Source organism: Nuphar pumila, chromosome 6, assembly GCF_984573655.1.
Source record: "Nuphar pumila chromosome 6, dmNupPumi1.hap1.1, whole genome shotgun sequence".
NCBI classification, from domain to species: domain Eukaryota; kingdom Viridiplantae; phylum Streptophyta; class Magnoliopsida; order Nymphaeales; family Nymphaeaceae; genus Nuphar; species Nuphar pumila.
The window spans coordinates 118,855,694-118,926,944 of NC_143254.1; the positions used below are offsets into that span (position 1 = coordinate 118,855,694).

At 39.2% G+C, this 71,251-nt stretch overlaps 4 protein-coding genes across 4 annotated transcripts; 3 read left to right on the forward strand and 1 right to left on the reverse strand.

Annotated features, from left to right (window-relative positions):
- Positions 1-963: 963 nt before the first annotated feature.
- Positions 964-10,603, forward strand: LOC149835902 (protein IQ-DOMAIN 32-like). The gene is made up of 6 exons (XM_090008839.1): positions 964-1,155; positions 7,097-7,429; positions 7,523-7,750; positions 8,132-8,212; positions 8,307-9,999; positions 10,194-10,603. The coding sequence occupies exons 1-6, from the start codon at positions 1,066-1,068 to the stop codon at positions 10,211-10,213; spliced, it is 2,445 nt and encodes an 814-aa protein (XP_089864965.1). The 5' UTR covers positions 964-1,065; the 3' UTR covers positions 10,214-10,603.
- Positions 10,604-23,603: 13,000 nt separating this feature from the next.
- LOC149835903 (Tetratricopeptide repeat (TPR)-like superfamily protein) lies at positions 23,604-26,104 on the reverse strand. The gene has a single exon (XM_090008840.1). The coding sequence runs from the start codon at positions 25,925-25,927 to the stop codon at positions 24,089-24,091; it is 1,839 nt and encodes a 612-aa protein (XP_089864966.1). The 5' UTR covers positions 25,928-26,104; the 3' UTR covers positions 23,604-24,088.
- A 14,672-nt stretch (positions 26,105-40,776) lies between these two features.
- On the forward strand, positions 40,777-52,483 carry LOC149835904 (uncharacterized). The gene is made up of 6 exons (XM_090010705.1): positions 40,777-40,953; positions 41,046-41,126; positions 41,249-41,330; positions 41,823-41,911; positions 51,814-51,925; positions 52,181-52,483. The coding sequence occupies exons 1-6, from the start codon at positions 40,918-40,920 to the stop codon at positions 52,372-52,374; spliced, it is 594 nt and encodes a 197-aa protein (XP_089866831.1). The 5' UTR covers positions 40,777-40,917; the 3' UTR covers positions 52,375-52,483.
- Positions 52,484-56,350: 3,867 nt separating this feature from the next.
- Positions 56,351-65,895, forward strand: LOC149835905 (uncharacterized). The gene is made up of 5 exons (XM_090009669.1): positions 56,351-56,753; positions 63,175-63,468; positions 63,542-63,714; positions 63,810-63,909; positions 64,322-65,895. The coding sequence occupies exons 1-5, from the start codon at positions 56,351-56,353 to the stop codon at positions 65,689-65,691; spliced, it is 2,340 nt and encodes a 779-aa protein (XP_089865795.1). The 3' UTR covers positions 65,692-65,895.
- The last annotated feature ends 5,356 nt before the right edge of the window (positions 65,896-71,251 follow it).

A 71,251-nucleotide genomic window follows, 5' to 3' on the forward strand; every position in this document is an offset into this window, starting at 1 on the left:
TGGCGGCTTGACGGATCGGGTTGGCAGGTAGGCAGGTTGGCGGGTCGGGCAGCCGGGTTGGCGGGTTGGCATACCCCCAACCCGAACCCGACCTGTTTAATATACGGGTTACACGGGTCGACCCGTTTATTAAAAGGGTTGGCTTAAGCCCAACCCGAACCCGCCTAAGAGGCGGGTTGGCGGGTCGGGTCAGAAATTGCCACCCTTATCATTGACTTAGTTAAAAAAAAAAATTGAAAAAATGCAATATCTTTAATATTACTTAAACCACTTTTATTTTCTGGTATTTTATAGTTTCTATAATTTACATTTATTTTTTATATTTTCTTATATTTTCCCAAGAATGTACCCCCAATAAAAACCTATCAAACCTAGCCGAGGACAAAAAAATTGAGAAGGGCAAAGATGGGGCGGATTCTAGATCCGACCCGTCTTGTCACTCCGGTCGGAGCAGATTATGGTTCAATGGCTTACGGATCAACGGGTCAGATGTAATCCGATATCCTCCCCAATCTAAATCAGATTAGCCTGAGTAGCCAAATCGGGATAGATTAAAAATCGAATTCAGATTCAGTATTAGTTTTGCATTGAAATGCAAATTCAAATCTGATTAAAAGACGAATCCGATTAAGTGTAAATATTAGGTTTTAGACTAGTCCAATCCGAATTCAGTTTTATCTTTTTCCAACCGATTATGAATCCGATTAGGTCAGATCCGATTAAGTCGGATTCGGTAATGCGTAGATCCGACCCAGCTTACCTCAACGTCGCGGCATGGCAATATTCTCTCCCAAGAGAAGGGCCTTTTCGTAAATCATATCCGAAACGGGGGTGTTTTTGGTATTTCTGATGGTAAGAGGCTGATAAAAATCAATGGCACGGAGCCGATTGACGACGGACGCCAAAATCAGATTCCGTTCGAGTTAAATGGAAGCTAAAGTTCCGAACTCCATTTCTCATTCCGGGAGAGAGAGAGGAAGAAGAAGAATAAGAGAGAGAGAGGAAGAAGAAGAAGAAGAATAAGGAGAGAGAGAGAGAGAGGAAGAAGAAGAAGGAGAGAGGGAGATGGGGAGGCCGAGTAGCTCGTCATGCTTGAGTATTGTCGCTTGCGGGAAGAAATCTCGAGAAGACGATGAGATGGAAGGCGTTGAGGAGGTGCATTTCGTCCCCCCCACCACCATCTTCTACTTAGTATCGATATCCAGAATTTCATCCATTGTTATTTCTCTTGTTTATTTCTTTCCGGTTTTTGTTCCGGTGGGATGTTCTTTTTTGAGCTGGTTTTGATGCTATACTATTGCTTTGATTTGGATGAATCGGTGGTTCTGCGTTGATTGAAGGTGTGTTTGGTCGCGGCCGTTTATCCAGATAACAAGGATAAGTTGGAATATTGCAGTATAGAGCACAATACATTGTCCCAACTTATCTTCATTTTGTGGATAAGTGGTTGCACCACCATACAGCCCTTTAGCGTTTTTCCTTTTTCTTTTTTCACTTATCCAGATAACAAGGATAAGTTGGGATGTTACAATGTAGAGCTTAATACTGCATCCCAACTTATCTCCGTTTTGTGGATAAGTTGGTGCACCACCAAACGGCCCTTTAGTGTTTTCCTTTGCTTTTTCCCTTCTTCTTATGTAGGGCACGTTTGGAAGCAAGGAAAATGTTAGAAAAATGAAGGGAAGAATAAGAAGAAGAAGAGGAATTGGTGGTGGTACTGGTAGTGGTTCTTCTTCGTCGTCTTCTCTCTTCTGGGCGTCAACGGCCCCATCCACGGCTCCCTCCTCTTCTTCCAGTCCGTTCGCGACTCCCCCGCCTAACTCAGCCTCCCACACTTCCTCTTTGGTGAGTCCATGGGCTCCGCCGTCACCATGCCCATGTACTGCAGGACCCCGACGGCTGGTCCGGCCTCAGCTTCTTCACCCCTCTCTTCATCATGCCCGAAGACATGAAGCCCTCCAAGCTCCACCTCTTTCTCTTTGCCTCCAATCCCCGGCGGTGGTGATGGTGGGTGGTGGTGAGATGGATGGTGGTCGGTGGTAGTGGTGAGATGGATGGTGGTGGGTGGTAGTGGTGGTGGTGGGTTGTGAAGATGGTGAGATGGAGGGAGATCCCACAAAATTTTCCTGGAAACATTCCTCCACCCCTGGAGGAATGTTTTCTATCAAAAAGTGTACTTTTTAGAAAATCCCTCAATTAGATTTCGGATTTCCCACTTTGTATCACTTTTCTTACATCTTTCCCACTTCCAAACGTGCCCGTAGTGTTTGGACTTGGGATGAACCCACTTATTTGGTAAGGTGGGATAAGTTGAGATATTATATTATGAAGCGCATGCAATATCATGACATTCCAATTTTTGGTAAAAGTGCATCCAAACATCACTCATTAGGATTGAATCCGCATCCATCTAACCGTATATTTTTTGAGTTTCAAAAATTTTTATATGTAGTTTCGTGGCATAAAATTTATTTCCATTGTTTTTATAAATAACAGAGTTGTCTGTGAGCAGAAAAGGGAAGATCATTAAGAAAATGTAAAAGATTTTGGTAATTTTGTTAGAAGATAAGGAAATTTACAGTCGCTTTTTGCTTTCTGTGTTTCCATGCTGCATACCAGGGAAAAAAAAAGAAGGGATCAGGTCAGAGAGTGTTCTGGATGCCGTTGATCTCAAGAGCGGCATCATTGCCCATCATTTGGATGGGCCCCACTCTTTTTCCGATGTTGTTCGTATTTTGGATGGACAGCATCGGAATGGTTTAAAATGAATGTCTCACAATGAGCTTATTCACTGTTTCAATGGGTGTCGTTCATTTTTAAGATGAACAACATCCAAGGTGCCTGAGGTGCCTCTGATGTGATCCTCTCTAAAATAAGGGATTTTGATGGTTAAAGGAGCACCTTGGCTCTGATTATATAATATGTTGTGTGTTTGTATATGGGTCTATAGATAGATATTCTCTGGTAGAACCTTTGCACTAGTAGTTGGGATGGATTGTGTCTCAATTAGGATTAGGCAAGGCCTTCGGATTGTTGTTTCTGGTTTTCATTTCGTCCATTTTGATACCAATCATTCATCTGGATGGACGATGGTTTGATCCATTGGTTCATGGTTACTGTTGCATTGGGGGGTGCTTGGTTGCACCCACTTGTCCAGAAAAGTGGGATAAGTTAGGAACTGCATTATGGAGCAGTGAAGGAGTCTCCCAAGTTATACCATATTTCTGGATAAATGGGTGTCTTCTAGACTCTCTCTTAAGGTCGTGGTGATTGATCAATGGTGAGAGATATGCACATCCTCCCAAAGAACTTTAACTCAGTATTTTGTGTATGTGGGTGTGTTTCTATGTTCAGGACAGGGCTGATTAAGCATTTCTTTATCCCTTCACAGTTCCCCAATTGTTTTGGGATGAAGGCGTAGTTGTTGTTGTTGTTGTTGTTACCCCTTCACAGTTGTATCTCAGTGTGATAAATACAAATAAAGGAGTTACGCATTTCACTTATGAAATATTATCCAATCCAGCTATTGGGTGGTTACAAGTAGTGGTAGGGTCTAATTATGGTGCAGGGCATCCTCTTTCTGTTTGTTACAACTAGCATTCTGCAAATATGTTTCCTTCATTTATTTTCTCTATTAGAATGAGAAAAGGACAGTTGCTGTATCAGTCTGTTGGCTGCCAGTCTTAGTTTGATTCCTAGGTGAACATTTCACCAACAGGCTTGATAATCACAAATTCTTCAAATTCCTATGGAAAACCATAACAATGCAATAAATCAGCATTTTGAATACAAATAAAACTTAGTCTCTTTTATCAAGAAATGGAAAACCATTAAGCAAAGACCAAGTAATTATAAGTTTATAACTGCAGAGTAGGTAATGACAAAAATAAAAAGTAAATTGCAGAGGAGAAGCATTGCCTGTGCTCCAGCGAAGGCTTGTTCACATTCAACATATTTAACATTCACTCTATGTCTATGTCACATAGACATGGCAAAAGGCCCCATGTACCCATGTCGACACGGCCCGACATGGGTGCTGGTACTGGGCATGGCACGGGTACGTGCTGGGCCTGGGTCGGGTCAAGTCCAACTAAGACCCAACCCGAACCCCAACTCTCTCTCTCTCTCTCTCTCCTTTTTTTTCTATTTTTTCCCTTCTCCACACTAACCAGTGGGAGAAGAAGAAAGAGGGGAGTAGAAAGACTCCACCTTAACCCGGGAGAAGAAGAAGAACGAGGGGAGGAGAAAGAGGAAGAAAAAGAGGAGCAGAAGCGGGAGAAGGGAAACAAAGAAAAGAGAGAGAGATACCTACCTCCTCGTTGCTTCTTCGTCTTCTTCTCTTGCTCATTCTCCTTCGTATACAAAGAGAGAAAGAGACAGTGGGTACGGGGTCCTCTTCCTCCTCATTCTTCTTCATCGCATATATATATATATATATATATATAGAGAGAGAGAGGAGAAGCAGCAGCGGCTTCTTGTTCTTCTTCTTCACATCGAGATCGAGTGAGTGAGTGAGAAACGGTGGCTTCTTCTTCTTTAGAGAGAGAGAGAGAGAGAAAGAGAGGGGTTACAATTAAGTACCCCCTTCCCTTAAAAATAAAAAGACAATTTCAATCACCCCCCTGTTTTTAAAAAAAATCAGTTTACCCCTTGTAAAAAAGAAAAGACGCAAACATCCCCTTTGAAACATTTTAACAAACATCCCCCACCACACACACACACACACACACACACATATATAGCCGTGTCCCCATGCCCACATTTTTCGAACTTGCGGTATCGTACCCTCCTTACCCAAATCCGTACCCATGTGACATAGCTGTATGTTTATGCTAAACCAAGGATCACTTAGTATTTTGACTTTTTCGGTTTTTCCCCATTTTTGTAGGTCTCATAGTGATAGATAGTACCAAAATTATCACTACGTGATGATATTGATATCTTAGATGTGGGTGGTCTGGGTTTTATTTGTATAATTTACTTGACAGACATGAAAAGCTGATAGCTATGTTAGCTCCAGTATCCTGTTATACCATACTTGCCTTCTGCTGGTATACTGGAAAGACCAGAGTTACCGGAAGTGCCTAGGTAAGTGGGGAAGTGCGAAACGTCGCGCTTCCGAAACGTGCGGGGATGCGCCACTTTTTAATGGGAAGTGCGCTTCCCTTCAATGGGAAACACACTTCCCATCACGCTTCCCTCATTTTTTCAAATTTTTTTGTATTTTTTATTTATTTTATTTATTTTTTCGCTTCCCCCTCGCTTCCTAGGTCGCTTCCGGTTCACTTCCGAGACGATTACCTGTTCGCTCCTAAGTGGTCCCACGCTTCCCGCTTCCTAAAATTTAGAAAGTGCCTCGCTTCTCGCTCCCGCTTCCCGTAACGCTTCCCGCTCCCGCTTCCTCAACTGGCAACCATGGGAAGGACTGATGAGCTATGATTTGGGGAATTTCTTGCTTGACTTTCCTTTTTAACCTGATTACTTGAGTGAGTCATCACCGAAGCATTTCTTTCTTGTGGTGCCATGTTACTCTAAGCATGCATATGTGCATGTTGTATGAGGATGCGGCTGTGCACATGTTTTTTCTTTTGAAGACACGTGGGTATTCCTCAAATTGCAGGCTTGCATTTTTTTCTTTGTCTGTCTATTATTAGGATTTGCATGCTTGTATTGAGAATTTCCTTTGATTGTCCCAACCCATCCATTTCTTATGGACATGATTTCTTATTGTGTGATATAGTGGTGGAATGCTCCTTTTTGCTCTCTCATTTTCCAGTTTTCCTATAAATACCTTTCTTCCTTGTTTACAGATTTGTTGATCGTCAGCCTTTACCTCTTCATGAGAAAAGAATGAATGTGCTGTAAAACTTGTTTAACTGAAAATTTGATAGGGTTTTCTAAGAGGAGGTTTGTGTGACAAGAAACTGTACTTGCTATTTGCTATTCTTAGGATGGTTACATGGAACATAAAGGTAAAACAATCATCATACACCTATGTCACATGGATGCGGGTGCGGGACACAATGCGGATACCCTCAGTACAATGCGATAATTTTCAAAAATTAGGACACGGGGATATGCCTACACACATAGATGTATGTATGTGTTGAGTGTGTGTATAAAACAACAAATTTTAAATCATTACAAATAGGAACATCTAAGTTGAAATTGAACTGTAATGTAATTGATGACAAATTTTAAAAGAAAAATAACTCAGGTGAATATGAAATAAGTAAATAAGATCATAAAAGAAAATAGTTAAATTTAATGACCCAATGTTGACTGTGTGTGAAACTGTTTGACTATGTTGATGAAGTGTCACATCGTATTCATGAAGTGTCCGAGTATCGTGTCGTGTTGGTACGGGATACACATGCCAAGTGAAGTGTCTGTGTGACAGTCATACACAGTGGATAACATCTCCATGAGTTCAATGATCTAGACATTTCTCTAACCTCCATAAGGGATTCCTCTCTAATAGAAAAAGAACAAAGAAGAAAGAGAACAAGAATAAAAAGACTTGAAGACGTGAGATGCTGAAGGGGCATGGAATCCTTCATCTCTTTGTCTTTGGGGGTGCTGTATGTCTTGCAAGAAGGATGTGCTTTGAATGTTCTAAGAAGCAACACTCTTCTGGTCAAGGATCATCTTCTACATGTGCTATCAGTTGATCTTGCTCTCTTGTATTTTGTTGAAATAGTTGAGAAAGAAATTCATTAGGACCTGATGAAAAAATGCCACAGCTGCTCTAGTGCTAAATCTTCTGAATGCAAGATGACCACTGGTGCAGGGCAATGCCCATTTTAGCTGCCACTGTTATTTTCCATTTGTTGTATAGGCTGAAATATGTAGAACCTTGAGTGAACCAAAAGGCTTCATGCATAAAGAAGCCCCTTGTCTGTCTTCTTGCATAATCTTGGTAGTCCTTGACTGAACCAAAAAGCTTCATGCATAAAGAAGCACCTTGGCAGTCTTCTTGCTCTATCTTGGTAGTCCTTGGTGGCATTTCAAAAGGCTACAACTTTAGATTTTTTAAGAGACAAATAGTTTCTTCATTTTTCTATGCTCATGTCACATGTAATTTTCTCTATTCTAGAGGAGAGCTCCTTTGGAGAAGCGTAGGTGGAGTTTCAGGAAGAGATCTGCAAGACATAGGGTGCTGAGTAACACTGTTCTCTCAGAGCTACCACGTTCTTCTAGCAGCAAGGAGAGTCCAGAATCCAATAATGATTTTGCAGAACAAACCCACCCACCTGTCTTAGAGAAACTCTCTATAGCTCAGAAGGCTGATGACATCTTCCCTTTATCACCAGTTGCTTTAAGTTCAAAAGCTGGGGACTCTAATTTTGTTGAGAATGTTAGTAATACTGAGAGCAGCCCACCAGAATCTGTGGTCGTTGTTATACAGGCAGCTGTCAGGGGATGCTTGGTATGGTCCTGTGTATCATTGTTTTTTTTGCAGTACTTATATAAATTTTTTAACATGGATTTTATTATGGAAAGCTTGCCACCACTTTTCCAGGCTCAAAGGGATCTGAACAAGCTCAAGAATGTTATCAAGCTGCAGGCTGCTGTTCGTGGGCATTTTGTCCGGAGACAAGCTGTGGGGACCCTGCGATGTGTTCAGGCCATTGTAAGAATGCAAGCTCTTGTACGTGGTCACCGAGTTCGTTTGTCTGAGGAAGGTTTAGCTATTCAGCGAAAATTAGATGAGATGCGCAAAACAGATAGCCAGAGAGCCAACAACCTGGTAATCATAACACACCTTTGAAGATATTCAAATTTGTAGTTGCAAATTAATCATCTTTAGAGTATGTGCTCCTTTGAGCATGGATGTTGTAGTATGGTCGTAGCAGTAGGTTACCATTCATGTCTATTCATGCTGCGGGATTAAGACATACACTAATATTTAACTGTATGCCAGAGGCATTTTGTCCATGCCTGTATTGATGCAAATCCATGAAAATTTGTTGTCATTGATATTCAAATTCTCCGCCTTATCAATTCCTTAGTGGATCCACACACTACCTTTATCCAATGTAGTGGATTCACACACTAATTCTCTTAGTTTATATCCTTTCAGAAGATTTTTTTTTGAATTGTGATTATATCTTATTTTACTATGTTTCAGGAGAAGCAAGAACATAGTGTAGAACAAAATAATCTATATACATCAGCTGATAAGGTGTTTGGAAGTATATTTGCACGTAAGGTAATGATACATGCACATGTACACATATTAATCTCTAATTTTTTCTTCTGTGATGGTTTGGGAAATTTGATTGGTAATTCATCTGCTTTGGAAGCTTTTGGAATCAACGGCAAGGACAAAACCGATATGCATAATCTGCGATCCTATGGAACCAAGCTCAGGCTGGAGGTGGTTGGAGAGGTGGATGTCATTATCTGCAAAGGAATATTCTCGATATTGGAACACACAACTTATGTCAGAGAATCAGGAGACAGCTGAAAAGCTTATTAATTTGGTGGATAGTGAAATAGAAGCCAGTGTCAGACCTGCAATAAGCCATGGGTTGGAATCTTTGAAGGCCAATGATGAGAAGACAGACGAAGATTCCATGACCCAGCTCGAGGGAGATGAAGATCTGATCACAATTGATGCAAATGGTTTCACCTTCCATTCTTGTCATTCCATTGAAGTCTCGGGTGAGACCACCAATACAGGGAACAATGTGGAATACCCTCAGCTTGCATCTAAAGGTTCTGATTTTACACCAAAAAACTCAGAACAGATAAGAAACACACTTCAGTCTATGGTGGACTCTCTGTCTAGTCAGTCTCAATCAGTTTCAGATCATGCAGTAACTGATTCTATTCCATTCCCATCTAAGACAGAAGTAGATACTCCTACTCATTCCTTGAATAAGACGGTCTCTGAACAACAAGAGACTGAGGGAAAGAAATCTGTGTTTGTATCTAGGAAGTCCTCTAATCCAGCATTTGCAGTTGTCCAGTCTAAATTTGAAGAACTGAGCTCAAAGCCTGCTTCAGGTAGGATGAGCACTTCAAATGATTTTGGTGTTCCAGCAGAGTCAAAATTGGGTTCAGTTTCTCTACTGAATTCAGATGTGAAGGTCATGGAGATTAGCCCAGCAGATGACATGGCATCTTGCAGTCAGAAGTTTCAGATTGGGACTTCAGAATGCGGTACTGAAATTTCTGTATCTTCAACCCTTGATTCTCCTGATAGATTTGAGCCCGAAGGGGGTGAATTGCAGTGTGATAATAGAACTTTACATAACAGAGAATCTGAAGAACATAGAACACCTGTACATGAATTAAATAACTACTGCCCAATCACAGAATCCCTCTCCACTTCTAATGCTGTACCCTCTCCGCCAGAAGAACCTGAGGATGGGGTCATGAGTTCTGCAGATTCAGCCTTCGCTCTAACACATGACTCTTCAAAACATGTGAAACCTGACTTGCAGATTGAGTTGGATACTGGGGCTGAACAGCAGACTTGTTATTCTTCGCAGGAAGGATCACCAACTAGTCGTGCTACAGTTCCAGAGTCCCATGGAACCCCATCAAGTCAGGTGTCTTCAGGGGCTCAGAAGATCAAGGCAGACAGCAACAAGTCAATCCGCAAGAGAACCTCATCCTCTTCAAGCAAGGGATCACCATCAAGTCAGAACCATAAATCATCAGAGCGAAGCAATGTGGAGCATTTGCCTAAGGACCCGAAAAGTGGAAGACGCCGAAGCTCATTTGGGTCAGCCAAGCCTGACGATGCTGACAGTGAACAGAGGAGCAACTCTCTTCCTAACTATATGCAAGCAACAGAATCTGTTAGGGCAAAAGCCCTTGCAAGCCACTCACCTAAATCTAGCCCAGATGCACGTGATCAGGATGGTTACCTTAAAAAGAGGTACTCTCTTCCAGTCAGTAATGGAAAGCAGAACTCCCCACGAATGCAGCGATCCCTGTCACAAGCGCAACCTGGTGCAAAGGGAAGCAGTGGGCCATCACCCAAAGGTATCACTGGCAACTTACTAAAACATTGTTCTTTGTATACCTATGCATCTCTCTGCTATCCTATTGTGTCATTTTTTTATCTCATTGAAAGAAATATATATTAGACTTGTTAAAAATCATTTTTATTTGCTGTTGATTGGCAATTACATTTCATCCATAAACTAATCCTTTTCTCGTATCTCTTCTTCTTCCAGAGAGAGAATGGAGAAGGTGACATTCATCACCATAAGCTTCTCAGGTTGCATCAAGTAACTGTTTCGGGTTTTGTGGTTTTAGTGAGGATAGATTTGCTCTCACTGGGTTATATCTATATGTTGTGAGAAAGGGGGTGGGGGACTCTTCTATGTACAGAATGTTGGCAGCTGCTTCTATACTTCATTTGTATTCTTTGGTTCATCTCTTGCCCTTCCTGTTGTATTTTAGTTATATCATTATGTTTTGAGTGTTTGGTTTGAAGAGGAGTTGCATTTCACGCATCCAGGATTACAATGTTGTAGCTTCCTGGGATTTTTAAGTGCTGTGTTTGTATGGAAAAAAGCTCAACTTATTTTTGTAGTTCTTTATTTCTTTCTTTGCCCTGAATATTGAAAAGTAAATCTTTTGTCAGACTTCTGACGTGTAGTCCAGTCCTTTGTCCCAGAAAAATGAGTATTTATTCTTTCATTCTTCTTCCTCTAATGGAGCAGAGAGAGGTTTCACCAAAACAGGAAGGAATTTGCCCATTACTTTGTGTTCCAGAGTTTAGGATACCCTGAGATGAATTAACATCGTGGTGTTTTCTCTTTCCGGGAAATGATGAACATCACTATAAGTTGTATGATTTTGGAATTGTTCAGTTCAGAAACATGGTATTGATAAAATAAATTGGAGAACGTTAAGGGAGGAAAAAAGGAGAAACATCATGTCTATAAAAACATATAATATAAAAGTAAAAAAAAGTTTTGTGATAGATTTGCAATATTTTCAAAACAGGCAACGTTTTGAGAATATTACAAAAGTTAAGGGTAGTATCGAGTTTTTTCAAAAATATCACAATAAAATTGCGATCTTTTTCGAATTACTGCTGAAATTTGTTAACCTAAATTTGAATGAAAATTAGGCTATGTTTGGGGGCCTTGAATGGGAGGTGGTGTTGTGGTTTCCTCATACTCTCTTGCTATTTGCAAGCAGAAACAATGCATTCTGAATGGTGTTGGCAGCCCCAACACCACATTTTAGCACCATTCAACTCCATCTCTCAGCATCACATTAACAAAACAATATTTTGGCAACTCACTAAAACCTTGTTTCCATCCCATTGCAAGGCGCCCAAATATAACCTTAATGCAGTTGAATGGAACTAGGTAGTAATTATCAAGCTATTGTTCTTCTTGGAATCTCACTTGGATTGTGATGAGACAATGCCTAACCAGATGAACCCTGAACTAGGGATGCAAACGGATCAGATCTGGAACAATTAAATACATAGGGGAGTTGGATCCGAGACAGCTAAAAATTGCGAAACCTCCATCCTTGATCTGACCCATTTTCATCCCGACCCTAAACTACCTAGGCTAGGCATAAGAGAACTTTTTTTTCCTTCTGAATTCTGATCATGGCATAAGAGAAAAATCCTTCAACGAAATAGGTTTTGAAGAGAACAGCGATCTGGACCCAACCATGAAGGGCTCGAGAGTCTCATATTCAAGGATCTGAGAATCCTAAAACCCCCAAATGCATGGTTTTTGGTCCTTTTAAGGAAAAGATTGAGGAGTGGCCGCCTTTGGGCAAGAGATCATGGGATCTGAGATTCTAAGATCTCAAGTTGGTACAATCCCGATTTTCTGAATTTTAGATCTGAGGCAATCAAATGCATCTTAAAGGATGCCTTAAAAAGAACTTTCTTCTATGTTATGTCTGTCTTCAATTGGAAGTTAAGTCTGAGCTGCAAACACAATTCTTTATATCTTTTGTTAATCAACTAGCTCATTGATTAAAGCTTGACGAGCTTTGGAGGGTAGGCCCGGTTCCATACAACATTTGATCATTCCTCATTATCCACACACTGTGCTAGTAGACTCAAACATAGAAGAATGGTTCTCCATCCAGCGCTAGCAGCATGTTTTCCTAACCAGGTGGGGAAAGCCTGTGTCCAGAAAGTGGCCTTAACACCAGTTTCAATCTTTGACATCTTCAATGCTGTTTTGCAGAAATTTCATGTGGTACCATTGTCCTATTTTTAGACTGTACTAACTTTGAACACAATAAACATAATCAACGCCATAGCACAGCCTCAATAATCAACTACATGTTTCCATGGCTCACACCAATAAATTAATTGCAGCTAAAACAATGTGATTGTATACCAATGACCAACTCACCAGGCAAGGCGCAGACCACCAACATGGTTGCCGAAATTAGTTTTGCAGCTTGAACCAGAACATCAAAAGAGAAAATAGCAAAATAAATGGTTTTTGAGTACAATGTCAAGCGAGCACATTATGTAGAAATAATATCCATAACATGGCATCTTCATGGATGATTGGTGAGAATGATGTTCGCTGTCACATGGATATAGCTGCATATACAGGGAAAGGACCATTTTTATGAAGTTTCCGGTGTAATTAATATATAAAGGGATAGAAAATGAGAGTCAAAATGGAGTATCCATGCGACATAGGTCCATACAAATACACACATGCAGAATAATTACAACCTTGTAGTATTCCAATTGTAAACACACTCCTTTTATTAAGGGAAAATGAAATACAGAAATCAGCCCACATAGGTCTCTCCCTCCATATTATATGCTCTCCATTGGTCCTAACAAAGGAAAGGAGGCAAACCAAAGAGCAGGGATTCCTGCTGATGACGAAGCGTCACAGAGTTAAGGCAGTGAGATTAGGAAAGCTGAGACATAACTGACATACTCCCTCAAGGATATACTCCGCAGTCAAGCATAACATCTACAATTGTTTGCTAAGATAGAGATTGAGAGAACACTTTGATACACATATCCAAGCATCCTATCAATCAGAGACCTTTCGGACAACATCAGAATTGGATCTAGTTACTGAATCCCAGCCACAAGCAGCTTGCCGTCGCTAGACCAAAGGGTGTAAGCCAATCATAACTGGGAGGAAAACTGTCAGCAGCAATCTGGATGTCTGCAGCCTTGATATCAGGAGGCCTAGCACTCAGAACTAATACCAAATTGTGACCAATTCTTAGATATAGCCAAGGTTGAAAGATCACCCAGCAACTTGAGGAAAATTTCTGAAGGAGCCAGATCTCGTGCTTCAGGCAGCAGGCAGAGAAGTTACAATGTTCATGGCAAATTTTGTTACAAATCATTCAGAGCCGCCACATAATTTGTAACCATGGCCAATGACATGCTCAAATGAACCATCATTTTATGTCCAACCTGAAATGAAATGGGGATCTTCGAAACACGAGCTTTGATTAACAAGAGCAAGTGTCAAGAATGACACTAAAGCATAACCCTTAAAAAGGGTATAACTGGAAACAAAATAAAAATAAAAATGTATTCTTTATTGATATGAAAAACCAATTGCTTAAGAAGCATTGGAGTGAAATACAAGAGGGGCTGCACCCCTTTATATACACAGCTGAAAGAGGACTCAATAGAGCTGTTGGGCACAGTCCAACAGCTTTATTTAGAGCTGTTGGAATGTGTCAGTCCAACAGCTCTATTGCTAGTCAAGTCTGGACAGGACTTGACTAGCAACAGTCATTCTAGTTCAAACTGAACTAGATGACATAAAGATAAAAAATAAAAATAAAGGAAAAAAAATATAGAAAAGAAAGAAATTAAAAATGTATTTATATATATATAATAATATAATATTATTATATATACATATATGTACAGTTTTACATTTTAACACTCCCCCTCAAACTTACGGTACAATGAGCGAAAGTTTGTCTAAGAGAAAGTGAAATCGGGGAGCAGCGAGAGGCTTTGTAAAGAGGTCTGCTAACTGATATTCTGAAGTGACATATGGCAGATCAATTATCCCGTGTAGATATTCCTCTCTGACGTAGTGACAATCCATTTCGATGTGTTTGGTGCGTTCGTGGAATGTTCTGTTACTGGCAATGTAGATCGTACTTTTGTTGTCACAACACATTTGTGAAGCCTTTGTTGCTTCAACTCCCATGTCAGCAAGCAGTCGTCGGAGCCAAACTACTTTCATGGTCGTGGTTGCCATGGCTCTGTATTCAGCTTCGGTGGATAAGAGAGATACCTTCTGCTGCTTTTTACACCTCCACGAGATTAATGATTCCCCTAAAAAGACACAAAAGCCAGTGGTTGAGTGTCTGTTATTGGGATCACCTCCCCAATCAGCATCAGTATATGCAATTAAATCAAGAGAAGAGGAGGAAGATAAGAAAAGTCCTCGTGAAAGAGAGGACTTGATGTATCTGATAATACGCATGACTGCTCCCATATGAACAGAAGTAGGAGCATGTTGAAATTGACTTGTTGTATGAACAACATGTGCTATATCTGGTCTGGTAATGGATAGATAGGAAAGTGCCCCGACAAGCTGTCTGTAAGGAGTAGGGTCTGCAAGAAGTTCTCCATCATCAATCTTCATTTTAACATTAACAACTTCTGGAGTGTCAACTTTCTTATCATCAGTAATACCAGACCTGAAAACAATATCAAAAGCAAATTTAGTCTGAGATAATAAATATCCTCTAGGAGAATAAGCAACTTCAATGCCTAAAAAATATCTCAACAAGCCCAAATCAGTCATTTCAAAATAAGATTTAAGAAGTGTTTTGATTGTTTCAACTCCCTGTTTATCGCTTCCGGTGATGATCATATCATCCACATAGAGAAGAAGCACAATGATCCCTGCATCAGAATTCTTAATAAACAAAGCAGTGTCAGTTAAACAGAATTGAAAACCAATATCAATCATAACAAGACTAAACCTATCATACCAAGCTTTTGGTGCTTGTTTAAGTCCATAAAGAGCTTTTTCTAAGCGAAGGACTTTACCCTTAGGAATACTTAGACCAGGAGGGGGTTCCATATATACTTCTTCAACTAGCTTTCCATTTAAAAATGCATTTTTGACATCCATTTGAAAAATAGACCATTTTTTGATAGAAGCTAAGGCAATTAAGGTTCGGACAGTAGTCATACGAGCCACCGGAGCAAAGGTTTCTTCATAATCAATCCCATATTCTTGGGCATAACCTTTGGCTACTAAACGGACTTTATATCTTTCAAGAGTACCATCACTCTTGGTTTTAATTTTATAAACCCATCGACATCCTATAGTTTTCTTCCCTGGAGGAAGATCTTGAATATTCCATGTAAAAGCCTTTTCAAGTGCATCTAATTCAACTTTCATGGCTTCTATCCATTTGATATCATTTTTTGCTTGAAAATATGTGGATGGTTCTTCATATGAGTGAATTAATGCAATAACTGCCCTATATGTGGGTGAGAAAGACTCGTATGATACAAACTTTTCTGGAGGCCTCGAGATTCGGGATGATTGTCTAGTTGGAATGTTAGAATATTTCTCAAGTGCACATGGAGTATTAGACTCTTGTCGCCTGGAATATTGAATACTAGTATCTCTATGAACTTCTTCATTTTCAACATTAAGATCAATAATTCTTGGATCATCATCAAAGTTACAATCAAGGTCATATTCATCAGATGTTGATGTTAGATCTAGCAAAAAGGAGTACTCAGTGACGTCTTTTAATTTTCTAAAATCAAAGAAGCTCTCCTTTTCAAGAAAGGAAACATTTCTAGACACATATAGTTTATTATTTTTGAAGTCAAAACATCTATAACCTTTCTGGTTTTCAGCATATCCTAAAAAGGCACAGGGAATCGCACGAGGGGAAAGTTTATCATTTTTGTCAGTAAATATGAAACATTTGCACCCAAATATTCTTAATCTAGAGTAGTCTGGAGAAATGTTCATAAGTTTTTCAATGGGAGTGATATTTTGTAACGAAGAAGATGGCATCCTATTAATGAGATAGGTGGCAGTTAAGGCAGCTTCTGCCCAAAAGTCTTTAGGGACTTGATTTGCTATTAATAAAGTTTTAGTGGTTTCTATAATATGGCGATGTTTTCGTTCTGCCAGTCCATTTTGTTGAGGTGTATAAGGACAAGATCTTTGATGTGTGATGCCATGCAATTTAAGATAATTTTGAAAATCTGTGGATAAAAACTCTCCCCCTGAATCTGTGCGAAAAATAGTAATATCATTTTGAAATTTGTTTTTAACCATATTATGAAAAGTTTGAAAGTATGAAAATACTTCAGACTTATGTTTGAGAAAGTACATCCACGTATGTCGGGAGAAATCATCGACAAAAATAACATAGTAAACAAATCCTCCTTTAGAAATTACTGGTGCAGGACCCCAAACATCCGAGTGTATTAATTCAAGTGGTCTTGAAGAGAAAAAGGTTCTGTTCTGAAATGGTAATCTTTTCATTTTGCCGAGAATACAATCTTTACAATCAAATGATTCAGAGTTACAAAATTTCCCTAGATTTGGAAAATGTTGGATTTTGGCTATATGTGGGTGACCAAGTCTCTTATGCCACAGTTCCAACTCTATTTTTTGAATATTATAACAAAAAGCTTTCTTCGGCATTTCCAAAAAATCCATGTAATAGAGTCCTCCTTCTCTATGGCCTTCCCCAATCAGCTTGCCTGACTGGCGATCCTGTACCCAACAACCATGAGAAGAAAAAGAAATATTACACCCATAATCAGAAATTTGAGATACAGATAAAAGAATTAAATTTAATTTTGGAACATGTCTAATTTCTGGAATAAAAAAATTTTTTGTTTTATAAATTTTTTCAAAATCTCCTATTCCTTCTATTTCAAGAGAAGTCCCATCAGCAGTAAAGACCTTTGACACACTTGTTTTATTTTTAACACATTTGGATAGACTTTGATTATTTGGGGTCATATGAAAAGATGCACCAGAGTCAAGAAGCCAAGAAATTTTACCTAAATCAGAAAAAGATGAGGCTGCTGCGCCGGTTGAAGCTTCAGATGATGAAGAGGCACCTTTGATGAGAGGCTGAAGGATTTCCATTAGTTGGGCCAGGGAAACTGGTGCATCCTGATCTTTAGGCTCCGATCCAGCAATTGCAGCTCTTTTTTCTCTCAACTCCTTAAGTTTGGGACATTGTGGCCTGTAGTGTCCCGGTTCATGACAGTGATGACAAATAACTTTCTTCTTATCATAGTCACCATTTTGTCGGTTAAAGTGAGGAGGCCTATATGATCGAACATGATTCCCTGGTCTAGACACGGCTAAAACGAAATCATCTTCAATTTTTAAAGAACCTTTCCGGAGACGATTTTCTTCCATTGTTAACTCTTCAATAGTTTCAACAATAGAAGGAATTTTTCCCCGGTGAAGTAGGGCCGATTTAGTGGCTTCAAATTCCGGCCTTAATCCAGTGATAAACTGGTAAAAATGTTCAACATCGAGTTGTTTCTGACGAAGCTCGATGTCTTCGGCACAATGCCACTTTGGTTCTAAAAGGGAAAGTTCTTCCCAAAGTTCGGACAACCCATTGTAATATTCACGAATAGTTTTGTCTCCTTGTGTCATCATTCGAACTTTTTCTTGGAGGTTGCACACGTGTGCAATATCTTTAAGGGAATACATATTCTTAAGGTATTCCCATGCCTTATCGGCATGATCAAATTTGGCAAGACTTGAGCATTTTTTAATGTCAACGCTATTGATAAGCCATGACATTATCTTCGCATGAGATATTCTCCATTCTTTCCATTTCTTCTCGTATGAGGCAATAGCCTTGATTTTCTCTTCTTCCGATAGAGGGACGTCTTTATCTCCCTCCTTTTTAGTAAGAGATAGCTTAGGTTCCGAATCGGAACCATCCACAATCCCCCATAAGCCTTTTCCCCATATATGGTGCTTCATGATTGAAGCCCATGTTACATAGTTCGTATCGCTTAGTTTCATAGGCATGATGGTGACTTTATCATTGTCATCCATCGATTACAAGGAGAGAAAGAATAGGGATAGAAGAGAAACAAGAAGGAAAATGAGAAAGAAAGAAAAAAAAAACAATACAACAAGATGTGAAATCTTCTCCAATGAAGTGATAAAACACTTCTCTTCAAGTGGCGAACACTTTTGCAAACGGGCACGGAAATCGAGGCAGCTTTTCCTCAAGATTTAGTACTTCCGCGGCTCTGATACCATGAAATGAAATGGGGATCTTCGAAACACGAGCTTTGATTAACAAGAGCAAGTGTCAAGAATGACACTAAAGCATAACCCTTAAAAAGGGTATAACTGGAAACAAAATAAAAATAAAAATGTATTCTTTATTGATATGAAAAACCAATTGCTTAAGAAGCATTGGAGTGAAATACAAGAGGGGCTGCACCCCTTTATATACACAGCTGAAAGAGGACTCAATAGAGCTGTTGGGCACAGTCCAACAGCTCTATTAAGAGCTGTTGGACTGTGTCAGTCCAACAGCTCTATTGCTAGTCAAGTCTGGACAGGACTTGACTAGCAACAGTCATTCTAGTTCAAACTGAACTAGATGACATAAAGACAAAAAATAAAAATAAAGGAAAAAAAATACAGAAAAGAAAGAAATTAAAAATGTATTTATATATATATATATATAATAATATAATATTATTATATATACATATATGTACAGTTTTACATTTTAACACAACCATACTGTACGATAAATTTGATGTGTTTTCCCAAATGATCTACAAATTTCAAAATCTGCCCAATGTCCAATTTCGCAGATTCCTGACTTTTTTAGAACCCTTTTACCCTTAGCACGAGCGGATCTCTCGTTTTTTTCATGTTACGTCGCAACGCTTTCCCGATCTCGCTAAATCTCACTAAAAACGAAATTCGCATGATATTTTCACAAAAATTATGAATTTTTCACAATATACGATGCAAATTGGCTATTTTACATCCCAACAAAGTAGTTTCACATAATGAGCGCACACATCTTCTCCGCCTCCCAACCCCCATCTGTAAATCCCTTTATTGCAAATTTTGTCAAGAGTTTCGCGTTGATGGTTGCAAAAGTCTACTTTCGATGCGGAATTCACAGACTTTCACATGCTATGCGAAAAAACTTTCATAGGAATTACCTCAAGGATACAGGGAAAAGAGTTAGGGTTATAGAGAGAAAAAGGTTATCGGTCTTTCTACATACAAATGAAAAAGAAAGAAAGAACATAAATGCCTATATATATAGGTAAATTTGCATGCTAAAACAGAATTTTGCATCGCTTAAAGTTAACCGAATATAAAAGTCTGTGAATTCCGCATCGAAAGTAGACTTTTCTTGAGTAGACTCTACCTTATCCTTCAAAATACAGGTTCTGGTCTCGTGGTAAGAAGGTGGTTTGAACCTTCGCCCATAATTTGCAACAACTTCTAGCATTTAACCAAAATATGAATTGTTACAATGATTAAATGATAGATAATTGATATAAAAAAACCTCACAATGGCATGGCATACATCTTTTCTCTCATTCTTTTTTAATGCACTTTGTGGTTTGTCGTGCTTCTTTGTGTACAAATTGCTTTATATGATCAATTGTGCTTGTTTTTGCCATACTACTTGATCCACTAGCATCAACATTATCAATCGTTGATTATGTTGAATCAAAATAAATACTCCTACCAATTTCTAACTTACTTTGTTCCTCTTCTTGTTTTCTGTATAGTCCCTTAGATAATTCTGAAAAAACCTTTTCACATCAGATGGAACCCTGTCGCATGACATTACACTATGTCTTGTGCCAACTAAATGATTTTTTAACCTCGAAATGCCACTTGTAGTCTTTCTTTGACAGTAGTTGCATATTACATGTTCGATGAGTTTTTTATCCTTGGTGGGATTTGAAAGTTTAGTTTCATGATCCCATCATACATCTTTTCCCATTGTTCAACTCCAACAATGCAAACGAAAATTATATATAGTTATCATAACTTATAAGAAAAGACTATAAAAACTCAAAGAGTTGTAGAAACAAAGAATAAATTAAAATTTACATATAAAGCACAAATAAAGAGTTATAAAAACAAAAATAAATTAGAATTACATATAAAGCACAAATAAGAAGGTAGATAAACAAATCAATGAATTACTAAATCAATGTATATATTAGAATATATATATTTAAACATTTGTCTTTAAGAAAATTATTGAGAAAAGCTTGGTAAATTAAAAAGGGAAAACACACTTTGTGATCTTTAATTTACCTTTACATCTTGGGAAAATACTTTGTGATCATGAGAACGATGAATTAATGGTTTTGGCATATTAACTTTATTAGATTTTTTTTCTAAACATTTTTTTATTGAACTACAAATAAATAAATTTCTAAGAATTTCTTTATAAAATGAAAGCATTTTGAATGCATGCTACAGTAATGCATGATCTCATCAAGCAGGTTCTTGAGATAGCTTGAATTTGGTGATTAATTGATTGTGTAACCTTTTTCAATTAATTTTCTGAATTTAATAATATTAATAAATCAAATTGAAATGATATACAATATTAGCTGAAGGCACAGTCTATTTCAATTTCCAGTTGGGGAAAGCTCCACACAAGAAAAAATGTTTTTGTAGTTGATGTATTATTTTGACATGTATGACATCCATTCGACCAAAAGTACATGTATTATTAACCAAACAAGACTAGACTTTTGTTTCTCAAGTTCGATCTGAACAGGCCTATAGACAACAGGACCAAGTGATATATAGAATAGTTGAAAAGACTTCAATGAAACTCCCTCAAAAATATCAAAGCCAAAGGTATCCCTATATCTTCGCTTTTCTTCTTAAAAGTTAAAATTATTGTGAATTTGTGTAACCACCAACCCCTAAAAATCAAAAGCCTTTAGATGGATAAATCAATAGCCAATGCTTAAATAAAGCGCTCTTCTAGAATCTCGAAAAGATCCTCTGATCTATGTTAAGTTCAACAGATGGGCGGGCTACTACATGTGGTTAATGATATTAAACCAATCACTATAAAATGCACGAAGCATGAAAATTATGAACAAACACACACACACACTTGATCAATTCAACTAAGAAGTGAGCTAAAACCAATGTTGTGAAAAGCATGACTCAAGGCGCAAAAAACATTCCTCGCCTCAACACGAGGGCCTTTACCCCTTGAGGCGCTATTATAGCACAGCTAGTCTAAGGTGTGCACCTCATAGCGAGGCACACCTCAAGTTATTAGGGTCAAATGGGGGTCAAAGCCCCCATTTGACCCAAATTAGGGGAGGCGCAATGGTTTAGAGCACTCCCCTAGTCTCTCTCTCTATCGAAAGGAAGAATAAGGCACACTCCAAACACACACCTCTCTTGTCTCTCTCTTTCTCGCTTTCTCTCATTCTTCATCTCTTCTTCTATTCTTCTCCTTCTCTTCTTATTTTTATTCTTCTATTCTTCTTCTTCCCTCCCTTTTTCTTCTTCTTCTTCTTCATTTTCCCTTCTTCAGTTCTTCTTCTTCTTATTCTGCTCTTCTCCTTTTTTTTCTTCTTCAGGTCTCCTTTTTCCCTTCTTCCCTTTTTTTCTTCTTGCTTTGTTTAGTCCTTCCAACTGCAAATAGCAAAGAAAACTACCCATAATTTCTTTTTTTTTTTTTTTGCTTGGAAAATCAAGAAAATTCTTCCCAAAAGATGATAGCCATATGTGGAACTTCTAACAGTTCTACCATTATGAATATGTAAAAAACATAACATTGACTGTGCAATTGAGTTATGGGATTTGTTTTTAAGTACGTTAAACACTAGTGCAAACAACAATGTCACAAAGTGAACACAAACAAAATGCCACTAATGGGCAAAATACAATAAGCTACAAAGGGCTAGGCACCAAACACACACAATGTGTGTGAGAGAGAGAGAACTTGAAATATAAAGAATAGTATATTGAAATGCTATAGAAAGCATTAGAGAGGAGAGGGGGCAAAAGCCCCTTTTTATACACTTTAAGGAACCAAGGGGGCTCCTATAGAGTCGTTGAGAGCTTCACAACGGTCACATTTGTGATTTTCTACACCTCAACGCTTCTCACAACATTGGCTGGAACATTAATATACTCATGATTTTCTCATTTCTACTTTTGTGATTACAATTTCTTTTCCACTGCCCAAACCCTTATAGAAACTTCACCTTAAGATTGGAAGATGCAGAGGCACTTGTAGAAGCCTGCCGTTGGTATTGCACCTGCCTATGGACTTCTAGATGCAATTCAGGAGCCAATGGAAATCAAAGGAACCCAAGAAAGAAAGCAAACTCTCAGTAAAAAGCAAAGAATTCTATCAAATAGTTACTGACAGGGCAAATAATAACCATTCATTATTACAAGAGGTACACTTGCTGTAAATTGCAAATTTTCTAAACCAGCCAATGTAGCCAATTCCAACATTCCAATCAGGCCTCGTAACTCATGATTTTGGGAAGGAGTCACATTGATGACTCTATGAGAAGAACCATCATCTGCATCACCCATGATGATAACAAGCCCTTCATCATGATAACAAACAATTTTCTATTGAAGTACCATTTGTGCTGCCAAAACTGCAGAAATTCTTGGATTCACTGCATATTTCAGCTAGTTGCAGAAAGTACAGAATCCAAGAAATTCTTAGATATACCTCCCTAAACACCAGCTGATTGCTACCCAATGATTCAACACAAGAATTCAAATTATCATATTAGCAATCATTTAACAAATAGAAAAAAGGAAAAGGAGTGTGCAATTTTATCCTACGTCTGTAACACAGACTTCAATCCCATAATAAACAAATCTAACATCCACTAAAGAAAAGGAAACAGAAGTACCCCAAAGCCAAAACAGAAATCTACAATTCTTAAAATTTTATATTCCAAGAAGAAAACGATTAAAATCATACTGATTGATGTCTGTGTCATATATTATATTACAAAACATCCTAATCCTTCTGTATTGGGAGATATCCCTCTTACACATACAAACAAAGAACCTTAAAATACAAACATCTATTTTCCCTCTTCAGACCTTGTCCTTTCTCTCCAAACATCCAGACACAGCGCAACACAACATCATCCCTAGGGAAAATTTCCTCTCAAGAAACCCAAAACCACATAAATCAATGGCAAAGAAAGAAACCCTAAATCTCAGCAAGAAAACCTGAACCCTAACTACCAATCTTAACTCATTTTCTCAATCCATTACTAGAAAAAGAAACCAATGCAAGAGAGAGAGAGAGAGAGACTCTACCTGGTAGCCTTCTTCTTCCATTTTCCGTTGAGGGAGAGAGAGAGTAGTGGAATGCAGTCGCCAGAATTGGCCACTGGAGTGCAAGGCTACCGGAGGCCGAGAGGGGAGGGGCAGGGAAGAAGAGGGGGAGCAGGTATGTCGACACCAACAAACCAGGTTTTAGGGGAAAAAATGGGGTCAATTCGCTTTTGAAAAACTGAATTAAAACTCGGTTTTGCAAAAACCAAGTTTTATCAAAACCGGGTTTGGTCATCCAAACACACCCTTAATCATTTGACAGGCCCACCACGTAATATCTTCCTCGACAACTACCATAAGCACATCAGCAACATAAACATGTACAAGATTTTCAACAGTATAGGCTTTAGGTGATGAGTTTCAAACATCACTCATGGTTAGATACAAGGCCAGGGTATTAGAGCTGCAAATGCTGTCCAGGATCTCACACTTTGGATCCACAGGCTATGGTTCTGGTAGGGAATAAAAAACATTTCAGGCTAGTCTTGAGCTACCAGAGATTGGGTTTCCAACTCTTCCAATATCAATCCCTTTGAAGCAATCATTATCTTCCCAAATCTTAATGGGGGTGTTTGTTTCACCTGCTTTCACATGAAAGAGGCCCCCTTTCATATAAAAAGGGGGATCTTTCTTATGGCGGCTCAAAGCCTGAAACCCCCCACATAGCCATCAAAACTGTCATCAATGTTTATGAGATACTCCATTGAAGATCATCTGCATTGGATTGAGGCATCATAAAATAGTTGGTCACTAACTTTATTCTGTCATGCTTTTGTACCTCTATTCCAGTTAGTAATAACTTTTTTCATATCAAAACCTTGTGGAATCAAACGCCTTCTTTCCACCTCCCTGCACACTTCCATAGCCACCTGACTTTTCCCACTCCTGCAGAGCCCCTCAACAAGCTCAACCATTGTATCCACATCTGGAGCCAATGCTCTCTCAACCATTTCCATCAGCATCTGAACTGCACTACCAAAATCATCATCCACACAAAACGTAGAGATCAGCATCTTGAATGTATCCATGTTTGGATGGTAACCGCTACTCAACATAGTTCTGTAGACCCGGTAAGCACGTTCTGTATTCCCTCTCTTACAATGCCCGTGAATCATTGCAGAGAATGTCGAGGCGTCAGGAACAAGGTTCTCCTCCTCTAATCTCTTGAACAAGTAAGATGCTTTCTTAGTCTTCCCCTCTCTGCAGAGTCCCATGAGAAGTGCATTGTACGTCAAGATATCAACAGCAGCTCCATTCTTCACCATCTCCTCGTGAATCCGAGCACCCATCTCACAATTGCCGGACTCACTGTACCCACTTATCAGAGTGTTATATGTCACAGTGTTTGGAGCTATATTCATGGTCTTCATCTCAGTGAAGAGCTTGTTTGCATCCTGCAGCATTCCATTTTTACAGAAGCCATTGATCAGTGTGTTGTAGGTCACAATGTTCGGCTCAGCACCATTCCTACGCATCGAGTTCTTGAGCTTCATCGCTGCCGTGAGAAGCCGGTTCCTACAGTACCCATCAATCAGCGTGTTGAAAGAAGCAACATTAGGCCTGCAACCCAAATTCTCCATGTCCTTGAAGACCTCCACAGCTTTCTCTATCCTACCAGCCTTACATAGAGAACAGATAACCATGTTCAATGTATAATCATTCGGTGAAATCCTACACCTGCGGAGTTCTCCATAGAATGACAGAACTATATCTGATCGATTCAAATGGAGCAATGAGCTCATGTACGCATTACAGGACAGGATACAAGGAAGGAACCCATAGTCTTTCATCCTGCAAAAGGTTTCAGTAGCACTCCTGAACTTGTTCAAATGAGCATAAGTCTTGAACAGACAATCGAAGCAGTCACGCGATGAATCACACATCCGGTAGGTACCGACAAGTGCGTCGAAGAGCTGGGAAGGGGAATTCAACGTTTTGGGGATTATGGTGCTCTTCAGAATGGTCTCTGCAGCCTTGAACTTCTTGGCTCTAGTGAGTATGTGGATGATGATGGCATAGGTATCCAGTGTCTGTGAATTGGGTTTCTGGCGGTTCACCCATTCAAAAAACTCATAGGAGAGAAGATGATCTTTCTGGGCCTTCAGTATGACGTGATTGACTCTGAATGGGTTTAATCCTTGGATCATCTCATTGAGTTTCGCCCAGTCTGTGTGAACAAGATGGCTATAAGCTACATTGATGAAGTCTAGATCCTGACCGTGGGGTTCTTGGAACGAACGGTGGGGAACGGGGAGACCACCGAACTTCCTCCTTCCATACTCATGGGGTTTGCCACTAGGGTCTTGTTCTACCATATTGGATGAAAGAAACCCAGTTGGGGTTTTGGAATCAGGGTCTTTTTTGAGATGGGTGGCTGCCAAAATTGATGAAAGAAATCCAGGCGGGGATTGAAGAGCAGGGTTTTGCCTGGTATTGGCATCTGTTGGTTGGGAAGGAAAGTGCAGAGAGGAGGTGAAACTAGGAGTTTCTTTGATGTGGGCATGTGTTGAATAGAGCAGAAATGGCAATGTTCTGCAAGAGAAATCAAAGTGGGCAGAAAATGAATTGAGACTAACCTGGTGTACGATTTGAAACCTCTGCATCGTTGGTGGAATTCACAACTTGGAACAGAATTTGTGCTCCCCCAACTCTTGTAGGAGTCTTTCTTTTTTGTGTATATGGTGCCTCGACTTCACTTGCAAGTACCTCTGCACCTCCACAGTTGGCAATCCGATCGACTCACATTTCAGAGAGGTGTTGGCTTCCATCCAAAGTGTACTGCTGATTCTAGAACAAATTTCATAATAGCATCTTCTAAAAAACAGGGTCAATATTTTGCAAATAAAGGCCCGTATAATACCGATAAATGTGATGTTCGGAAAATATTTCCTATTCTGAAAATATCACGTCTGGTTCGCTTTAAAACTATTTGTGTAATGCCAATAAGAAAAAAAACTATTTGTGTAATGTTTTTCATTTTTTTACCATAAAAATTGTTTTTCGTTTTTTTTGTGTATTTTATATCCCATATAATTTCTTGGGTTTTTAATAGGACTGGTAAACAAACCCTTTAGCTCGTGACTGGGCTCGGTTTGGCTTGTCACAAACTCGTTAGTGTTCGGTTTGTATAGCTGGTGAGCCTCGAGCAACCTCGAGCACAAAGCATTTGGCTTGGGAGAGCTCGTATAGTTAATATATATGATATATTTTAAATATAATATATAAAAAATATGTAAGTTATATATAAAAAAAGAAATACATAAAAAATATATACATAAAATATGAACTATAAAGTTTAATATATAAAATATATATTTTAAGTGTAATATATAAAAAAAATGTATTTCATGTATAAATAACATCGAATGTTTTTACACTAGCCAGCCAGCTCGTGTTCCGCTTGTCTCATAAGGAACGAGTTAAGCTCAAGCTCGGCTCAGTAAACACGAGCCAAGCCACGAGCTCAATCCATTGGTAAACGACCTGAGCCCGAACACACTTCGTTTGGTTCGTTCGACTCCTTTTACCAGCCCTAAATTTTAACAAAAAATCAGATATTTAGAATGTTGCAGAATTTTCCCTTGCCAAGATTTTTTTCCTGAGGGACCGGACCACCTAGGGGTGGCAATTTCTGACACGACCCGCCAACCCGCCTCTTAGGCGGGTTCGGGTTAGGCTTAAGCCAACCCGTTTAATAAACGGGTCGACCTGCGTAACCCGTTTATTAAACAGGTCGGGTTCGGGTTGGGGGTATGCCAACCCGCCAACCCGGCTGACCCGTTTAATAAACAGGTTAGGCGGGTGGGTCAACCCGCCAACCCGTCTGCCCGACCCGCCAACCCGTCAACCCAACCCGCCAACCTGCCTACCTGCCAACCCGATCCGTTAACCCACCAATCCGACCCGCGAACCTGAAAACCCGTTTACCCGACCCAACCCATTTATTAAATGGGTTGGCGGGTCGTGTCGGGTTACCCGTTTATTAAACGGGTCGGGTTCGTGTTTGCCACAGCCGACCCGTTTAATAAACGGGTCGGGTTCGGGTTGAGGTATGCTGACCCGCCAACCCGCCAACCCGACCCGATTGCCACCCCTAGGACCACCATTTAGAAAGAAAATATAAAACAATCTTACACGATGAAGTCAAAAGCTGATCAATTTTTTGTCTCGATTAATCGCGAAGTCAAACAATTGCCGAGAATAGGTTTGGCTATCATGTCTCACACACTTCTTGTTAATAATCATTCGATAGCAATGGCCTAAAATCTTTAAGCGTTAGAAAATTCTAGATCAAATGTAATCAACACACCGTGTTAGTGCTCTTGAAATCTCAGTGTGCTGGCATGTGGACAGCCCGGTGGTCGTGAGGGTGCTGAGACGAAGGTGTCGGATCAAACTCCGTTGGTGCATGGGTTGTCTGTTGCTTTCAGGGGTATGCCATATAAAAGCAGGGTGGTGGTTAAGATTTTTCTTGCTTTGGTGAGGGTTCTCATCATAAAAAAAATAAAACTTATCCTATGAAATTCTATGAGAAAGAGACAAGTACCTTGACCCATTTATGAAACTTTGTCAAATTTGTAGTCTACCAATTGTCACTGGCAGGCTCAGTGTGGTTGGTAGGAGCTGTCAGTGCTAGGGATGCGCTGAGCTGGCTTGGGCCATAAATGAGTCGAGCTTGTACAGGCTCTTAGGCTTAGACCGAGCAAACAAGCTGAGCTTGATTGGTCTACCGAGCTTGATAAGGCTCGATAAAGCTAGGTTTGTGAGTATTTCATACTTGTCCCGACCCGCCTCGAGAACCCCTTTCTCTTCTCGAGCCCCTCCTCCTTCTCTCCTATCTCTCTTTTCTCGAGCCCATCCCTCTTCTCTCCCATCTTTCTCCTTCTTTTGGAGCCCCTCCTTCTCTCCCATCTCTTTATGTGCCTCTCTCCCTCTTCTCGTGCCCCTCCCCTTTCTCTCTCATCTCCCTCTCCCTCTTCTATTGCCTCTCTCTTTCTCTTTCTCTTTCTCTTTCTCTTTCTCTTTCTTTTTCCCTTTTCTCGCTTTCTCTCTTCTTCCTTTCTCGCTTTCTCTCCTCTCTTTCTTGCTCGTCGGTGGTGGAGTGTGGCGAAGAGCGGCGAAGGACTTTCTCGCTCAGCGGCGAAGGAGCGCGGTGGAGGCAGTCCTCTCTCTCTCTCATTCTTTCAGGTTGAGGGGAAGACTCTCTCTCTCCCCCTCTCTCTCGTTCTTCCTTTCTCTATTTCTTGTTCTTTTCGATTGAGGAGAGAGGGGAAGACTCTCTCTCTCTCTCTCTCTCTCTCTCTCTCTCTCTCTCTCTCTCTCTCTCTCTCTCTCTCCCTACTGAGCCCAAACCGCGCTTAGGCTAACGAACCGAGTCTAGCCCAACTTAGCTCTGTCCATTGCGCTCAGGATGAGCTTAACGAACCCAATCGAGCTCGACATGAGCTGAGCCTGAATACAAATAGTTTAAGATCGAGCTGAGTCGAAGCACCATTTTAATTAGGCAAGCCGTGTTTGAACATGCCAAGCTCGGCTCATGTGCATCCCTAGTCGATGCAGGTCTCTTTGTGGTGGGACATTGCAGGTTCAAAATGTAACATCATGTTTTGCATGTTTTACGTATAATTCATGATTTAATATTAGCATATATTAGATTTTGGAAGGAATGGACCCTGAAATCGTCAAAATCGAGTTTGGATTAAATCCAATTTGATTCAAGGACAAAATCATAATTTTTAAGCAAGGGATGTGCCCAAAAATTTTAGAAAAAAGTAAAAAACTATTTTGGCAAGGGATAGGTTAAATATTTACTTGAAAGATATTGGTTTTATTGGGTAATAGCAGTTTGGGTAAATAAATTAGCAAAAAGGAGTAAAATGGGGAGAAGAAGGTTAAGATGGAAGATTTATTAAACATTAGGGGTATTATGGTCATTACAATAGGGGAAACTATCATTAAAAAGGGATAGCTCAGCCCCACCTATGTTGACAAGTGTTGAGGGGGATATGATTAGGGGTTAATAGTTTTATTATTGGATTGCCAAGAACCCGTAGGCAAAATGATTCTATATGGGTAATTATTGATAGACTCATGAAGTCTACACATTTCTAACCTATTAGAAGGAATGCCACTTTAGAGAGGTTGGTTGATCTGTACCTTGAGGAGATTGTCAGACTGCATGACATGTCATGATCTATAATATTTGTTGGAGATAGTTAAAGAAGGCCCTTGGGACGAACCTGAGATTCAATATTGTGTTTTACTCACAGACAGATATGCAATCAGAGAGGACCATCCAGACATGTGAAGTTGGCTGAATTTGCTTATAACAATAGTTATCATGCCATATTGGGATTGCGTTGTTCGAAGCTCTGTATGAGTGTTGATGAATAAATTTGAACGTTAGGAAGATGAAACTTACTTTGATTCATTAAAATCATAGAGGACACCGTTACAAACTCTGATCGTCCTTCGCCTGGCAGGAAGGTAAAGATGGGGTAGGTTTTCTCAATCTCCGTAGCTCAAATCACATCATCGTGAATTCTGATATGCAAATCGAAAGATATAAACGTGTATAAGTACCTAATTCAAATATTAAATAAGATTGAAATAAATAGATTAGGGATTTAGGAAAAATACATTTTTCGAACTCAAGGGGTATGTTCTATCATTCAAGCTCGTTCTTCTATTTGTTAACACCTTCGTGTAGATAGGAGTGTTTATCAATGGCGTTTGGACAATGTGTTGGTAGGGTTGAATAGACATGTTATCACAAGGCCATCACATAGGTATGAGATTTTCAAATGCTCAAGGTATAGGGGTGAACCCTTATTCATAGAGTTTAGCACACTCATCGAGAAGAGTTTTTCTCATATAAAAACTCATCCAAAAAAGAGTCCTTCTGCTATGGGAGATGTACCAGGCAGTTGGAATCAGATAGGGATAAGCTCAAGCTTATCCATGCATGTTCGGTACTGCAAACGGTGGACTGACTGTGTTGTTCTCTAGCAGACATCACTCATTGTTCTACAATCTAGCAACAAACAATGTTCTTGGTTCTGTCGTTCAGTAATGGACTGTGGTGCCTATTTTGCCGTTTAGTGAGGGGGGGGGGGGGGCGATTATTGTACCTACACACTTATCTTGAAGAGCATGTTAACAATCAGTTATAAAATTTTGGTATCTACAGATGCCCTTCTTTGTCATTAATCTATATGATTCAGTTTATGACAAAAAAGTAGACACTCAATACTTAGAACACTAGGTCGTCAGAACAAAATTCAGTCCTGTCAAACGGGGTCGGGCTAGTATCCGAAGGAGAACTGGATTTCCAAGATCGTGATTAGTCTCGCCAAACGAGGTCATTGACAACATTCAAATAAAAGAGTTGGGTTGTTTAGACCATTGTGGGTCTCACCGAGCGAGGTCAGATTAGTCCAAGGACAACTGAATTGCCAAGACCATTTGATGGTTTTGTCGAGCGAGGTCGGTGCCAGTGTCAGAAAGTGAACCAGTTTTTTAGACTATTTGTGGTCTCATCGAGTGAGGCTGAGCGGGTTTGAGAAACACTTTCTTTAGAAAAAAAGATGTTGGGTGTCAAGCAGGGATAACACGAGAAATGTTGCTCCCTTTTATGCCTTTTAGGTCAATTTTGATTTTAGATATCGTTTGATTGATTTCTCTTTTTGAGAATTTATGGGGGCAAACATCAGAAATCCTACATCTCTTGTGGGTTTATGGATAGGGTAGAGTTACCCCAGTAAGGTCTTAAGGTGGAGGTATCTTTCTTAAGATGATCAATTTAGACGTGAGACTTCTTGCCCCAGTGAGGAGAGTCAGACATACTCTGGTCAGGTAGTACCGAATAGAGGGCAGATCTTTATGTGTACTTCTTAGACTCATGATCCATATGACTAGACTCTTTGATGCATGCAACAAACTTTTATGATATGCAGTGGGACTCATGCATTTGTGATAGAGTGGATAGCTTATGACAGTCATGAATGAATAATCATATAAGGTCACAGATTTTTGCTCTTTCTTTATAAATTAGAATCCTCTTAACAAGTTGATTCTTGCACTTGAGATTCTTACACTTTAGGCTTTCATCTTCTCAGGTTGGTCTAAGATAGCAACACTGAGCTTCACTAGTACTTTTCTCCTCTAATTCTACCTTGGTTTCAAGTGACTAGTTATAGAGACCTTAGATTAAGTCTCATGGCATTCCGGTTAGGTCTGATGGTTCCCACTAAGGCTTGAATTATGAAACAATAGGACTTATGAGAACACATTTAAGTACATCTTTTGCCCCTAGGTAAGTTTTTCGAAGTCTTTGTTTTTATCTTGGAAAGGGCTTTATTCCTTACTTTTGCTATCCTTTAACCTGAGGCCTAGCAACCATGGGTCTCATTGCTTCTTGGTTCAGGAGGGATACCCTTAGCTATCCAACCTATGCCTTCAAATCCCATATAATTGAAGTCTGCCACCTTGTCGTAGGTATAAAGGTAAATATTGGCTTTCTCCTAGCACACATTTTTCTATTCCAACCTCTGCCCCTAAGGCTATCGTATGGTCAGAATCTGCCACATTACCATAGATCTAGAGGTGAGTACTAGTTTTTTTTTATGTTTTCCTTTGAGATAAAAAAAAAGACTCCTCAAAAAGGCTAACCTATGAAGCAGATTTGCATCGAAAGTATTCAACACTCAACCCTTTTTCTAGAGAGTCGGTTGCCTAGGTGGGTTTCCACTGGATCTATATTCATGCATTGGTAATAATCTCGTATCCTATAATTCATTCATATAGACTCATGAGATAAAATTATTGGATTAAAGTCTCATAATCTCACTGTATCGGTACCTTATTTTCTTATAAGAATTGGATGTCCTATGTGATAGACTCTCGTGTATAGGGATACACTTGAAGGAAGGACCATTGTGAAGAGAGTTGAATCTATTTTGAGAGAAATCTCCGACTTTTAATAATTTATCAATGCTATGCTTTGCATCATGATAAAGTTTTATTCTCTTCCTATGACTTATGAGAGTCAAAGTGAACTGGACTTCCAAGACCATTGTGGGTCTTGTCGAACGAGGTTGGATCAATTCAAGGATAATTGAAGCATCAATACTGTTTATGGTCTCACCGAATGAGGTCGAGACAATGTCTGTGATAACTGGGATGTGAAGATCATTGTGTAGTCTCGCCGAACGAGGTCGGGTTAGTGTCCAGAGGTAAATCGAGATTCCAAGATTATTTGGATCTTGTCGAACGAGGTTGAACTGGTTTGGGATGTATGCTTGGCTGCTAAATGTTCATTCTTGTCTAAGAGATTTAAACTTTGAAATGGTTTTACAATGACCTATTATTGAGTTTTAGGTAGGTTCAGACTCTTTTGACATCCCCCCACATGAAAGACATTATTGAAAATGGTCTGAAAACCTCACAAAAGCTTCCTTGGTTTCGTCAACAGGAATAACATGCTCCTGTAATGAAGGGGATAGCTTGGACCATAAATTTTTTTTTTAATTTTCTTATATATATATTTTGAAATATTTTAGTATTTTAATTTTATATTTTGTTGAGATTTTTTATTTTTTAACCTTTTTTTGTTTTTCAAAAGATTATTTTATAGAATTCAGGTTTTAGAGGCTTACATAAGGTCGTGGGATGATGACCCATGTTGAAGATCTTTTCTTCTCCAGACCATGGTGGTTTGGCCTTGAACTGTGATTGCCCATTTCTAAGCATAGTGGCCCTTTTCGGATAGAGAGGAAGATGAGCTCAAATTGTGGCTTGTCCTTTATGAACCCAGGCTGAGCTGAGACAATGAAAATGTCAGTCGTATGTTATCTCTTGTGATGGGCCTCTCTACTGAGTCGACGCTGGTTGACCCTTTTCTGGATTGCTCTTTCAGAACCCACATGAGCTTTTCTCTTTTGCTCTTTTTTTGTTTGAGCCCTTTGTGGTCGAGACCCTGGGTTCTCCTTTTAAGTGTGGTTGAAAGAGACTCTCTTATGACCTTGAGACTTTTGGAAAGGTTTTTAGTTGACACTTGGCCTGAATTGGATGATGCCTCACTTATAATTATGCTTGCTAATAGGATCATTTCTTCTTTTGACTGAATAATTGCCATGCCAGTTTGCCCCTCGTGTTTGGACAATAGAGACTATACAGGGAGGTAGTCCTTTTTTATGATGGATGTTATGGAAGGAGCCCTGGTGTGATTATTATCAGGTGAGTCCAGATACATCACGTTTATATGATTGATTTCTTAATTCTTCCATGAAATTTCTCTTTTCTACCATTTGCCTTTCTTGGTAACAAATTTGGGATAACAGAGGCATCAAACAATAATAATTACTACATATGAGAGCTTATGGAATATAGACCATTATGTTGACGGAGGACCCTTGTTTCATACTGTTCCTCGAGAACTAGTTTTCACTCACTTCACAAGCCTAAACCGCCTTTTCTATGGTGCGATCGTTGTTGCTTGGCTCTGACTGTTCTTCAATCGGAAGCAGTTCCCCACTGTCTATGTGGTCTTGAATAATATGTCTCAAGATAAAACATTATTTGGTGTCATGTTCCACAACTCTGTGATAACGGTAGTACTTAGCTGAATCATTTTTCTTCATTTGCGGTGGGTTAGACACTTCAGGTAGCCTAAGTAGGCCCTCCTGTAATAGCAAATCCAGGACCTGTGACTGAGGCTACTCAAACTTGGCAAACGTTCAATCTTTGGTCCACTTAGGATTGCCCCCATATCTGATCTCATTTTTCCTCTTTGGATTGCCATTCTGATTGTTTGCCTTTCATCCCTTATCGTTGTTCTTTCTGGAGTTCTGTCATGAGGTTCTTACAGCGTTGACCTGACCCTTAAATGAGTCTGACTTCCTATAGATGTGTTTTTTGTTGTTCTTCAGGAACCCATTATATACTCCTCTCTTGATGCCTACCTCGAAGGTTGTAGCCTTCTTGATGAGTTCGACATATGTTTTAACCTAAGCCATGTTGATCAAACTTTGTAGAGGTTGAGAGAAGTTGTCCATCAGGATGACTAGTGTATGGGAGTTTGAGATCGACTTATTTATCTTGCTAGCCATAAACCACCACCGGTTGATGAATTCATGGGCACCTTTCTCTTTCTTCTGCTTCAGATCGTATAACTGGCTGATGGTGAAAAGGGCTTCCAGATTGAATTTGAACCTTTCCATGAACAAATTTATGATCCACTTAAATTCTCTAATGTTTTGGAAATTCAAGGTGGCAAACCATTCTAATGCCTCTCCTTTTGGGCTTCTGAGGAACCAATTAATTAGCCTTCTGTCGTTATTTCTATATTTGGTCATACTTTCCATGAACAAAGACAAGTGAGTTCTTGGGTCCCCCTTTTCACTGAATTTCAAGAACTTGGAGGGTGTATCATTATCGTCGTCACATCCCTCAGGCAAAAAGTCATCTATGAAGTATTCCCTCTGGTCCATGTTTATGTATCTCATTCTTGACGTTAAGCTCTAGACCATGTCTTACAAGGATTTGATCTTTCTGTCTGCTTCTGATGACATGGTCTGGACTAGTTGGGTCAGCCGAGATCTGTAGACTCTCCTCTTCAGATCGGACACTTGGGGACTCTCCCCACTGACTGTACTCTTCTTGTGGCTCTATAGTCTGTCTGGTTCTTCTCTCTTTTTTTGGACCGTGCCCTCTCATATTCTGACTTGTAGGCTCTTCGGGATCCTTTTTCGACTCTTGCTTGTTTTCGTCCCAACTGTTTTTAGATTTCTCTCATTTTATCCTCCATCATTTCTATATTCTTTCTAGCCTATGCTAGTGTATCTTCTTTCTTGCATCAAGCTTTGAAATGTGAGGTCCTAGAAGTTCATCTCTTGGTGGACTCACCTGTGCTAGAATTGTTTATCTTATAACCTGAGTGAGGGACTTTATGAGACTGATGTGGGTATCATTCTTCAGACTAATCTTTGAAATGCGAGGTCTTGGGGACTCATCTTTTGATAGACTCATCCATGTCAAAACTACCCATCTTGTAACCCGTGTGAGAGACTTTACGAAACTGATAAGGGTATTGCCGTGAGCTGGACTTAGGAAGCATCAAGGTCCTTTCCTTTTTTTGGTCGTCCATAGACTCATCAGAAACGTCTGTATGGGTTCTTTCATCGATTATGATGTTTTGCATCATATGGGGTGACATCTCGTATATAGGAGTCTCTAAAGGTGGTTTTTCTTGGCTGGATTGAATTTTGAGTTTTTGGGCTTTAGATTGAGTATATATTATAACCTAAGCAATTGGTTCACGCAAGCTCAAACAAGTAATGAGAGATTTTTAAAACACTTGGGTACCCTAGAAAGTTGTATTCATTGATCCGCGAAGTCTCTTCGAGTTCTAGGTTTAAGGTTCCCTTCCAGGTCCACACCGATATACCTAAGCTAACAATTGAAAGGTACTAGTATGGAGACTCCGGCCTCAATGATACTGCCACCGATATACCCCAACTAACAATTGAAAGGTACTAGTGGGGGAATCCGATGATCCAAATGCTAGGACAATAGATTTTTAAAATTCATAATCAACAGAGGGGCTCTTTTCCTAAGAGATAAGAAGATAAAAATGAGGAGAATCAAACAATGTTCCACACAAAGCCCTAACTTGGTGAAGATTATGTTTTTCTATTTTCTATGTGAGCATCCAAGTCTCCAGCAATAGTCTCTAAAATTGTGAGAAAAACCTAAGCCTAATATTGATGCATGAATCTGATGCAAAAGCAATCTATACACAGAATAAAACAAATTAAACAAAAAAAGCATAAGAAGGCTACAAATACAAGGGATCTGCGGAAGGCGTTGCTAGTTAGTGGACAACAGAACCTGCAGATGACCCTACTAGTCAGCAAACGATAGAGCCTGCAAATGCGAGGATCTACAGACGACCCTGTCTGTCAACGAACGATATTGTCAGTCAATAGACAGTAGAACCTATAGATGCGATGATCTGCAAACGACCTTATCTATCAGCGGACGACGCTGTCAGTCAGCAGACGATAGAGCCTGCAAATGCGAGGGTCTGCAGACGGTTCTGTCAGTCAGTAAACAACCAAACTTGTAGACACTGGGGTCTGCAGAATGTCCAAATGTAACCAGACAGTGTTATCAACGGACGACTCTGTCTGACAAAGTTTTTCGACAGATGTCGGATGGCAAAATTCAAATGGCTAAAGGTCGATGGACGACAGTCAGCGGATGACCAAACTGGCGATCAATAGTCAATGAATGACCAAACAGTGATTAGTGAACGACGCTGTCAGCCGATGGCCAAAGTTTGGCAAACGACAAAATAGGGATTGTTGTCCGATGGAGACAAGAAACCCAAAAAATAATTTTTTCAAGATTTTTTCTTAATGCAATTTTAGCTATAAAAAGATTAAGAAAATATATAAAATATCATCACGATCACCAAAAAACTGCTGATGAATAATTTTAAACATTGGAAAGATGAAACTTACTTGGATTCATTGAAATCGTAGGGGACGCCATTACAAACTCCGACCATCCTTCACCTGATGGGAAGGTAAAGACAGAGCATGTTTTCTCAATCTCTGTAGTTAGAATTGCATCGTCACAGATTCTAATATGCAATTTGAATGATATAAATGTGTATAAGTATCTAATCTAAAGATTAAATAAGATTGAAATAAATAGATTGGAGATCTAGGAAAAATACATTTTTCAGACTCAGGGGCTCCGTTCTATCGTTCAAGCTTGTTCTTGTCTGTTAACAACTTTGTGTAGATAGGACCTTTCGTCAATGGCATTTGGACAGCGTGTTGGCAGGGTTGAGTAGACGTGTTCTCGCAGGGCCAACACATAGGTTTGAGATTTTCAGATGCTCAAGGTATATAGGTGAGCCCCTATTTATAGAGCTCATCACACCATTCCCGGAAGAGCTTTTTCGTACAAAAACTCATTCAAAGAAGAGTCATTCTACCTTGGGAGACGTACCAGGAGATTGGAATCAGATAGGGATAAGCTTGGGCTTATCTATGCATGTTCGGTACAACAAACGACAAACTGATTGTGTTGTCCCCTAGCGGATGACACTTCTTTTTCTGCCATCCAGCAATGAACGATGTTCCTGGTTCTGTCATCTAATAATGGACGGCGATGACTATTTTTCCATCCAGTGAGAGGGGGCCTGATTCTTGTACCTGCACACTTATCTTGAAGAGCATGTTAGCAATCAAGCATCATAAAATTTTGGTGTCTATAATAGAAGACCATGTAGATCCCCTACTTGTTGGAACGATGTGGGTGATAGAGCATTGGAATCACCTATGAATATACAACATTATATAGACCAGGTGAAGATTATACGACAACGTTTATTGGTGGTCCAGAGCAGGCAAAAGAGCTATGCCGACCAAAGGCATCGTAAGATTGAATTTGAAGTTGGAGACCACATATTTGTGAGAATTTCACCGACCTGAAGTGTATTTCAGTTTGGTAAGAAGGGAAAGCTAATCCCTAAATATATTGGTCCCTTCAAGATTCTTGAGAAGGTCAGATCGACAGCTTATCAGATCACCCTACTACTTTAGTTTACACACGTGCATAATGTGTTTTACGTATCGATGTTGAGAAAATATATCCGAGATCTTTCATACGTTATCTAGTATGAGGATGTCAAAGTGCGAAAAGAGTGGACTATGGAGGATCAACCAATCCATATAGTTGACCGCCTCGAGAAGGTGTTGAGGAACAAGGTGGTGCCATTAGTCAAAGTCAGGTGGTAGCATCACGACTATGAGGAGTGCACATGAAAACCCGAGGCCGATATGCAAGAAAGATACTCTTATATTTTTGTTGACCATGTATGACTAAATTTTGAGGATGATTTTTTTAATGGGGTAGAATGTAATATCATGTTTTTCTGTAATTTGTATTTGTATATTTTAATATAATAATATGAGTTTTTACATGCAATTCATGATTTAATATTATCACATATTAGATTTTGGGAAGAATGGACCCTGAAATTATCGAAATCAGGTTTGAGTCAAATCCGATTTGATTCAAGGGCAGAATTATAATTTTTGGGCAAGGAACGTGCCCAATTTTTTTTGAAAGGTAAAGGACTATTTTGACAAAGAATAGGTTAGTTATTTACTTGAAAGATATTGGTTTGATTGGATAATAGCAGTTTAGATAAATAGGTTAGCAAAAATGGGTAGAAGAAGGTTAAGATGAGGGATTTATTAAACATTAGGGGTATTATGGTCATTACAGCAGGGGCAAGTGTCATTAAAAAGGGACAATAATTTTCATGTCTTTTGTTCATCTTGGAGAGGATTGTGTATAGCACTTAGTTGGCTCTTTGTATCTCGCTCACTGGTGGCTTTGTATTTGTATGGCTATGCAATCTTTGCATCTCTTGTGCACTTAAAGATTTTATTACAATAGCATAATAGGACAGTTGGTTAGGGGCACTTGGCTTGCAAGAAGGGGTTTCGTGCCTGAATCCCATTGTTCTCACTTCATAACATAAATGCAAGTTTTTTCTTTCACAACCCAGCTTGGTCTTACCACAACCCAAGCGCAAAGCCCTACTTGGGTTAGGAAAATGATGCCATAACAGTGGAATAAGGTGTTAGGAAAATCAACATCAAATTTAATCAACACTCTGTTTGTGCTCTTGAAATGGCAGTTGCCAGCATGCGGATAACTTATCCTATGTAGTTTTAGAGGAAAAGAGAAGTGCCCTGACCTCTTTATGAAGCTTCATCAAAATTTTAGTCTACAAATTGCCACTGTCTTAGAAGCAACACCACTCAGTATTTATTCACTCAAAGTTCAGGCTGGTTTGGCAAATGTGTGTGTGGGTTGTCCATCGTAGAGCTTAGAATTCGTACATAATGCATTTTGCATCAAGAAAAAGCAAAGGCCAATCTATAATTTGAGTAAACTGTTCCACTTGAGAGTTTTGAGTGTGCATATAAACTTATTCTATGTCACAAAAGAAAAAGGTTGACAAGCATCTTGTGCAGCGTAATGTTTCTTTTTTGCATAACAAGGAGAAACCACTTTTATGATTCAGGTGTTTTGTTATGAGTCAAGAGGTGCCACGTTGACTCTGACTCTAGTTTGATATACATGGTGCAATTCACAACTATGCTTCCCATCCATTGGGAAGAGTTATCAGTTCACTTCAACATTATGACAACATATGCATACCCTGAATATCGAACCTGCAACGTCCTTCAACTTGAGCACCTTAAGCCAATACACCTAGCTAGATGCGCTGAGCCTTTCGGGCTTGTGCCTAGGTTGTAAAACAAGCCCTACCCGTTTTGACTAGGGGTGGCAATCAGGTCGGATCGGCGGGTTGGTGGGTCGGGTTAACGGGTTGGTGGGTCAATACCTCAACACGAACACGACCCGTTTATTAAACGGGTCGGATGTGGCAAACACGAACATGACCCATTTATTAAACGGGTAACCCAACACAACACGGTTAACCCGTTTAATAAATGGGTCGACACGACATGATTATACATTTATTAAACGGGTCAACCCGATAACATAGACACGATAACCGACCCGAGTAACCCGAATAATCTATCTAACCCGAATAACATAATTAAAAACACAAAAAAAAATACATATTATACTTTTTTCTGCAAATCTCAATATGGAATTGTACTACCAACCTTAAGATAAAACTTAACATAAAGTCATAAACATAAAGACATCATCAACATAATTGTCTTACAAGTTACAACCATACTACAAACATATCCACCAAGTTGTCTTACAATCATCAAGATAAACATAAATAATTAAACGGGTTAACCCACCCGCCTAACCCGTTTATTAAATGGGTCAAACGGGTTGGTGGGTTGGCATACCCCTAACATGAACACGACCCGTTTAATAAACGGGTTAGGTGGGTCGACCCATTTACAACCCTAACCCGTTTAAGCCAAAGCCTAACCCGGCTAAGAAGCGGGTTGGCAGGTGGGGTCATGCCACCCTTAGTTTTGATGGCCCTAGGAGAAAGAACACTAAGCTGATTCTTCGAACAGGGCATCATAATTTTGTACAATCAACCGATTAGCATTGCCTCATAACTAAGCAAGGGAAGATCAAAGGATGGTGCTCTTCTCTTATTTTCTTGAGAAGATCGCATGAAGCTATTGCAAATATAAAATATTAAGAATTAAAATGATATACAAATATTACAAAGGAAAATATAAAGGATCAAACAATTTAAAAGTGAGTTTTACCCTGTAAATATCAAGTTAATTTTGTGCTATTTTATAAAAAAGCAACATTTTGGGATTGGATCGGTGTCCCAACTTATCGCGATTGCCATATTTTGAAAATATCAGCGATATATGCAAACCCCATTTTATATCACAACTGTTTGACCAGCTTTTGGTGTTCCTAATCCTGACTCTTTAGATGCTCGCACACAAAGCAAAGAAGAGAAAGGAGGTGTCGTAGCTCGCACACAGAAGTGACAGTGACGACAATTATCTAATCTCTTCAAGGAGATTTTAGCACCAGTGGATAGCGGATGGGCACCTCAGATTCCAAACTCTTGCCTTCCCACGTACTCTCTCTCTCTCTCCTTTTAACGAAGTGGGTACCATTTTTCCTTGATTAATTTCTATGTTCTTTGCAAAATCTTGTGTGCCCAAGTAGCCAGTTGACAAGATAACCACCGTCTCAGAGAGGATAGAAGCAGTTGATCCCCTATTAGAAAGGCTGAGATCTCTGAAAGTTGTGAGTTGTTCTCTTTTTTTCCTTACGAATTATTATCCTTCCTATTTTCTCTTTCTTTTGATGATAATTTGTTGGGATTAATTTTGTAAATTTTCTTTTGTTGGGTATCTTGTATTTGACAGGCCACCCCAATTCTCAAAACCCCACCAACCGAAAGTAGCCTAACTGACATTCTTGTAAGGAAGCCTTCTTCTTCCAATCCAGGTCTGCTTCTTTTCCAACATCTTTTTTTCCCCAAATTTTTGGATATCAAGTATTTTAGAATTATTTGTTGGAGGAACCGACAAGTCCATCAACCACTTCTGTTCTGTTCTGTTCTATCCAATTCCTGATTTTTTTCTCTGCGCTATTTGCTTGTGAGAAGTTGTACTGTGAATCCGGGGTGTTGTGAAAATTCTGTTGTCTGGTGTTCCTCTATCCAATTAGGTTGTTGTTACAGATGACCTTCATCATTGGGTATTATTTTTTCCTTCACATGCTTATGGTTAACTTTGACTTTTTAAGGTGATTTTGATCTCGTCTGTTTACTGTTGCATGACAATTGATGCATTCTTTAGTTCTTCGCCAATGATTTGTATGGTGATTGATATGTACATGGGATAAATTGATAAAATGGGATTAAGTTCAGGTGATAAACCTTTTTTAAAAGATGGATTACTGCAGTTCTGATGATTTTGTTTCTTTGGTTTTCTGCAGGTGCTTTGGATCCCAAAGTTTTGCTAGAGCTTGTTTCTGCTTATTGCAATTGGCAAGAAGATAAAGCTAAAAGAATTAGTGAGAAACAGGTGCTTTTCTATATATCTTTCAACCTGTGGAAATCATCATTCTTTGCGAAAACCCATGGCATAAGTCTTTAGATACCCTAGCATAACAATCGCATAAATGATGATGCCATTAGAAGAACAACAATTGCAACATTGGACACCAAATTGAAACTTTTGGATTTGTTTGTTACTTTATTTTAGATGTAAATATTTGCATGTCTCCCTCCACCAACATGATTATCATGGAAACAGGCAAAAAGGTAATTTAAAATTTTAAATGACCAGCTAACTGAGCACACACACACTTGCACATACACACACACGACTAAATTTCATAAGCATATTGCTTTTAGTTGTGGGGAAATCTCTTTTTCCTCCAATTTTTTTTGAACTCATTGATCTCGTCACTTTTTGTTTTTTCTCTTTCAAGGAGAAAAGGAAAAAAAAAGAAAAAGAAAGAGCAGTTGCATTTGTGATTTTTTATGTGATACATGGTTGGTGTGAAAGAGCATATCTGAACTTTTGAAGTAAGCTATTTCTCCTTATCCTGCTTTGGTTTTCTTCTTTTCTTTTAATTCTACTGGGTGTTGTAGATGGGAGAGAATTACTGAAGATCATTTTTTATTTCATTTATGTTATTTTCGTTGTAATTAGAGCTTGGTAGGTTGAAAGGTGTTATAAGATTCTTTCTATGCATTTTCCCTTCATTTTACACTTGTTTGGTGGTTTGGAGATTTCAGAATGCAAGGCATTTGAATTTGATGCCAACTTTTTAATCTAAAGATATCATAGTAGCTTTGCCATGTGGAGGAACTATGGTGGATCTTAAATGCAAAGGTACTGTAGAGTGTACTTTGTGTCATAAGATTACCAAGGTGCAACATTTATACATGAAGAACACCTTATTGTTCATAAAACAATTATGATGGCTGATCTGCAGTCCCCTAATGAAGTGAAAGTGAAACTAGGTTGAGGTGTATAAGACAAAAAGAAAGGGCAAAAAAGGAGAAAAAATTGAAGCTAAGGAAATGTGAAGATGTAAAAGTATTGCAACAGGTTCTAATGATGAAATCTCGATTAAGAAAGTCACATTTTCAAAGGAAACCGTCATGGTACTAAGATATGACAGTATAGTATGATTTTTTTTTTTCACAAGCACTTCAAAGAAATGGGGCATATGAGTTAACAAGTATCATAAAATAGCAAAAGAAATACTGTGGATGTCGTTGTGACACAAAGCAAACACTATGAGAAAATAGATAGGAAGAAGATTATGCAATTTATAATAGTCCAGTTCCATATAGCTAGTCAATTTGTTTGAGGATTGAGATGATATGGTAAATTGACCCTCGAATAAAAAGGTCAAGGGTTAAGAAAAACCCTTTTGAAGGAAAAACCACATATAGTTGGATCAATTTTTCGGAAGATAGGAGGAATACTAGCATTGAGATGGATGCTTCATCATACTTAATGGGTAGATGCATGGAAAAGGGTAAGACTTGTATTTGATAGAAATCGTAGATTCCTTGGTTCCTTCTCTCATACACAAGACTAGGCACAGGATGAAGGGAGAATACGTGAGAGCTGCAGAATCCTCAATAGGAGGCTGCAGTATTGGCTTCCCATTAAGTATATGTTGTTACAATTACTAGGGTACAAAAATACCCATTACACAACAAGAAAAATTTACAATATGCCATTAATGAACATGTGCTTAAATATGTAATTAAATAAACTTGAATTGGGTTTGGATAAGATCCAAACCCAGTCGTGAATGGTGACTTCTTTTCATCCTCCCTCAAGTTGTACATGGTTTTGAACCATGAACAACTTGCCTTTCAACATCCAATATTTGTTCTTGATAAGCCCTTAAGTAAACAAGTCAGCAACTTGATCAGCAGTCCGAACAAATTCTGGTTCAATTTCCTTTTCTTCGACTTTCTGTCTTATAAAATGTTGATCAATTTCAATATGCTTGGCACGACTGTAATTGATAGGATTGAATGACATGTTGATGGCACTTTGATTGTCACATAAGAGAATACATTTAGATATTGATTCTCCTACTTCTGTCAACAGATGTCTGATCCATGTTACTTCAGTTGTAGCAGCTGTCATTGATCTATATTCAGCTTCGGTGCTCGACCTGACAATAACCCTTTGTTTCCTACTGCTCCAAGAGACAAGATTTAGGCCAACGAAAACACAATATCCTGAGACTGACCTATGCTCATCTGGATCTCTTGCCTAGTCTGCATCTGTGTAAATCATGCATGTGACGTTCATTCATACTCTTTCTGTACAAAAGATCATCCCTAATAGTTCCCTTCAAATATTGAAGAATGTGTTTAAAAGCTTCCATATATCCAATGTGTGGTTCATGCATGAACTGAGATACCTGATTGACTGAATAGACAATATCATGGCGAGTAAAGGTGAGATATTGAAGCATCCCTACTATCCTGCGATATCCTGTAGGATTCTCATACTAATCTCCATCTTGGGAACTGAGTTTCTGATGAAGTACATTGGGCATGCTTAGAGGCTTGCAATCTTTCATACCTGCCTTGTTGAGAACATCAATAATATACTTATGTTGGGTAAGTGTCATGCTTTCAATAGTTCTGTCAACTTCTACTCCAAGAAAATATCGCAGTTGACCAAGGTCCTTTATCTTGAACCTGTGGTTCAGGAGTTCTTTGACCTGCTCAATATGTTCATTAGAGTTGCCTGTAATGATTATGTCATCTACGTATATCAATAACAAGGTGATTGTGTTTTTACATTTGAATATGAAAAGAGAATGATCAAGAAGAGGTCGACTAAAACCATATTTCTCTATTTCAAGAGAAAAACTGTCAAACCAAGATCGAGAGGCTTGCTTCAAACCATATATAGCTCTCTTTAATCTACACACATGTTCTTTGGAGTTCCCTTCCGCATACCCAGTGGGCTGCTCCATATACACTTCCTCCTTCAGAGTTTCATGTATGAATGCATTTTTTACATCCAGTTGACTGATAATCTACTGATGCTCAATAACCAATGATAATATGATTCGAATAGTGCCCATTTTCACAATCGGACTGAAGGTCTCATCATAGTCTTGTCCTTGCTCCTGGGTGAATCCCTTGGCTAGCCTTATATCGCTCAATAGTACCGTTCGGCTTATACTTTATTTTATACACCCACTTGGACCCAACTACATTTCGATCATGTGGTTTGGGAACAATCTTCCAAGTGCCACATTCATGAAGAGCCTCCATTTCTTCATTCATAGCTTTAATCCATCGCTTAAAATTTGTTGCTTGATAAAATGTTGTGGGCTGATCTTCCTTACCTAAAGAGGTTAAGAAGAGTTGGAAATCCATAGTGAAATTCTCATAACTTACCCATCTATCAATAGGATGTCGGGGTCGAGTGGATCTTCTGGGAACAGAGGATGAAGAATTCATCTCCTGATCAGAATTGAGGAGAGTCCCCTTCTCACGTCAAGAGTAAACAATGCCTTTATACCTTTCGTGAGGTAAGAGTGGATTTGAAATGACACTTTCCTGAGTCCTTTGTACAACATCAGACATGTTTCCCTCATCTCTTTGATTACATTCTGAAGGACAAACATCATCAATACTAAAAAAAAGATCAGAGTTCAACCAGGGGTGATAAACTTCAATTTCAGGAAGAGTGTTAACATTGTGGTCAAAATTCAATTCATCAAATACAACATTCCTAGATATTTTGATACACTTGCTCACGTGATCATAGCATCTGTACCCTTTATAATCATCAACATACCCCACAAATCTACAATTCAAGGCCTTATCATGAAACTTGTGTCGCATTGAACTGTCAACATGAACATAACATACACACCCGAATACTCGCAAATCATGATAATTTGGATGAACACCATGTAAAGAAAAGTAGGGTGATTTGTTTTCCAAGATATTCATGGGCAATCAGTTTATTATATGAACGGCTGAATGAAAAGCCTCTGCCCAGAAGATAACTGGAAGGTTACTATCATGCATCATGCTCATTGCACTCTCGATAATATGGCGATGCTTATGTTCAACAATTGAGGTGTATGAGGGAAAGACACCTGCCTACGTATTCCATTTGTCTGGAGAAAATTAATAAAGTCATTTGAGGAGAATTCACCCCCTCCATCATATTGAAAACAAAGGATATTATCAGAGAATTGATTTTGAACAAATGAATGAAAATTCTGAAATAACCTGAATGTTTCAGATTTACATTTCATAAAGAAGATCCATGTATACTGAGAATAGCTATAAACAAAAATGAGATAATATCGGATGCTGGACATGGAGGGAACTAGAGTTGGACCCCAAACATCAGAACAAATGATTTCAAATGGTCTTGAAGCTCTTTTATTAATAGAATAAAATGGAAGAACATGACTCTTACATTGAAGACAACTAGAACATTTTTTATCATTGACATTTAAACTAAGACTTGACTTGGGAATAAGACTGCTTGAAACAAGCTTTTCAATAAAACGACTACTATAATGACCTAGACGACCATGCTAAAGATTCGGCTTATTATACTTAGAAAGACAAAACATTCTCAGGAGGGACTGAAGAAGATGATGATGTGAGCTTCAAGGTGGAAGGATTATCTTGAAACACATATATATTTCATTGTCGTTTTCCTTCAGCGAACGTTTCCTTCGTGTGAAGGTCTTTGACATGAACAGAAAAAGGAGTAAACTCAACTAAAGCATTGATGTCATCTACAAGCTTAGAGACATAAACAATATTTTTCTTGATATTCAGAGCATAAATGACATTTGAAAGAGCAAGAGAAGAAGTAGACATAGGAATGACAGAGTTTCCAATGTGAGAAATACGATGGTGAGACCCATTTCCAGCGACTATACTATTTCTACCAGCATAAGGAACAAGAGTTAGGAGTTTACCTGTATCACCAGTGACATGAGTGGCTGCACCAGAATTGACATACCAAGTGGACTGATCATTTTGTTTTAAATTCAATTAAGCTGGAGCATATAGTAATAACTCCTTGACTTCACCACTGTTCTTCAATTTATCTGACTCCTTTCTTGTCTCTAGTTGTTTGCCTCTATTTTGAGGATTAAACCAACAATTAACTTTGATATGCCCCCTTTTATTGCATAGAAAACAGGTGGATATTGATCTTTGCCTCTGCCCATTGGAAGGAATATTGGGTGTAGGTAATATTCCACGACTTCCTTGTCCATTTCTTTTTTGACCCCCTCTTTCCCGAAAATCATACCTACCATGTCCTCGTCCATAGGAAACTCCTGTGGCAAGAACATTGTGTGCTCCAACTTGAGCATGAGTATCTTCATAAAATCCCTTCAAGGTCATCTCATATTGTAAAAGCTTGGCACAAAGATCTTCAAATGTAGGTAAATCTGACAAGCACAATAAAGAAGTAACCATCATATGATAATCCGATCCCAGCTCACTCAAAGTTTGTTGCACCATATCTTTGTCACTAACTGCGCATCCCACGATGTCCAACTGATCTGTAATGGTCTTCATTTTGTTCAAGTACTCCATGATAGTTATGGAGTCCTTCCTCAGCATTTGAAAATCTTTCTTTAAAAATAATTCTCTAGCCTGAGAAACTTGAGAATATGTTTGAACCAATCAGTGCCATAATTGCATTGCGGAGCAGTCATCTGGAATTGCCACAAGCACTTTCTGTAACAATGTAGAAGTGATATAGGCAACCAACGTCTGATCTCGCTTTATCCAGGATACGTACTCTGGATTTCTAACATAGGTAATAGAAAGATCTCCCTCACCATTATTTTCTTCTTGTGGTATGAACTCTAGAGGAACAGGAACAGAGCTATCCAGATGTCCAGAAAGGTCATGACTTCTTATGAATGATATGATTTGTCGCTTCCAAGTTAGAAAATTGGAATTGTTCAATTTCTCAGACACGAGTTGACTAAGAAAGTTTGAGGAAAGACCAGACTCAGAGTGAGGAAATGAGTCCATATTCTATCGAAACCAAGAATAGGAAGGAATAAGAAATTCAGAACCAAAAGTAGGAAGGAATAAGAAATTCAGAACAGAAACTTAATATCAGAGAATTCTGCTACCACCGTCCCCTTTTTTTTCTTTTTTTTTAAATGATTGGTATGGTAAACCCTAGGCAGAAAACCAGAACTACGCAGTGAAAATTTGTTCTGAATTAAAATTCAGTCAAAGGGGCACGTTACTTTGAAAATAACGTATTTTCTTTCAGAATATGAGAGAATATAGACAAGCAGTGCAAAACAGAGAAGAATATAGAGAATGAATCCAAATATGATATTAGTTAATCAAGACAGATCTGGGATCATTTCCAGATCTGAATTTGATGTGTCATCAACGTGTAAAAGGGCATGACGTGATCCTATTTAAGCTTTGAAATCACGCAAAGATCAAATGATTCAAATCCGATCTTGCATGATTATTTAAGCTGTTAATATATAAGGTCACGTGCAATAATATGACAATACAAAAATATGAACAGAGAATCAACAAACAAAGAATCCAAGTTTTGGAAGAAAAATACGTTGGATTTTGTAAGAAGGAGGAACACGATTTGATTTGAAGACAAGAAGAATAAAGGAGGAAATCAGTAGGAGCAATAAGAAAAAGGGTAAGAAGAAAGAAGAAGATCTAGGAGACGAAGAAGCCTTACCGGATGTTCATAAGAAGATCACGATCCTTAAGGTTGGACCTGGTGCTCTGATACCATGATAGAAATCATGGATTCCTTGGTTCCTTCTCTCATACACAAGACTAGGCACATGATGAAGGGAGAATACGTGAGAGCTGCAGAATCCTCAACAGGAGGCTGCGGTATTGGCTTCCCATTAAGTATATGTTGTTACACTTACTAGGGTACGAAAATACCCATTACACAACAAGAGAAATTTACAATATGCCATTAATGAACATGTGCTTAAATATGTAATTAAATAAACTTGAATTGAGTTTGGATAAGATCCAAACCCAGTCGTGAATGGTGACTTCTTTTCAGTATTAACTTATTTGTCAACTATCTTAAAGGTCTCATTTTCTCAGAGATGATAATTGATCAATTCAGTTGCTATTTAAATATTGCAAATCCATTGTTCTTTGTCAGTTAATTGGACATTTTTTTTTATGCAAATTACAATTGAAATTTCATCATGTATTGGCTGCAAATAAATTGATGGAGAAGATGGCACACCTGTTTTGGACTTATTATGTAGATCTCATGAGGTTGTTGTGATAAGTATAACAATGAAAGGGGTGAGAAAGCTGAGGGAATTTACTATACTTACAAACATATTTTCCAACTAGATCGAGTGCATCATTGATTTTCTTTTTAATTACTTCATTTTGCTAAATCATAAGTAATTTTAACCCACTATTGACCTAGTAAATTTACCTTGACTTTAAGCACCCTAGTTTCCATCTTTATTTTAATATTTTCCCTATAATTTTTATTGATCAACTGATGGTTAATTTAACAAATTTTAAAGGTCATTGAGGTATCTAATATGTAAGACTTTATCTAGAGTCGCAATAAACCCACCAATCATAATTCAAACATATTTTTACTTTAGGTGTTTATATTTGTAGTATTTGTTTGATTAAATTTACCCACCATTTTGGCTATTTGGAAAATGTGGGTAACTCTAATTTTTTCTTTCCTGTACGTTTATCAATCCCACTTCTTTTGTATAGAATTATTTTTATTTTTTTATTCATGACATATCATCTTCAATAAAGGTGTCTTGCCATTTGTTAGTTTTCAAAGGCATTTTCAGATGATGTAGCCAATACTCACCCACCATCTAGTAGATCCTTCTTTATAAAGATGCCAATTCAATCTAAATGGTACCAAAACTTGGTTTTTATTCTGTATATTTGCATAACTTGGTTGAGGAAGCTTTATAACCACCTCATTCTAATCGTAACTCCTTGTTTTTAACTTAGTTATGCAGCTACTGATTATGACTTTTAAGGATATGTAGGAAAGACAACAGTCCGTATGGTAGGGATCCTATCCCGAGTCTACCAATGTTGTAAAAATTGTATTGGAACCTGTGTCGAGTGGTCTAGGGATACAGGTGTATCTTACTGTATCGTAAGATACAAGAAAAAGACATTTGGATTTATAACCCGAAGATACTGCACCCGGCACGAAGAACTGGTCGCGTTATCTCAGCCTGCCATACCTACGGTCATCATGCTGGCGGCGTAAAACTTTGAGGCTATGGCCCCCACCCCCGGGGCCTATGCTGGGCGTCGGCTTGTGCAAAGAGGAGACACCCATGGGAATCGAACCTTGACCACCCGTCTAGTGGCCAAGGCCCCACCCCACTACGCCAAAAATTTAAAAATCACAAAATCCAGAAAAAAAATCTAGAAATTGAATAAAAAATCTTAGAATACAAGAAAAAAAAATGTAAGCATTAGGATAAGCATCAAGTGATCAACTAAACAATAAACATAGTCTATAGATATGCAATTAACATCATGTAAAGTTCAATAGTTCACTACATAAATCAATATCATAGATATCATGACTTTCATTACATAAAAGTTTTGAGACAAAAGTCAAAAGACTCAAAGCAACAAGACTCATCACTCGTCTTCATCATCCAGCATTCCGCATTCGATAGTGGAGATATCTTGTTGTGGCTCATCACTCCTCATCTGATTCATCATTTGTATTTTGTTTAACAGTGCATGAAGGCCCTGTTCATGTGTCAATGCTTGTAATGCTTCTTCCCTTCTTCTGAATATTTCATCCAGATTTGCTTGCATCTCAGCTCGTGCATCATCTGGAGCCTTAGGACATGGTTGCACTGGTGAACCAAGAATCTGAGTGATGTGCTGCTTTATGCGATGCAAGCCCCCCACAAATCAATGAACCATAGAATATGCAAGTTAGAACCTGATACCTCTACCAACCATTAAGAACTTCACAATATCGCCCTCTATCATCTATGAGTTTGATAGTATTTGGATCGTTCTCTATGTTCACAACCCTTATTTTTTATTTGAAAATGTTTGCAACCTCTACATTCATGACCAAAGAATATATTGCCCTTCGGTGGCTGCATGATCTCATGTGTTAAGAGTGTTATTTGACTCTTGAATAGAGTCAGTGGTGGTTAGTGGAGACTTGTTGAAGGAGTCTATTAAGTTTTCTTATGGACATCCACAGGTTAGAAGAGAGGTCTATAATGTTGTGTATTTGAATGATACAATCTGCAACTAATCAATGGATCATCATATTAAAGTTTTTGTCAATCACTAGTTGTTAGGCAACAGCTTGATGGCACAAGTTCTTGGCTTTTTTCATATACTCAATTTGTAGATTCAGTCTCCATTTTAATATAGCATAATTTGACAGGCATCGGGCAAAGATTGTGATGTGTGAGCATCCTTAAACGTTTGTTAAACCTCAATAAAGCCGAAGACATTCCAATAAGTTGGCTAATAATGGTCTCAATAGGTGACAGTATTATCTAGGTCAGTAGAAGCTGATCTTGACCATATACAGTGAATAGGCTGGATGTGATAGGGTTGCTACCACCTGCATTGAAAGGAACTGAGGTGGATGAATTGTCGTCCTTCTTGCATACTTTTGCAGGTCATAGCTCTTGATAAGGGCATAAATTGAGTGGCACGAAGCAAATAATTGCTCCCAGCTGTTAGATAACTTTATATCTTTCTAATTTTGTCTTTACAAGAATGAAAACGCTTGTTATATTTGGCTACCTTTTATTGGAGGCTTGCTCTGTTTGCCATTTTGGGAGGTTCATTAATTTTACTTCTCAAAATGCTTTTCTCTTACAGCTTCGAGATAAACATTTGTCTGTTCTGTTTCTCAAATGCTTTTGATCATGGCAGGAAGAGTTGGAAAACAAAATTGAAATTGCAGATGCATTGGCTATCAAACTCCTGCAGCGATTCAATTATTCATTATCAGCTATGAGGACAACCACGCATCACTTATCAAATGGTACATGCCCTTACATCAAGCATCTGTTTGATCATGTTTAAAAATAGCGGGCTCGGCATGACCATGGGACTCATGACGGGTTGAGTATTCTGGTGCTTGAAACTGAATAGACTAAGTTTATCAAGTCCACCTTTTTATGCATGACCCTGCCAGTTTAGTCCTGGGTCATGGTCAATCCCGTCTTTTTGATTGATGTGTATTTTGGTGCCATTTTTGTTTTTATATTTATTAAATTGAGCCAAAATTGTCCTGTAGTTCATCAATTGCAGGTAGGTGTTGGTGAGCTGAAAGGAAGGCTAACTGAGGTGATAAGCAACTGTGATGCTTTATGTAAGCGTATCAGTGTAGAAGGGCCAGAGTCACTGAGATCAACAGCGAAGCCTTTTTCTGCTGGTAAAAATCAGATTGTTCACAATGCTTTTTCGGATACAGTTCCGAAAGGTTCATAGACTGAGCTTGCACCTGCTGGCTCACTTCGTATGTATGCTACATTCGCTGTTCCTTATATACCAAGTATGTCACTGAGGTGCTTATCATTCTTATATCAATTACTGCAAAGCATCTTGTTCCTTTTTCTTACTATCTAGTCATCTTGTTTAACTTCTTAAATATTGTTCTCCAATTTTTTTCTTTATGAAAAGTTTGTGATTGCAGATTTTCCAAGATCCTTCTCATTTTTCTTCTGGTTTAGGAAAATGAAACCATAATTTTAAGAACTAAATGGATATGACTCTTCAGTCTAGGTGGTAACAAAAAGAATCAACCATGTCCAAGAACCAAAATGGTTGGTTATAACCTTAGTGTGCAGAGTTGCTTGATAATATTTGTCTCTGTATCAATGTTTTCATCAAATTTATTTGTTTTCTTTCTGTCAGAGACTGAAAACCCTTTTCTTCATGAAGACAACATTCCTCCATTGTCACCACTTCCTGTTAATGGTGGCAATCCACAAATAGGTGGTAGGGCTGGTAAAAGAGCTAAGTTTAAGTGTTCAAGCTAGGCTCATTTTTGTGGAGATGAGCTCTTAAATGAGTCCAAGCTAAAGGAGCCCAGATCGAACTGGCTTGTTTACATAAAAAATACATTATTCCAGAGCTAGAAGTAATCAGATTTTATCTCTTAGCCTTTCTTGTAAACCAAATACTTCAATCTTTTGTTGTACACTATATTATACAATGTCCGATTCGTATTGGTATCGGCCCTCGAATCGTTGGGCCAATGATTCAGGTGAATCAGTTGATTCTATTTCACATCTGAATCGAACTGAATCAGCCAGCTTTTATACCAGCAGTTAAAATGTGTCACAAAAATATTTAAAAATATTAAAAGAATTCATTTTTAAACATTTGCATAATTTATTTTAAAAAATCTGAACCGGGTCATTTTTGTATCGATTTTCTGCTGATACAATACATATCGGCCCATTTAGTTTGATACCGACACCATTAATACTATATAATGTAAGATATATTTAAAATATACAAAAAATGACTGTACAACAAAATGATATGTTTTTCGAAATGCACTATAATTTCGAAATTCTTTTGATGTCCAATTTCACAAATATCCAGCTTTAAAAGGACATTTTAACCTTGCATGAGTGAATTTTCTAAAGTTTGCGCAATATATCATTACATTCTTCGGGTATTCCAAACTTTCACTAAAATGTAGATTTTCATGATTTTTTTTGTGGACCTCAAGAAATTCGCATAATTATATATGCAAAAATCTAGAAACACTAAATTTGTATATATAGTACAAAGTTCATATAACCATATATGCAAACTTTATGTAACTGAAACCTATACAAACTTTACAAATATTTATTAAATTTGCATGGATAGCACAAAATTCACATAATTAAATCTATGCAAACTTTGTACTATATATGTAAATTTAGTAGAATATTTATAAAGTGTTTAGGTTTCAGTTTCAAAAAGTTTGTAGATTTAGTTATGCGAACTTCATACTATATATATGCGAAGTTGGTTTGTAAAGTATTGACAGGTTTTAATTATATGAAGTTTGCATATTTGATTATGCGAACTTCGTACTATATATGCGAATTTAGTGAAATATTTTAAAGTTTTTAGGTTTCAGTTACAAAAAGTTCTTAGATATAATTATGCATTTTTTGAGGCCTGCAAAAAAATGATGTGAATCTGCATTTTAGTGAGAGCTTGCAATGCACAAAGAGTGTATCGATATATCGCGTGAATTTCAAAAAATTTGCTTGTGCGAATGTTAAAATGGTTATTTTAAAGCCAGATATTTGTGAATTTAGACATCATGCAGATTTTGAAAATTATAAGGCATTTATGCAAATATGTCATTTTTATCGTACAATATAATAATTTTTCATAAAATATATTTATTACTACTTAAGGAGCTTACATAAGCTGAACTTACTCAAACACGTACTGTTCATGTTTGGCTTCCTAAGTTCAAACAAACTCTTTGCGAACCAAGCCGTGAGCACTTTGACTTATTTTCCAGCCCTAGTCAGCAGGGTAATGGGCCCTATGAATGTTCATAACATCAAGACAATGAAAACCGGGTATGGATCCCATCATTTGACATAGGATCATCCTACATTCAATCTTAGTCATCCACTCAATGGCTAGGATCTGATCCTAGCTGTTTGCTTCAACAGGACGGCCAGGATGTACCTAGGATTTATGGAAACCACGTTATAATCTGCAAACCGTTTGATCAAAAGTCAACGTGATCTGCTAAGCTGGTGGTTCCACGTTCCGTTATCAAGTCATGGAATCCCATTACATGACAAGGACAAAACGGTCCCGTAGTTCTGATTTTTTTTTTTTGAATTTTTTTTTATTTCGAGTGGCAGCATTTGCTTAATATTCTAAAAAGATCCCGGTGTTATTTAAAAAGACTTTTCAGGACCCAACTTTTCACTTAAAATGTCAAACGGCGATCTCAATTGGATTAACTAAGGTTAACTGCGCCAACTACATGATAAAAATGCAAAACGCACATTCTTAGTGTTTTTTCCAAAACCACCCCTACCTTATAAGCCAAACCCCAAATCATCCCTACCTTATCGTGATTCCCAAAACAATCTCCAATTTTTGCCTCATTAGGACAGATTTGTCCTTCTGTTAAACTAACCATGGTCAAACATTGACCATGGTTAACCGACTTATGAAATGACAAGATTACCCTTGTTCTCAATTTTGTTTCTGAGAGGCAATTTCTTCAGCAGCATGCGGCACCCTCTTAGGAAGCATGCTGCAATCTCTCTCTCTCTCTCCATTATTTATGCACGAATCTTTTAAGTTGGGAGCTTGATTTGTAAGAGGAAATGGGGTCATCAGCTATTTTTTCTTTGTTGGTGTCTTTGGTTTTTGGATATTTACAAGATTTAATACTTTTTTTAGGGCTTAGAAACAAAAAAGAAAAAAAAATGCTATTAGGTTTTGGAAATTTTAGATTCTATTTAATTTAGAACAATTTGATTCGGCTTGTTTTATTCCGGCAAAAAACATGGAAATTTTCATATGAATTTTTTTATTTTTCTATGAAAATCTCTTTACCAATTCCAGATGAATGCTCTGATGACATCTTGACGAGCCAAGATCAGGTGCCATCACATGGCACACTTTAGAGTGTGCCTCTGCACCTGGCTGCCCTTCATCTGCTTTTGGGCCCACAGCTGACAGACTGTCAGCCAAAGATGGAGGGCAGCAGGTGCAGAGGCATACTCAAAGTGTGCCATGTGATGGCATCTGATCCTGGCTTCATTTTGACCGTCAACCGGGACCCACCAGGGAGCTTAGGCCATGGGCCCCGCTTTGGCGCCCGTCTCACCGTGCTTCCCAAAGGCCCACCACGATCATCTTCCGATGCCGATTCGGTAATCCAAACCGCCCGGTTCTTGTGCCTACTACGACTCTCCTCAATCAGTAACTGTTCGGCAAGAACAAAACTCCGTTGACCATAGGGGCGTTATATCCTTTCCCCCACAACTGACACGTGCTGTGGTTGCAACTCGCACGTCAGAGAGAGTGTCAAAATCCTCCCTTTTAATGGCGACCCCTCTTTCTCTTCTCACAAAATCCAGAAAAAGTGGGAAATTCTGAAAAAATCCGTCAGCAGAAAGTTTGTGAATACCGTCACCGTATCAATCTGAGCTCATTCAATTCACCAGGTATATTTTCCTCTTCTTTTCCCCCTCTTTTTGTGGAATTATGGCTCAATTATAGTATTCTGGAATCTTGGGTCGCATTTTTCCCCTCAATAATTCAGCTTTTCCTAGCCCTTTTGCGTTTGATTTTTCTTGCTTTTCGGGGTTCTTCGTAATATTCTTCCTCCCTTTCTTCTTATAATGTGCTTTCAAAGAGTTTTCTGAAGTGTAGAGATTGGAATTATATGATTTGGGGATTTGGGGTTTGAGATTTGGGGATGGATCGCCTCACCCACCAGAGGAATTTCTCGGAGCGCGAACTTTCCACGAATCTGGACCATGGGTATTCGAAATTCAGGGTTTGGGGGCAAGATGGTACTGTGTTCGGGGATTTCCAGGGACGTTCTTGCTTCCAGAAGGCTCAGGATATGTCCCTCTCTAGCCTGAGGTCCCAATTAGGGTTGGGGTTTGAGAGTTGTCCTTTGGGTGGTGGGGTGGATTCGAAACCGGCGAATTTGCTGCCTCATGCCGATTGCAACTCCAGAGCCTTGCTCAACAATCTTGTTTTTCTGGAGCTGAAGGTGCATGATCTTCAGGGTGTGGTGAGGTCTATGATTGGGGAGGATTGTGGGATCGATGGATACTTGACTAGGCAGCAGATGGTTAGAGCCGATAATGTTGGCGATACCCCTGTGAAAACAAATAGACAGGGAGCGTACCTTGATTCGCCATTGATCGTGTAGGTGATTCAGCGTTCTCCTCAGCCGGTCGACGCCCACAATGAGCCCAGGCCTTATGTCGACGGTGAGCAGGACCCTTTCCGCAGCGTCCGAATGCGGAGCAGAATTTGGGCAGGGAAACAGCTACAAGTCACTCATCATCCCAGTAGCCCCTAACCCCTTATTTGTAATGGGAGATTAGGCAGTTACGTGAATGTGGTCTCTCCACATTCACGTAACTCCCACCCACTATCTCCATTACTTGGCCAGTTACATGACCCACTAATGGCTGTGTCAAACCGGGTCAGACTGCGGGTTGGACCCGTAAAACCCAAAATGTCCAACATTCTCTCACTTGACCCATTGACACCAAAAGTGTACTAAATCGAGGTGTATACCGTTATCTCGATTTAATTCTTCATGTGGGTTCACATGCCACCCTTTATCACAAGGATAAATCGTATGAGTCAAGGATATGAACACCCCTTTATGAAATGTCATATTTTCTTGTACTACACTACAATTCACCTTCAGTGCTTAGGCATGTAAAGTAATTACCTTTATGAATAGGTTGGTCTCTCACCTATTCTATTGGTCCTTTAATATTGTTATTCTGCTATTCTCTCTAACCCATATGAGAGATTCTTTATGCAAAATCAACAATAACACAAAACTTTAGAGAATCAAAACATAAACACAAATGTGATTACATAATGTATTGTCATACATCAGAAGGAATAAAAAAGACCCATCCCCTTTACATGTTGGGAATACAATCCCGGTGCTAGCCCTTTAGTAAGGGGATCCGCAGTCATTTCCTTCGTCCCAATTGTATCAATACATACCAGATGATTCTCAGTCCTTTCTTTAACAACAAAATATTTTAACTCCATGTGCCGACACGATGTTGAGCTCTTGTTGTTATTTGAAAAAGACACGGCTGCTTCATTATCACAAAAGATCTTTAGTGGTCTCTCAATAGAGTCCACTATACCAAGACCCATAATGAAGTTTCTTATCCAAATGGCCTGTGACGAAGTCTCGTATAGAGCAATAAATTCCGCTTCCATGGTATGAGCAGCAGTGGTAGACTGCTTTCCGCTTCTCCATGCGACAACACCACCCGCTAGAAGGAAAATGTATCCAGTAGTGGATTTTCTACTGTCAATACACCCTCCTAAGTCCGCATCAGAGTATCCAACGACCTCTAGGTGGTCAGCTTTCCTGTAGATCAACATATAGTGTTTCGTTCCTTGTAAATAGCGCATGACCTTCTTCGCTGCCTTCCAGTGCGCAATGCCTGGATTTGACTGATATCTACCAAGCATTCCCACAGCAAATGCTATATCAGGTCGAGTGCAGGTCTGCGCGTACTGTAAACTCCCAACTGCTGAAGCATATGGGACAGCATCCATCTGAGCCTTCACAATATCATCCTGAGGACAATCCTTCAAGCTCAATTTATCCCCTTTCACTATAGGTGCCGAACTAGGAGAACAATTCTCCATCCCATATCTTTTAAGAACCTTAAGGATATAGGATTTCTGAGATAAGCCAAGGACACCTTTAGTTCTATTACGACGGATCTCAATTCCAAGGACATAAGTAGCCTCACCCATGTCTTTCATATCGAAATGAGAGGAAAGAAAATCTTTTGTTTCATGTAAAAGACTCAAATCATTAGTTGCAAGAAGAATATCGTCAACATATAAAACCAAAATTATGAACTTACTCCCACTAGTCTTAATGTAAATACACTGATCAACAATGTTTTCAGTGAATCCGAAGTTCATTATAACCTGATTGAACTTCTTATACCACTGGCGGGAGGCTTGTTTAAGTCCATAAATTGACTTATTCAATTTGCAAACTAAGTTATTTGAGTCATCTATACTGAAACCAGGAGGTTGTTGCATGTATACCTCCTCATCCAGATCTCCATTTAGGAAGGCGGTTTTCACATCCATCTGATGCAGCTCTAAATCAAAATGAGCTACAAGGGCCATGATTATTCTTAATGAATCTTTAGTTGAGACAGGAGAAAAAGTCTCATTATAATCAATGCCCTCTATCTGTGTGAAACCTTTTGCAACAAGCCTAGCCTTGTACCTCTCCACATGACCTTTAGAGTCTGTTTTGGTTTTGTAAACCCATTTACAACCAACAGGTCTAACTCCATCAGGTCGAGGTACAAGATCCCACACTTGGTTCTTTGCCATAGAGTCAAGCTCTTCTTTCATGGCATTAATCCAATGTGTTGATCTTTCACTTTCAATGGCTTCTGCAAATGTGAAGGGATCTTCATCAATGTCTATGAAATCATTTGACTCTTGTAAATACACCACATAGTCCGGATGGATAGCAGATTTCCTAATTCTGGTGGACCTCCATACAGGTGCTACAGGTGGATCAAAAAGAACCTCTGTATCCTGTTGTTGTTGTATATCCTCATCAACAACCGGATCTAGTTGGGATTGATGTTCATTGACTGTACTTTCTCTTACATTACTCGAAGGAACAATGATAGAGAAAGTCGGGTCATTATCCTTAGCAGGTGAGAAACCTGAATCCTGCATTTCCTCAAAATTAATATTTTGAGATGCATTTATCCCAACAGAACCATTTTCAAGAAATCTTGCTTTATTTGTTTCCACTATCTGTGGTGTATGAGATGGACAATAAAACCTAAAGCCTTTTGATCTTTCCGGATAACCAATGAAGAAACCACTAGTTGTCCTAGGATCAAAAGCTTTTATATGTGGGTTATACAATTTAGCTTCTGCTGGACATCCCCATATGTGCATATATGACAAAGAAGGTTTTCTACCTGTCCATAACTCATAAGGAGTCTTTTGAACAACTTTCGTAGGAACCTTATTCAAAATATGCACTGCAGTCCTAAGAGCTTCACCCCACAAGGTTAAAGGAAGGTTTGAGTGATTCAACATCGCTCGAACCATTTCTTTAAGCGTACGGTTTCTTCTCTCAGCTACACCATTCTGATAAGCACTACCAGGCATGGTATACTGAGGTACAATGCCTTCCTCTTTTAGAAACCGTGCTAATGGACCTTCCTTTTGTCCCATCTCAGTGAAACGACCATAATATTCGCCACCTCTATCTGATCTGACAACCTTAATAACTTCACCGGTTTGTTTCTCTACTTCTTTCTTGAAGTCCTTAAAAACCTGAAAGACTTCTGATTTTTCAGATAATAAGTAGAGATACATATATCGTGAGTAATCGTCTATAAAGGTGACAAAATACTTTTCACCCGTATAACACGGTGAAAAAGGGCCGCAGACATCCGTATGCACTATTTCTAACTTTCCATTGCTGCGTTTGGCATCTTTCTTATATGTGTTAGACTGCTTAGCCTTTATGCAGTCAACACATGGCTCTATATTCGTAAAATCAAAGGATCCAAGGATTCCCTCTTTTACGAGTCTTTGGACTCTCTCTTTCGAGATATGTCCTAACCTCCGATGCCAAAGCAAATAGGATTGATCATCCTTTAGACCACGTTTATTGCCAATCATTGTGTTCTCAATGGAGTGAGATTCCTGAATTTGGAGTTTGGTTCTTAATCGATACAAACCATCACACATATATGCAGAACCTATATTCATTGAATTTTTCATAATAATAAGTTCAGATTTTTCAAATTTAAATATAAAATCAAACTTATCAAGTTTTGAAATTGAAATTAGGCTCCGACTATAAGATGGAACATAAAATGTATCGACCAAATCCAACATGAATCCCGATTCCAACACAATTCTGCAGGTCCCAACGCTCTTGACATGTGAACGCATCTTATTTCCTGAGAAGATGCTTCTTTCATGCTCCGTTGGTTCCCTTTTGTTCAGAAATGCCTGCAAAGAGTTGGCAATGTGCACCATGGCACCAGAATCAATCCACCAACTATGCAATGGAACATGAATTAAATTGCACTCATGAGAAACGAATGACTTATTACCTTTATTTTCGAGCCACTTCTTGAACTTCAAACAGTCCACCTTCTTATGCCCTTTCTTTTTGCAGAAGAAACACTTTATAGAAGGGCCACCAAACTGGGATTTGGCTTTCGCCTGAGAGTTTGAACTCTTCCCAGTGGCTCTCTTCTGATTCTTCTTTTTGAAAGAGCTTTTCTTTGGCCTCGACCTCTGTTTATCCTTATGAGAGGCCATATGTGCACTTGGCACCCTCTCACCCTTCAACCTCTCCTCTTCCTCAACACACTTACTCAAGAGGTCATTAAAAGACCACTCATCATTATGTGTGTTGTAGGAGATTTTAAAGGGTCCATACTCAGTAGGTAACGAGGTTAAGATCAAATGGACTAAAAATGAGTCAGAGATGGCGAACTTCATGTCATTCAGTTGAGTCGCAATATTCCTCATTTCCAAAATGTGCTGTCGGATGTGACTGTCACCAGCATATTTCATAAACACTAATTTGGACATAAGGGTACTGGCCCTTGCCTTATTAGAAGTGACGAATTGAGCCTCAATGGCTCCCAGAAATTCCTTCACAGTCCTACAATGAGGAATAGCACCTCGAATGTTCTTAGCCACCCGAGATTGCAAAAGCAACAGGCTAAGTCTGTTCGAGCACTCCCACTTCTTAGAGGCAGCTTTTTGATCAGCTGTACTCTGCTCTGTAAGAGTGAGAGGTTCGTCAATTCTAAGGGCCAGATCTAAATCCATATAGCCCAAAGTGAACAACACAATTTCTTTCCAATCAGAAAAATTCGATCCGTCTAAGATAGGGATACTACTAGAACCGTCGATATGGAAGGAACCTGATAAAAGGAACGAAAAATGGAAAGATGTTACTATTATTGCTCAAACGAGACTCGTGTTGAAAAACTAAAAGTGAGACCCTTTATTTTTACCTTTTCTGAGACAAGCATAGTTGAGTCATTATCGTTTCACTTTGGTGAAAACGATAATACTCATGATTGCTCTGTCTCTTCAATTCCCAAGGAATTGACTTCAGTTGGTGAAACTAGTAGATCATGAATCCAGAGGCAATTCAGCACTGTACCTTTGGGTACGAACATGCTTCATGGGCTGGAATGCATATCTACTATCACACCCTGTGTAAATTTGGAACACAACGACCTACCTTTGGGTAGAATCGATGTTTCATAAATTCACACATAATCATAATTACGAATCTTAATACGGTTCAAAGAATCCTCAATTAACACGACTCAGATCACTTTGGTGATTACATAAATCGGTTAATCAAAATCTTTTACCGAAAAATTTATTCGTATTATGGAGCACACCCATGCACACATTTTAATGCATGTATATTCATGACATAATATTAGTTTATACTACAACAAAAATGCATAAACTAATTATCATAAATTTAGTCATAATTCATGCTTAAAATCATCATGCATAACTTAACCAACACTAAATACATGAATTAACATGCATAAGTCATGCATTATTCAAAATAAATACTTTATAAAGCATGAAAAATAACAAAAGCATGCTCATATGGGTAAAACCCAGGGTCCATATGTAGGAACCGGTCTAAAAACACTCTGAACCGGTCTGAAACCGCCCCGAACCGGTCATCTAAGGGTCCGAACCGGTTCTGAACTTTATAAACCGATACATAATATGAACAAAAGTTCATAAAACCCTATAACCGTATGCCAAAATCTCTATATTTCTTTATATTTATGAAAAAAGGGTCTCAGCATCCCGGAACCGGTGAAAAACTGGAAAGAACCGGTCAAAAATGGCTCCGAACCGGTTCCGGAAGGGGTCGGATCAGGTTCCTGATCCGATTCAGTCTCAATAGTGTTTGGATCCTGTTTTTTTTTATGGATCCAACCTAGTTTCAAATGGGATCCGGGTCTGACCCAACCCATACTTAATACGGGTCGGACCCGGCCCGAACCAAAACCCAGGTTAGACCCGGTCCGAAACAGGCCCGGGTCGGACCCGATCCAAAACAGATACCGGGTTAGACCCGGTCTAAAATGGATACCGGGTTCGACCCGGTTCATACCGGATACCGGTTTCGACCCGGTCCATCATGGACCCGAGTACGACCCGGTTCAAACCGAATACCGGGTTCGACCCGGTCCAACATAGACCCGGGTATGACCCGGTTCTTAATGGGTCCGGATCGGACCCGATCTAAAATGGGTCCGGATTGGACCCGATCCTTTTCGGATCAGACCCAGACCCGGTACTTTTATGGGTCTGGGTCAGATCCAAAAGAAAAAAGCAAACCCCGATCCACCCAAAAGGGTTTGGATCGGGTCTGTCATCGGGTTTCCTCTCCGGACCCGATCCGGTCCAAATTAAAAACCTAAACAGAAACCCGATGGTTTCTGTTTTAGTTTTTTTTAGGGAAACCGAAAAGGGGGTTATCGGTTTCCCCCTTTTTCGGTTTCACGGCGACCCATGTCGCCGTCACGGCGACCGGCACAGCTGCCGGCGACCTGCGTCACTCCACAGTGACGCCGGTCCGGCGTCATCCACCCCGACAAAAGACGTCGCCCCACGGCGACGATTTGCGGCGGTGCCGACCGATGGCTGAAGGGCACAGCCGGAAATACAGTGCCGGCAAGATCGCCGGCGAACGGCGGAAGATTCCGCCGGCATATCTCCCTACGGCGATGGTCCAATCCGGCGACAGCCCCGGCGAAAACCCACCCCCTCCCCGGTGACAGGTAAGGGTTTAAATAATTTTTTTTTTATTGTCGCCGGTTTACAGGTAACTCCGGCGATGAGGTGGGAAAACCAGGGCGCCGGCAAGACTGCTGTGGCAGTTCTGCTGTTTTCCGGCAAAAGCCCCTGACGCCGGCCATCCGGCGTTCAACCTCGGCAATATCTCCGGCAAATGAAACCCGGCGATGGCAAACCCTTTCTGCAGCCCAACGACCACAGGTATAAAACGATTTTTTTTTTTTGTTTGCCTGAACCGGGAATATTAAGTCGCCTTTTTCCGGTGACATTTGCCGGTGATGACTGTTGCCTCACAGCGACAGTCTTTGGTTAATCGGTGGTTGTCGCTCCACGGCGACTCCACCGACGCCAAAACGCCGTTTCAGCCTACACGGCCACGCGCAGCGGGAATGCGTGGTACCGTGGGCCCATAACCCATTGTTGGCGATACCCCTGTGAAAACAAATAGACAGGGAGCGTACCTTGATTCGCCATTGATCGTGTAGGTGATTCAGCGTTCTCCTCAGCCGGTCGACGCCCACAATGAGCCCAAGCCTTATGTCGACGGTGAGCAGGACCCTTTCCGCAGCGTCCGAATGCGGAGCAGAATTTGGGCAGGGAAACAGCTACAAGTCACTCATCATCCCAGTAGCCCCTAACCCCTTATTTGTAATGGGAGATTAGGCAGTTACGTGAATGTGGTCTCTCCACATTCACGTAACTCCCACCCACTATCTCCATTACTTGGCCAGTTACATGACCCACTAATGGCTGTGTCAAACCGGGTCAGACTGCGGGTTGGACCCGTAAAACCCAAAATGTCCAACAGATAATGCTTCGATCATAGCTCAGTTGCTGTCCACGGCCGGCCGGTTGATACCGGCTGGGCATCTGGTTGGTCAGGGTGTTGTGGGATCTGGGTTTGAGGGTGATGCTTTTGCAGGTTATCTGGGTGATGGGGCAGCTGAGGAAGGTGGGATTGGGATGATGGGCAATTTGCAGCAGATGAGTGAAGTTTTGGAAGCTGGTGGTGATATCAAAGTAGGAAGTATGGAAATCAATTTTAGTCGATTGCAGGATGGTGATTTGTCTGGCAATGTATTTGGAACGCCATCAGAGATTGGACTTCATGCAGGGATAGCTGGATCCCTTGATGATATAAAGATGGTATTTGATGAGGAATTTAAGAAGTCGGGCACTAACCAACCTGAATCATCTGTGTCTTGGGTTAATGAGTCTGAGAATGTTTCGGCTGGAGATATAGAATTCAATGGAGCAATGAAGGATGAGGATGATGACGGGGAGGAAGAGAACCTTGTGCCTGGTTCTTATGAACTATTGGAGTTGGACAAAGATGAGATTCTTGCACCACATACCCACTTCTGCACGATCTGTGGGAAGGGATTCAAGAGAGACGCTAATCTCCGAATGCATATGCGTGGCCATGGTGATGAATACAAGACTCCAGAAGCCCTTGCAAAGCCAAACAAGGATGCAAAAATGGAGGGTGGCCAATTAAAGAGATACTCGTGTCCTTTTGAGGGATGCAAGAGAAACCAAAAACACAAGAAGTTCCAGCCATTGAAGTCTATCCTTTGTGTGAAGAACCACTACAAGAGAAGCCATTGTGATAAGAGCTATACCTGCAGCAGGTGCAACACTAAGAAATTTTCTGTGATTGTGGATCTAAAAACTCATGAGAAGCACTGTGGACAGGATAAGTGGCAGTGCTCATGCGGCACAACTTTTTCTAGGAAGGAAAAGTTGTTTGGTCATGTTGCTTTGTTCCAAGGCCACACACCTGTCCTTCCTCCAAACGAGGTTAAACGGTCTGAAAACCCAGATGAAGCTGGAAAGACAGAAAAAGTGAAGAATGGCGGGAAAACAGTACCTAACTTGCCTTCAAGGTCTGCTGGAACTGAGCATGTAGTGGCTGGTGCCGGACATGCACCTTATGCAAATCAAAATAGTAATTCAAGATACGAAAGGGTTTCCCTAATCGGAAATCACATAGCTCCTACCAACATTGCCTTTGGTGAAGAGGCAAATGGGAACAACTATCATGATGGATCAAATATGATGGAAAGGTTTCCTCAATCAGCATCAAATCTAATGGGAGGATCATTTTCATTACAAGCTATGTTATCTGTTAATTTCCTCCAGCCAAATGGGGGAAATCTGAACCCTAATGGATTATAGCACAATCTTTTAGATGCAATTGGTATAACTTGTGCAGTCTATCAGCATTATGAGCTATGAGTTTCCAATTATGATCTATCCAGTACATTGTTAAGTATATTGTGAGATCCAACTATGTTTTAGTGCTTCTGTTAAATGTATCAGTATCTTGTGCATCATCCAAGTGTGACTTCCATTTTATATAACCTTGCTATTTAATTTAGTCATTCTCTCTCTTTTATTTCAATCCATTTGTTTCATTTGGTAATTGAGAAAACTGATTGTGGATTGCTAGCTATGTGTTTTGATGCTTAGGCATGCACTTCACATCTTCTTTCCTCATTCCTAGCTTTTGATGTATTTCTCAATGCTCTGTAAGGTTAACACTGACTGTAAAAGTAGAAAACCACATTAATGCATATGTATATTCCTCAAGGATCTATGTTTTCTCAGAATAGATGCAGAAAGATGAATTATGGTTGAGGGGATCTGCCATTTCCACGAACAAGAAACTTCTGTTAGTTGCTTCTCTCAGGCACACACTTTTTTATTAAGAACATATTGAAGGAGCTTGGCGCATTTGCATCGACTAAGGTTTGATCACAGAATGATATCCAAATACACAGCTTGTTTGCATTCTGAAACCGTACATTCTAACAGATATGGCTGAGACACTTTGTGATCTACTGTCTTTGGTCAGGTTTTTCATTAAGATGGATTCTTGTTTATGCTTGCAAGAACTCTCTAGGAAGTTTATCATCTCGCATTAGGTCAAATAAGCTTTAGGACATCAGCCATAATTCTTGGATATCAAGGCTGATGTTCTATAGTAAGTTGACACTCACATGCTTCATCTACTTGACAGAACCATTCTGGTTGCCCTGCATGTTGGGCTGGTAAATGAACCAAGCTGTTCATAGCTCGGTTCGATTCTGCTCACATGAAGCTCATACATGTTCATCGAGTGGGCTCCAAGCCACGAGCAACTCATTTAGTATAAACAAGTCAAGCATGAATGGAGGGTATTCAGCTCAACTCAGCTCATGCGAGCTCATGCAGATACGTTATATCTGATTTAAGCGTAACATATGTTGATAAAACTATAAAAGCATCACAGCACAGTTGTTTGGGCTACTTGGCTTGCAAGAACTGGGTTTAGTGCTTGAATCCCATTGTTCTCACTTCATAACCTAAATGCATCTTTCTTTCTTTTTTCAAAACCCAGCTTGGTCTTAACCCAAGCTCAAGGCGGAGCTGGCTCTAGATGTAAACCAGCTGAGGCTTAACAGTCTCTGTTTGGTTTATTCGGCTCTTTTAGCAGTCATGCAGTTGAATGAACTAATTTATTCTAAAACTTGATTTGTTAATCGATATTCCTGTGTAAGAGGGAGATGCTTCTGCTAAAATTCACAAAACAAGTAGTGGGGCTTAGTTCTCATTAAGTTTTCTTTTAATTTTATATTATCAAACAAAAAGCTTTCTTCTATTTTTAATGATTTAATACGTAGAGACTGTTTTGTCAAAATGGGGTTAAGAGGTGAATCGGTCTTCAAAAACGGTTCCAAAAAACAGCCTGGATAGAGACAATTTGATCTGGCCATATAAAAAATTATGTTTTATTCACAAAACCAGAAAAATAAAAAATAAAAGATCTGCAAAACAATGACGACTATAGTGTTAAAAATATAGAGATATATAAGATAATAAGAATAAAAAAGCAAATATAAAAATTATTTTAGTGTAAATACCACGAGAGTTATAATAGGTGATATATTTATCGTTGATATTTCTTAGATAGGTTTGAAATGAAATAATTATCAAAGATAAAAAAAAAGCAGACAATGATGTAGATGAGACTAAGTTTTAGTATAATACCATAACTGACACAAACTAGAAAATATAATAACCATGGTCAATTTACTATTTTATTGACAGTTTTGCTCTTTTGTTTGTATGAAATCTTGGTTTTTTTATTTTTTTTTTCAGGCTACGAAAGGGTAAAACTTTCAAGAAAAAAAAATCAGTTGGCCAGATTTGTCATGGTTTGAGTCATGAGGTGACCATGTTTGTCATATTTTTTCAGTCTCGATCAAAACACTGAATGTTGTCAAAAGTGAGCTTTGTCAGTAAAAATAATTAACCAATTCAGACCATCGAGGTGGTATCCCATGTGGTAAGCGGGGTCCTGTGCCAAGCTGAAGGCTCAGGTTCGAATCCATCTGCCACATGGGGCTTAAGAGATATCTGGTAGGGGTCTGCCTAACCCCAGCTTGCCTTTAAAAAAATTAAAAAATCGATTCAGGCTATATTGGCCCGATTCGAATCAATATAGCCAATTTTTGTACCCCCTTTGAATTGACACCTAAATCGAAGAAGGGGCTGATTCGGATCAATTCTAATAAATTGAATATAGCTTAAAAACGAGCAATTAATGTACGAACTTCATATAGAGCAAGAGGTGTAAATACCTACACATCTGGACGGCTACGGTTAATCCACATTCCCATTCTGGACTAATCCCAACCATTGGGTGGACAGCTAGGATCAACGTAGGATGGATTCCATCATATCCTATGATGCTCACTGTTCTTAGATAACGATGCAGACTTCGGTATAGCTACATTTGTATTGGGTCCAAGGATATTATGCATATGACAAAGGAAGAGCAACCAATCAGGAATACTCTCTCTCTCTCTCTCAAGTGGGTCTATCATAAACACATTCATTGTAAGGATCTGTGGCCATAAGGCCCAGAACTAGAGGAGTAAATCCTCCTTGATGCGAAGATCTAGGACCGTTGAGAGGGGTCATCTCAACGGCCTGGAGTCCTAAAGGCGTGCACGTAGAAACTGATATGCAAAGGATTAAATTTGAAAGTTAAATAAAAATAATGCTAGTGGAAGAATTTTTAATTAATCATAGTAGTCTTTTTTAGGGATGGCAATGGACCGGGGTGGGGGACAGGGTCTCCACCCCCGCCCCGTCTCAAGATTAGAACCTCCATCCCCGCACCGGGATGGATTTTAACCTCCACCCCCGTCTTCATCCCCGTTTCATGTCCTCCATCCCCAGTTCAAACGGGGATGAGGCAGGGCGGGCCCCATTTCCCTGTACTCTATTGCCATCCTTTAGAAGAACTGGGGATGGGATGGGGCGGGGATCGTGATAGGGACGGGGCGGGGCGGGGAAAAGTGTAAGTCCATCCCTGCCTCCATCCCCGAACGGGGATGGATTTTAACCTGCATCCCCGCCTCCATCCCCGTTTCATACCCTTCATCCCCGGTCCAAACGGGGTGAGGCGGGCCGGGCCCCCACTTTCCCCCAGTCCACTGCCATCCCTAGTCTTTTTTTAAAGGTTAAAAAATGATAAACCACATGATTATAGTTGAGCTTTCTAAAATTGAGAAACTCGATGGTACGAACTTCGGGATATGTGGTGCGAGATGGAGTACCTCCTTATTCATGATAAAATGCTTTATGTCTTGCATAAAAAACAAACCAACTCTTGAAGAAAATGATGGTGAAGATGACAAAAAGAACCTAGCTAAGTTTGTCGAGGATGTCATACTAGCAAAAACACTCTCCTCACATTCATGCAAGACGATCTCATTCACATATTTGAGGATTATAATTCGGCAAAGACCATAATAAAAGCACTAAAGGAGAAGTACAACACGACTTTTAAGACTCATATCCAATTGCTTTTGGAGTGATACAACTTTTGCAAGATGAAAGACTCGGATGATGTGGTGTAGCATGTTAATCACATGCTCGTATGGTCAAAGATCTAATAGTGACAAAATGTTATTCTTGACCGCATGCAGATGTCTACCATTTTGTCCAACCTCCCTCTCTCATAAAAATAGTAGCAATTGCCATGAGGTTGAATAAAAAAAATATGACTCCGGCTGAACTTCCTCAGCATCTCGCCCTGAACTAGGAGCACATGCATAAAAAAAAAGTGCGAGATGATGGAGATCCAGCCTGCAAGCTCTAGACCATCGAGATCTTGAGAAGCTCGACTCAGGCCCCTAGTTTTAAGAAAACCAATAAATTAAAAAATAATAACAATAAAAGATGATTTGTGTAGAAGAAAAATATACTACATGCACCTAAAGAAAATTATTTTCATTTTTGGAACCCTGTGCATTTCAAAAAGAATTGCCCAAATTTGCAAAAGGATACAACGGCTAAGCTAGGAGATAGTCGTGAGAATGTCTGCACAGTTTTTGAGTCATTGGTGAGTGATGGAGATCGGCCTGGATAGTAGATCAATTTAGGTTTGACTCGACATATCACTAAAACCAAGGAGGGCCTTGTGGAGATCAAGGATCCAAAGGCAGGAGACCAAAGAGTCTTTATGGGTAGTAACACCTATTGCAACGTCATGAGGATTGGGTTGTATAAGTTGTTTGTTGATGACTACAATCTATTATTAACTAATATGTATCTATGTGTGTTCCATGAAAAGGAATCTAGTCCATGTTGTTAATTTTGTAAAGAATAAATTCAAAATCCATTTTTGACTAGATAAGGTCACTTTCAAGAAACATGGACAAGTGAAACTCACTGGACACTATGACCCTAACCATAGTCTGTTCTGCCTTGATGTAACTACTTCTACTATGAATAAAGTGAATGCTTGTGGTTATGATTGTGTCTTAATGTTGATGCATATATGTGACATTTAAGATTAAGCATATAAATATTAATAAAATAAAAAAGATAATAAGTCAAGAAATATTGCTTACTTTTGAAAATATGAATTTTGACAAATGTGAACCTTGTATATCTAGAAAGATGGCTAGAAAACCTTTTTCAAAGGAAAGTAGGGCGGGTGAGTTGTTAACTATAGTCCACTCATATATATATTTGTGGCCCTCTGTTTGTTGATACCCATGAGAAGAAGTCTTAATTCATCATTTTTATAAATGATTATTCAAGATATCAGTATGTTTATCTAATTTATAGGAAATCAGAGGCTTTGAAAATATTTAAGGCATATAGATACGAAGTAGAATGATTCTTCGACATGAAGATCAAAGTCATTAGATCTAATCGAGGAGGTGAGTATGACTCTGATGAGTTTAAAGCCTTTTGTTATGACATCTATATTACTCATAATACTACAATGCCTGACACCTCTCAATAGAATGGTGTAGAAGATAGACGTAATCTACCCTTGATGGACATGGCTCAGTCCATGTTGGCACATGCGAACCTTCTAAAGATATTTTAGGGAGATGCTATTTGCATTGCCATGTATATTTTGAATAAGGTTTCCTTAAAATCTATTAAACTAATACCTTATGAGTTATGGACTGGTAGAAAACCAAATTTGACTCACGTACGAAAGTAGGGGGCAGTTGCACATGCATTAATTCCTATACGTCTAAAGTATAAACTAGACAACAAAATACTATGGTGTATTTTTGTTGGATATCCTGAAGGTTCAAAGAGGTATATATCGTATAATCTTGAAAAAGATTTTATAGAGAGTAAGGATGTTGAATTCCTAGAAGAAAATGAATGGGGATTTGATCCACAAGGAGAAGATGTACCATTTGACATCTTAAATGAT

Coding starts and splice junctions, on each gene's coding strand:
- LOC149835902 (XM_090008839.1), top strand. CDS start 1,066: ATGGGGAGGCCGAGTAGCTCGTCATGCTTGAGTATTGTCGCTTGCGGG. Junction 7,430..7,522: donor CAGCTGTCAGGGGATGCTTG/GTATGGTCCTGT, acceptor CCACTTTTCCAG/GCTCAAAGGGATCTGAACAA. Junction 8,213..8,306: donor GAAGTATATTTGCACGTAAG/GTAATGATACAT, acceptor CTGCTTTGGAAG/CTTTTGGAATCAACGGCAAG.
- LOC149835903 (XM_090008840.1), bottom strand. CDS start 25,927: ATGCAGAGGTTTCAAATCGTACACCAGGTTAGTCTCAATTCATTTTCT.
- LOC149835904 (XM_090010705.1), top strand. CDS start 40,918: ATGGGCACCTCAGATTCCAAACTCTTGCCTTCCCAC. Junction 40,954..41,045: donor CCAAACTCTTGCCTTCCCAC/GTACTCTCTCTC, acceptor GTGCCCAAGTAG/CCAGTTGACAAGATAACCAC. Junction 41,912..51,813: donor AAAGAATTAGTGAGAAACAG/GTGCTTTTCTAT, acceptor TGATCATGGCAG/GAAGAGTTGGAAAACAAAAT.
- LOC149835905 (XM_090009669.1), top strand. CDS start 56,351: ATGGATCGCCTCACCCACCAGAGGAATTTCTCGGAGCGCGAACTTTCC. Junction 56,754..63,174: donor GGTTAGAGCCGATAATGTTG/GCGATACCCCTG, acceptor AGTTTTTTTTAG/GGAAACCGAAAAGGGGGTTA. Junction 63,469..63,541: donor CCAATCCGGCGACAGCCCCG/GCGAAAACCCAC, acceptor GCCGGTTTACAG/GTAACTCCGGCGATGAGGTG.